We start from the raw sequence: 72,089 nt of genomic DNA, 5'->3' as shown, positions 1-72,089 counted from the left end.
TGGACTGGTATAAGAGAGATTTGTTCTGTTCTTCACTTGAGGGTTTCGAGGACTAGCTGAGTGTCCCTTAGGGTGCATCTGATTTCTTGCAGGAGGTCAATGGTTTGAATCCTCGAATTTTGTCCTAACAAGCTAACAATTCTAATCTACTCTTTCCACCTAAAGAAAGACAAAGGGTGGCTGGTGGTGGTGGGGTGGAGGGGGAGGGGGAGGAGTTGGAATGCTGACTAATGAACATGAGAAGCTATATGACTGCCCATGGGTTGTTTGAACCGCTGGCTGAGGTGTTTAGAGATGTTACTGAAAGGTTTTTGGGGTATAGCTGTATTGATGACAAAAACCAAGTCCTTGTATACAGCTGATTTCTTCAGATGTTCAGGGGGTAACAGATTTTAAGCCTTCTTAAATGTTTCGAGGTTCATGTATGCTTTGTGGTAGCTTACAATATACTCAAGGTGCTTCCTCTCTTGGATATTTTCACAAACAAGGTTGTCTTGATTCTTTGGGGCTGTTTTTGATAGTTTGCCTAGGCTTTTGATATTTATAACATTTTCAATAGATAGCGGGGTTAAAGGTCTCGTTTTAGCTAGGTGAAAGAGCCTTAATATTGACAGTCACTGCATAAATTATCTTTTGTATTCTTTGGTTAAGGAATGAAGAAAAAGTAGAAACCAATCGTTTTTTTTTGTTTTGTTTTGGGGAGTAGGGGGGATGGGAAATTACTCATTCCCCTTTTTTTTTTTTTTTTGTTAACTGTGCTATTGAAGAGTAATAAGTACAAGAGTAAGCAGAGGGATCCCACAAGATGGGCCACTCGCCAAAAGAAGAGACTACCGCAGAAGGGTAGCCTTATACAAAAACTGATTGGGGCCTAAAAGCAGAATACCCGAAAGTAGCCAAGGCAGAAAACCAAAAGAGGACTAGCATAACTGTCCTTTACAAGTAGGAATGGAAAAGAAGCCAAACAATGGTAATTCAAGAACCTGAGCTGGTGGATGATACTCTATCTTTAGCTAGTTGGTCCACTAGGGTGTTGGACTCCCGCTAGGTATGTGTCTATAAGACGACCATATACCTGCAAATGAAATCAATCTCATCATAAATCGATGCCAAGTACTAGGGGGGAGCCACAAAACCCGCAGCCTAAGAGAGTATTTTGTGCGTCTCCCTCCCCAATGAGTGGTTGAGGAAAGTAACCTTTGAGGGGTTCCGTTGATGAGGATGGAGAAGAATGGCAAGAGTAACAACCTCTCATCCACCGTCTACATCTTTCCCCGAAGCCCCCTTTTTTCTCTTTCTTTCATGAAATATGTGAATTATTTCTCCTTTCTTTTAGTAATTGAATGGAAGAAATAATATATTTAAAGCGGAAAATGATCTATTAGTAGAAGGGTAAGGTTTGTATAAGATGTCAATCTTATACCATTGAAGTAAGGTGCACCTTAAAATTATGCTGAAAATGCAGTTTCGGTACCGCAAAGCCTTGCGATGATATGAAAATCTATTATTGCCCCCTATTATGAAATTTAAAGTTTCAGAAATGGTGACGATCAAGCAGATCTATAAACACTTGAATATCTTGAAAATGCATCCAAATAATGTGTTAGAAGATGAACTATTTTTTTTTTTTTTAACATGTTGATCTTTAATTTAAGAAGAGAGTGTACACAACATTGGCTAACCACAAAAAAGGTGCTCAAGGTGAAGGGAAAAAGAAAAAAGGCATCTAAAGCCTCTTTTGAAAAGTTACTGTTTTGGAGCAGCAACTTAAGAAAAGAAGCCGATCCTTGGAACAGAAAAAGCCAAAAAAGGCAAAAAAGGAAAGCTAAAAAAGAGAGAGCTTTTAGAGTCCATCCTTCTCCGCTGCTGCTTTTGCAAGGGAATCAGCTTCGTGGTTTCCTTCCCTTCAAGAATACGTCCACACGATGAATGTATTTCTCAAAGGTAATGAATCCGGTCAACTGATTGTGCCAAATACCAGGGGGGGAGGAAGTAGGATTTTGGGCCCAAGTGTTGGTGTTCCTGGAGTCAACCTCTATAATGATTAAGGGCAGGTTGAGATTTTGGATGAGTAGTAAACCTTCTAGGAGAGCTTCAACTTCAGCCTCAGTCGAATCTTTGTAACCGATATGTTTGGAAACAGAGGCCACGATAGAGCCGAGGTGGTCTCTGAGGATGGCTCCAATTCCTGACGGTCCCGGGTTACCAAGGGAGCAACTGGCAAAATTGAGCTTTAGCTTCCCTTGTGGTGGAGGTTTCCAGCAAGAGGACTTGGAGGGGCGGGAGCGATGATGTCTCAGGGCGATGCTCCAATCTTGGTGAAACGTCGAAGGCTGAATTCCTTTGAAACGAGTATGATTAGTGGCCTAGAATATGTTGGAAGCTTTGAGCTTGTTGAAGACTTTGAATCAAGGAGAGTAAACCCCCTTGAAAATCCTGTGGTTTCGCTCAACCATAAAGACCACAAGGCTGCGGACACCACCGATTTCCAAAGCATGATCCCTGCTTTGGGCCATGGAAAAGGCTTAATAGAAGAAAGAATTGAAGTCACTTCGGCTGGACGTACCCATTCCACCTTGAAAAGCTTGAGGATAGCACCCCACATGTTGTATGCAGGAAGAGGTGGTTATTAGTTTCCTCTTTTGCTAAGCACTGGACGCAGCCATTGGGAATCTGAAAACCTCTTCTTTGTAGCTGATCAACGGTGAGAATTCTCTGAGAGAGGGCCAACCACATAAAAACCTTTACTTTTGGAGGGGCTAGGGAGTCCCAGGCTTGAGCCACAATCGAAGTTGGAGCAAGGGGGAAAGTGGGAGGTAAAGACAGAAAGCGGTAAAAAGAAGAGACCGAGAAAGAGCCACCCGGGGCAGGCTCCAAATGATATGGCCAGGGCTCGCATGGGCGGGGAAACATGCTTGTAGGTCTGCCGAGAGAGAGGCGAAACTAAACATTTCTTAGTCATTGAGGGATCTCCTAAAAACAGGCTTCCAAGATCGAGAGGTCCCAGCCAGTAGCATTTCTTGGGCTACTGTTGTCCCTTGATCTCTAGCAAGTCGAAAGACTTCACGGTATTTTTCCTTGAAAGGAGTATAGCCCAGCCAAAGATTGTGCCAAAAGAGAATGCGGATCCCTGATCTGGGGTGGAATCCGATGTGAGGTTTGAAGAGTGGAAATATAGAACAAATAGACCTCCAGACAACCTGAAGACTTGTTATTGGCTCTGAAATCAGGTACCCAAGGGGAATCGTGGAGATGATATTTGGTTTTGAGGATGTCGATCCAGAGTTGATTCGATAGAGTTAGCAATCGCCAACACCATTTGCCTAGTAAGGCTAAATTCTGAGTGCCAATATTTTTTATTCCCGAGCCGCCCCATTTCTTTGGCTGACAAAGTTTATCCTAAGCTATCAAATGGAATTTGTGGTCGGAATCAACACCTGACCAGAAGAACCTTCTTATAAGTTGCTCGATAGTCTTTCTAATAACAACAGGCATTTGGAAGAGAGACATCTTGTACATTCGAATGTTGGGCTAAAGTTGCTTTGATGAGCGTTTGCCTGCCACCTGGCGATAGAAACGTCCCTTTCCATCCAACTAATCTGCGGTCCACTTTGTCGACAATGTGGGATGATAGGCTTTTGTTAGGTTTTCCAAAGCAGAGAGGAAGACTTAGGTACGTTGAGGGTAAGGTTTCCTTGCCACAGTACCATGAATCAGCAAAGGAAGCGAGAGTGGCAGGGCCAACATTGATCCCATCATAGTGGTTTTGTCCTAATTTACTTTGAACCCGGTGGCAAATTCGAAGCATCTAAGCAAGAACACAAGGGTGTCATCTGCGTATTAGAGGTGGGAAACAGGAGGAATCCGAAGTCCCACAGAGAAGCCGAACAACAATTCAGCGGCCTACATCCTGAAAACCTCTGCCGAAATGGCGAAGAGGAAGGGGGAGAGAGGATCCCCTTGGCGGAGACCTCTAGTAGAAAGGAAGTACCCTTTGGGGGTACCATTGATGAGAATAGAAAAGTAAGGAACAAGCTCTCATCCAGTTTCTCCATTGGATTGGGTTTCTTCAAGTAAATCCCAATCGACATGGTTATATGCTTTCTCCCAATCGAGCTTTACTATGACACTGGGATCTTTGTTCAGGCGTCTAAAATGTATATATTTGTGAGCCACCAGGGCACTGTCTAGAATCTACCTGTCTTTGATGAAATTTGATTGGGAGAAATGATCAAGTGTAGGACCTCTTTGAGGCGAGAAGCTAGCACCTTAGCCAAGTCTTTATAGGTGGAGTTCACGAGGCTAATAGGTCTGAAGTCTTTGGGCTGATTTGCACCTGGAATTTTGGGTACCAAAGTTATGAATGTTTCATAGCTCGGTGAATGGTCCCCCTATCGTGAGATTCTTCGAAGAGAGAGAAGAAATCAGCAAGGAAAGATTCCCAAAAAATCTTGAAAGGAGTCAGAGGGTAGCCATCCTGTTCAGGGGCTCTGTCAGAGTCGAGGTCCAAAAGGGCTGCTAAGATTTCGGGTTCTGAGAAAGGTCTCTCTAGCCAAGAAGCCTTTTCAGGCGGTAAAGCAAGGAATTGGATGTCCCCCAGGCTCTGACAGAGTCGAGGTCTGAAAAGGCTGCTAAGATTTTGGGTTTTGAGAAAGGTCTCTCCAGCCAAGAAGCCTTTTCAGGCAGTAAAGCAAGGAATTGGATGTCCCCCATCTGGGGGCGAGGGGTTGAGGGGGCTGAGAAGAGGGTTTGAAAATAGCCTAGGATGGCTTGCTCTATGTCTGGGGGGCGATCTAAGAGGTTTCCTTCCACCAACAGCTGAGATATAGAGTTATTCCTGCGCCTGCAGTTAGCTGTTTTGTGAAAGAAACCAGTGTTAAGATCCCCTAATTCAACCACTTAATTCTAGATCTCTGGTACCAGAATATTTCCTCTTTTTTTAGTAGGGATTGGAAAAGTAGTTTAAGGTCGTCCCTTTCCTGAAGTTCAGGGCCCGAGAGAGACCTAGTTTCTTCTAGGTTGTCAAGGGCCTGGATGGACTGCAAAGTAGCAGTTTTCTGGGGTTGAGGAACCCTGGGAGGTTCTGACTCCAAGATTTTAGCAGACCCTTGAGTAATTGCAGTTTTCGCTGGAATTTGAACCTTGCCGAACCAACAACCAAACTAGAAAGCTCCAGCCACCAAATCGGTAAAATCTTAGTAAGAGAAGGTTCTTCCAACCATGCTAATTCAAACCTAAAAGGTTTGGGGCCACTATGTGAGGAATTGGTGTTAAGGAGGATAGGGCAATGGTCAGAAGTGGGCTTGGGCAGAGCCAAGGAATGGGTTATAGGAAAGGAGGTGCCCCAACCAATAGAGGTAAGGAAGCGATCCAATCTTGAAAAGAGGGGATTGGAAGTGTGGTTGGACCAAGTAAATTGAGTGCCTTGGGTAGGGAGGTCTAAGAGGTTGTTGGAATCAGAGAAAGCTGACATAGCCGGGGAGATCCTTGAAGCATAGTTCCTTTCATGGGACCACCTATGACGTTAAACTGACCCCCTAGGCACCACACAAGGTGAGGAAGTTGACCAACCAGATTTAGTTCCTCCCAAAAAAGAGGTCGAAGAGAGTCTTGGGTAGGCCCATAGACAGCGGTAAATTTCCAAAAAAAGCCGTCACGAATTCTGGAAAGAAGAGTGGTGGCTGAGAATCTTCCCAAGTGTTGGGAGACTAAGGAATGAATCGTTGGGTCCCAAATGACCCAGATTCCCCCTGAAGCTCCTTCAGCTGGCACTGCTGCCCAATGGCAAGGGCGTCTCCCCCAGACCTGTCGGACTTGAAGCAGAGTAGGAGAAGGCAGTTTGGTCTCGGTTAAGGCCAGAATAGAAGGCCAATGTCTAAAGCAGAGGTCTTTGACTGCACCCTTCTTGAGAGGATGGCTGAGGCCTCAGATATTCCGGGATAAAATCAGCATGGATGAGTAATGGAGAGGGGAGAGTTCCTAAGGGAACGTCTCACCAGTGGGGCAGTAGGGGCCGAATACTGGTGTGTGGGGGAGAAGGAGAGGGAGGAAGAAGAGGGGAGGCCAAGTTTGAGATTTCTCAGGAACTTTTCTTGTTTACCCTTGCTCTTGACTGGGCTTCAACTTTGAAGAATTCTTTGAAGGGTCTTTCGGCGGGGGGGGGGAGGTTCGGGGAAGCCAATGACTCTTCACGAATTTGTCCTTGACCAGCGTCCACTCCATTGACGAAGTCTGAGTATGCTGAGGGGGGTGAGAGCAGATCTCCCATGGTGTCCACTGAGAGAAGAGAGTCAGGAGTGTCCATCCCAATGAGGGCAGTAGGGGAAGGTAAAGCTGGTAGGACTGGGAAAGCCAGACCGTCAGCAGAAGTGGGCCTGAAAATGCCCGACGAAAGCCCGAAGGGGTCATTCACAGAAACAGGAGTGGGTGAAGAGAGGGAGAGTAGGAAGGCAGAGGGTGGGGTAGCAGAAAGGGGGGGGGGGTTTGGGGAAGCCGATGACTCTCAAAACTTCACGAATTTGTCCTTGACCAGCGTCCACTCCATTGACGAAGTCTGAGTCTGCTGAGGGGGGTGAGAGCGGATCTCCCATGGTGTCCACTGAGAGAAGAGAGTCAGGAGTGTCCGTCCCAATGAAGGCAGTAGGGGAAGGTAAAGCTGGTAGGACTGGGAACCAGACTGTCAGCAGAAGTGGGCCTGAAAATGCCCGACGAAAGCCCGAAGGGGTCATTCACAGAAACAGGAGTGGGTGAAGAGAGGGAGAGTAGAGAGGCAGAGAGAGGGGTAGCAGAAAGAGTGGGCGAGGAGTTAGGGAAAGTGTTATGGGGGTTGGCATTGGCAACAGGAGAAGGTGATGCTGGCTCAGTGGGGTGGACATCCCCAATTTCGCAACCAGCGCTGGTCGATGAGAGGGGAGAGTCAGTAGGGAGATGCAGGGGCAAAACAGGGTGCAAAAAACCGAGGGTAGAGTTCAAAGGTGAGGGGCCGAAATTCCTTGAGTAGATGAAAGGATCCGTGGGGGAGGCCAAAGGGTTAGGGTTAAGAGGAAGAGATAGAAGAGGGGAGAAGTGAAGAAGAGAGGTAGCAGGGCCGAAACAGGGTCAATGAAAGGGTTAAGAGTTACCGAAGGCTGTGGGATGAGTATAAGAATAGGCAAGGATGGAACTGAGGTAGTGATGGGGTCACCTGTGAGAGGATCTGCCGGAAAGCCCACCACAATGGGGGGAGGAGCGAAGGGATGGAGAAAGGGGTCCATTGTGGGTGTTTGGGACAAAGTCTCTACTGAGGTAGGGGATACGGTAACAGGGAAAACGGTAACAATAGGAGGAACGACGCTTACAGGAGGGATGGAAACATGAGAGGTTTTGGCGACTGGCATGGTTTCTTCTGGATAAGGGTCAAGGTCGATAAGAGGAGGCGAAAAAAGAGGAGAAGGACCAGACCTTGACAAGGAGGGGATGATAGGGGCAGGGAGGGAGAGGTCTGAAGTCGGAGGGTGGCATGAAGGAGAAGAGGGGGAGGGGAAGGTGACGGAAGATGATTGAGGGAGAGGCGGAGTACGGGACAACACAGAACCTGAAGGAGGAGGGAGATGAAGGGCCGTCGGCAGGGAACCAAAACGAATGGGGATGAGGGAGGGAACAGAAGGAGAGGAAACGTGGAGAGCCTCGGGTGGAGGATAGGGGTAGGTAGGAACAGGAAAAGGGGGGCGAGAAGGGCTAGGGGATGAAGAGAGAGGAGGGGCATCCAAAGGTATTGAACGCTGGGCCAAGGAAGTGTGGAGTGAACCAGGTCTGAAATGCAGGCAGTTGTCTGACGGCGACTTCCTTTTCTCATTCCCCTTAGCAGACGGTGCATTCTTCACCCTCAACAGTTTCTCTAAGCTCTCCTTCAAAGGTGCATCCCTTCACCTTTCAAGGGACGTCCCTTCAAATCCCTTCTCTAAGCTGTCCTTCGAGGTTGAGATGAGTGATTTGAGGGTTTTCCAACATAGGAACAACCTTCTCTAGTGAGTTCTTTAGTTGTACCGGACACGTACAGAATAAGGTTGATACCTTATATAAACTTTTTTCTTATTAGGAACAAAATAAATTTAATCTTTTGCCGGTCTCACTTTTCATCACGCAAATATATGATTTCAGAGCTTCAATTCAGATTTTAAATGCAATAGTTGACTGATCCTGGATTGGTTTGGGCGATTTTGTCCACCTGTTAATATCAAAGAAGTGGCTAGAATCTGACTTCTCTACTGTTTAGACCAGACAGCCTGTAACAGAATGGTGGTCATTCTATACCAATAACTTTTTTGAAAAATAAAGAAAATTAAATTATTCACTGTTCAGTCAAAGTGCTAGTGGTGGATTGTCTGGTTCATTTTATCTTAATAGTATTTTATAAACTAAAAATTAAGTGAGGAAATATTTCTTATCAATAAAAAAATGAAACTAAGATGTAAAATTTCTTTACTGGTGCGTTAATTTTTTGAAACTCAGTTTGATCAAAACAGGCAGAGACTTGTTAAAAAGGAAACAATTATTGTGGAAGAAATAAGAACAGGAAATACTTATGACATTCAGATTTTTTTATTTTTTTTTTTTCATTTTTCTTGTTTTGAGAATCTTGCAATTCTTATGAGATTTTCAAAGAATGGAAATATTTCCCATGTGACCTTTAATTGCTTGGATTGGAGACAGGAGCTGAAAACGGCATGCCAAGTCTGGCTTTTGTCGAACTTTGATTCTCAAGAGGATATTGTGTATCCAAATGATCCAAAAATAACAATCAAGGTTGATGATGACATAAAGCTGCTATTCAGGAGCATCGAGTTGCCAAGAGACATGGTTGACATTGAGAAAGATTTGCAGAAAAATGGCATGAAGCCAGCCACTAACACAGCCAAAAGGAAGGCTATGGCCCAGATTGATGGCATCATTCGCTCTAAGCCCAAGACCAAGAAGAAGAGAGAGCTGAGCAAGAGGACTAAGCTCACCAATGCTCACTTGCCTGAGCTGTTTAGGAACCTTAATGGTTCAGACTCCTGAATTTAGAGCTCTATTTTGAGGCAACTGAAAGATGGCCAAACCCAGTTTCTTTCTTTTTGGGATTTCCATGACGACAAAGAGATCAAACTATTCTGCTATTCGAGAATGGATGCTGTATGGGGGTCGAGATGAAACTAATGTGCACTTCGCGAATGGATGATGTGCTATTAGTAAATAGATTCATCTGGTATGCATCTCTCTCTCTCTCTGTCGGGTTTCCTAATTAATTATTGGGGACTTGTTGGTGGGTTGTTTGGTCCCAGTATGTGAGCCATTTCAACTGGAAATTTAGTGTTGGGATATGGGGCGTTTTCTTCACATGCATGGAACTGCACATATCATGTTTCTCATCCTTTTTTTGTATTTGCTCTGCTTAAATTGTAAGATTTATGCAGTATAGAAAATAAAATTTATATGAGGTGGATGTTCCTGATACTGCTATATAAATCGGCTTGTTATTTCTTGAATATCATTGTTCTAGGACTATGAAGTGGTGTTATTCTGGTGGCAGGGCCATTTTAGTTATTTTTTACCTTGTTTTGCGACTTGCTGGAAACTGGAGAATTCTGAAGATTGCTCTAACCAACTAACAGTGGATTATTGGAAAACCTGGGTCATATTGGTGGCATATATAATATATGTTTACATTTCTATATGGACTTGAATGCCTCTTATGGCAGTCCGTTTTTTGGTTGCTGTTTTGAAATGATGTTTTTTCTTATTATTTGATTTCCACATAAGTTTATATGAATCCAGTCCATACAAGGTTTAAATTTTCAAAAATTTGTAGAATTTATTTATGAATAAAGATCCTAAGAGACCCTCCCACACCCATGTGTGTAGGTCCCCAAAGGATCACAATTAAATTTGGCACAGATCTTTAGAAAAGTTATCACATGGTGTAGAATTTAACTTTTTTAGAGATCTATGCTAAATTTAATGGTGATCCTTTGGAGTCTTACACACATGGGTATGAGAGGGCCTCATAGAATCATTACTCTTTATTTATATATATATTTTTGGGTTGTATTTATTCACTCGTTCCTTTTTATATTTTTATCATCTTTGGACTCCCATTTTTTTATGGGTGCGGCTTGTATAGAACCGAGGCTTTAAACAATCAAAATAAAGCCAAGCTTCAAATACTGTCGAGAAATTTGGTTTCAATATTGCAATTCATTGTGATAGCCTTAAAATATATTTGCATCTTTAATTATAAAATTTAAAGCTTAAAAAATAGTGTACATCAAACATATCTACAAAAACTTGAAAATTTTGAAGACGGTCCAAAAATGCATTACAAGATGTATTATTTTCAAAACTTGAAATCCATTTTTGTTTTTTCATCTCTATGCCTCTCAATGTTCAAATGATCAATTTGAGGATACTTGAGCATCAAAGCCACTTCTTCTAATGAAATTTTTTAGGTGAGCCCATATTTGATTGTTTAGAAATAAACTTTTTCCTTTCCTATTATGTCTATCAAGTTTTTCTCGCTATTTTTGTATCGTTTTAAGAACATGCAAGTTGGCTCATAATTGCCCTAGTTTGTGCTACCTAGTGGATTTTTTTGTTGGATTTCCATACAAAATGTTCTCAGAAAACCAGTTAAGCTGGTTCGGCCCCACCATTGATCCACAGAGTGTTATCAAACATGGAAGGGGGACGATTAACTCCCAGTTCTAGACATTCCCGGTTATCAAACAACTGTTTAGGGGTTGTGGTAGTGGAGACGTTCAATAGAAAATAAGGGCGTGTTTGGACCACGCCCTGATTTATATTCTTTGTCGTATATTTATAGAACAACAATGGAGCTATCATCAAATACGCATTCGGTGGCGGCATTTTCTATACAATCAGGTCCCAAAACTGACACAGGAATGACTGGTATTCTGCACAAGCGATGGGTAGTTATAGTACAAGATCTGTTTATTGGCCCTCCAAATTGGCTCTTAAGATTTGGTGTCTCACTCTTTTAAGATTGTCACACCATGTTTTTGACCTAACTATAATGGGTGACGACGATAGTTAACAAAGAGTTACGAGATTTTTAACAAAACTTTGGCGACAAATTTTTGTTTCTAAAGAAATTGCAAAAACATTAAAGTGAATTAGCTTTTTATATTGTGTACTTACTACTTTAGGCAGAAGACTTACTTTGGGAGGATTTTTTATCCAAAATCTTGGGAACCAACTAAAAATCTCTTAAGTTATGTTCAAAAGGAAAAAAAAAAAAACGAATTTTGAGGTTTTTTAACAATTGGATCAAATCTTTCAAAAATTGGGCGGTTTCTAGTTAGTTTTGATTGAATTATTTCTTATAAGCAATTTGGAGGGTTTTTTTTTTTATTGATATCGGTATATCCATCGGTGGATCACTTTTCTATTCGGAAAGGACCTTTCTCAGGGTAAGAAAATTTATTCCCATGGATGGGTTGAGGAGGTTATATATGTAAATTTTGGGGTCCTAAAAATACTCCTAGATTGGTTTTATCTGAGGACAATGTGCATCGAGCATGTAATCTTTTATCATTTCCCTGTTTGTCGGTTAAATTTTTTGCTGAAATTTAACTGGTCTGTTGCTTGGAAATTTATAGAAAAATTTTATTTTATTTTTTATATTTAAAAATAATCTTATGATCTCATACTTTAAATTTAAGTTACACTTTTTATTTTAGTGTGTGATGGTGAGAATTGTGCTTACTAAATTTGAACTTAATCCAATTTATAGAAAAGAGAAAATTGAAATACAAATCATTTTTAAAATTTCAAAAAAAAATAGGATTTGTATATAATTTTCCCCAAATTATATGGGTAAGTATATCACTTTATTATGGAAGTGAAAATGTGAATAAGCAGCAAAATCCAAAATCGATAAGAAAGCAGCTTGTTAGACCCCTATTCAATGACGACTACCTAGTGGTGATAGTGCTTTTCTACCGAAAAAGCATACATGTTGCTTCTCAGGTTTGTAAGATGTGACTAGAGAAAAAGTGAAGTGCTTTTCACTTTTTGTTGGAACATATTGTCTAGGTTTGTAAGATGTGACTAGAGAAAAAGTGAAGTGCTTTTCACTTTTTTGTTGGAACATACTGTCTATTTACTCCCTCGGGTACATCTCAATGTAGGTTATTTTTAAGACCCCCAATTTTAGGGTGATTTCCTCTTCAACCCAATGATTAAAAAAAAAAAGAATTCCAATACAATCTCTAGCTTGAATAACGTCCTATGATGCCAAATGGATCTTGTTTTATATTTTATGACAGATTTCTATATAAAAACTACAAAGTTTTTATTAAGGGGATGAAAAGGGAACCCTCTATTTGCACATGACAAGTACAAAGTTAGAAGAAGAAGAAGAGGGATCCCAACAAATAGAGGATTTATTCAATCATATAGTTTGCGCTTCTAGAAAATGAAACCCTTTTAGTGACCAGTTTGCTTGTATTGTCCAATTTTTGGACAGCCAAGTGTTAAAAGAACTTAAAACTCTGTATGTCAAAATACTTATGTGCTTTTAAGTGGATCCCAAAATTTCAGATTTGAAAAATACTCATTAAGTTCATTACATTTGAAAAGGAGTAGGTGGATCATATATACTCTTAGGGGAATGCAATATATGTGTTCTAAAAAATGGTTTCCAGTTTCACTGATACCACCTCACTAATACTTTCAAAATAGTAACTCCTAAAAATTGAAAAAAAAAAAAAAAAAAAAAAAAAATTTGGGTATTGGCCTATCTTCCCCACTGAGGGCATGAATATATGCCTGAGTTTTCCCCCGAAAATTGTATTAAAATTGGGTAGGGGCCTATCTTCCCCACTGAACTAGATGAGGGCATGAATATATGCCTGAGTTTTCCCCTTGAAATTGTATTACTTCCGACATGAAAATGACTGTGACTTACTCTCTCGCTCTAGAAAACGACTCTTTCTATTCATTAAACATTTCTAGTTTGCAAGTTACTTGGTGATTGTGACTTTCTTTTTCTTGAAATATTGTCATTCTCTCTCATTGCCCAACACGAGTATGACTTGGCTCCCTGTAAATGCTCTCTCTCTCTCTCTCTCTGGGCTCATGGAAAATTTCTCTCTATCCAGGCTCATGAAAATTGTCGAAGTAGTAGGAGCATGCGTAACGTTATGGTTCTCTTTTTCTTTTTGATCACCTGGATATACTACTGATTCTTTAATGCTTATAGGCCCTGTTTGGTGGGCTGCTAAATGCATTTAATTCTAGTTTTTTATGGGTGTGGCAATGGATTGGGCCTGGGCCAGGCCGCCGCCCTTGGTCCTATCCCAGTCCAAGTCCCCATAGGGTCCAAAAAGGCCATGTCCCAGACCTGGCCCTATCCTCAAGCCGTGGTTGCCCAGCCCTGGGCTGGCCACATTTCATGGACCAGACCTTCATGTTTTAGCGCTGGGCCGCTGGCCCATTGCCACTCTTTTATGACATAACTATTATGCACCCTATACGTTATGATTTTTTAATCCCGCTTGTCTGGAAAAAGCTGCATAGATATATCTCTGATCAAGTTTAACCTCAGAGCCAAAAAAAACTTGTTTTGCCTTCACTCACATTTAATGTTAAGTGATACTCTGCTCCCAAGACATTAACATGCGTGAACATTCAGGAAAAAAAAGGACCTCTACATGAACATGTATGTAAGCCTCTTGTTAAAGTAAATCTATTTTTGAGATAGGATTTTTTTTACCTAATTTTTAAGGATGTGTAACCTTTAACATGGAGATCATGAATATGAATAAATAAATAAAATTTTAAAATGACAAATAATAATTCTTTTAAGAAAATATTTGGACCTTTAGTTTCGGTTGTTTTTAGATGGACCACTTATTTGCATCCATATTTAAGATTGATGCTTTATAGCTCGCGGACAGCAAATGTATAAATGCGGTCCCCACCCCATGAAACAATTTTCCTTTGTAACATAGGGAGGTCGGGTTTTAGACGACATTAAATATTTTGTTGTGAGAATTTTAGAAGAAATATTAAAAGAAGTTGTGCATGGGTCATGCATTGAAAAGATCAAAATAGGAAAGGAGCTGAGTCATGGTGGTTGCACCCCTATATACCTAGTTACCACTTTGTGGTTTTCAATCCTACATACACCATTCATTGACACCTTCAAAAAACTACTTAATCTATATGAAAAAGTGGTAGGGGCTTGTTTTCCCCATTGAATTACCAAAAAAATAAAATGCAAAACACTGTAAACATTGGTATCTATGACATAGGTCATACTACACCTCTAATGAGTCTAACTAAATGTTACTATTGGGCTTTCCATATGCCTTTTTTCATCTTTTTTTTAGGTAGTTCACCTGGGTAGGGGTCCCCTTCTCATAATAAGAATGAAATACAAGATGTCATATTTTGGTGCTCTACTACCCTAACCACCTAGCGTCTCAAGCTCAAGCCGAGGCTTTTTTTTAATATTATTATAAAGAGTGTTGTTTCTATAAGGTTGCAACTTTAAACAATCCAATTAAGGTGTACCTCTAAATTTAATCATAACATGTAATTTTGGTGTAAGAAATTATTAAGGTTATCTTAAATCGATTTTCATATCTAATTATACAATTTTAAACTCCAAAAATGGTTAAAGTCAAGTAGATCTATAAACATATAAAATCCTTTAAAATGAACGGTCTAGATAATATGTTGCAAAAAGTACTATTTAACTCAAAATCTTTATTTTGGTTATATTCATATATCTCTATACCGAGATAATCAATTAAAGGGTTTTTCAACATTAAAATAACTTTTTTCGATGGATTTTTGTGGTGCATCCGTATTTCTAAATTTTAAGGTTGCAACCAAACATGAACTTTATCTTGTTATAAAAGATTTGCCATCAAAATTTTGGCAGCTTTTCAGTGACTTAAAAAATGTCGGTCGAATCATTGAAAGCCACATTGCATGTACCGAGATGATCAACTAAACATTAAAACAATTTTTTCCTATTGATTTTTGAGGTTCATCCGTATTTCTACGTTTTAAGGTTGCAACTATACCTAAACTTTATCTTATTATAAAAGATGTGCCATCAAAATTTTGGCAGCTTTACAGTGACTTAAAAAATGTCGGTCGAATGAGTGAAAGCCACATTGCATGACTTTATTTTTAACAGAACTCTGGAAATTCTCACACAATAGTACAACAGTCAAACAAGCTTGAGAGTCCATAAATGTGAGTTATAAGAGCCTACGAATGTGACTAAAGGCGGTCTATGAAGGTGGGTTTGATACAAAGTTTTCAGTACTTCGACGCGGCTTCTTTCTCTTTCTCTTCAATTGTTCCTGGTCATGTTTCATTATAAAGCTTATGCCCACAGATAAAACGTGTTCCTTTTGTTCACTTTATTTTTGTCTGTGCCAAGGCCCGTTAAATAAATAAAAGGAAAATGGTTTGATAGGGCTGCCGTATCCAAGTAAGTAAAACTTTCATCTTATAATTCATCGAAAATTACAATTCAAGCATTTCAAAAACTTTGACATTGATCATCTTGGTTTGAACACTATGTTTGTGGAAAAACATTAGTATTTCAAGTTCTAAAAGTAGTGTATATTATAACAAATTATCTAGACTGTCCATTTCGCCCTAAAAATAAGTGTACATAGATCCGCAAGATCTTCACCATTTTTTGAGTTTCACATTTCATGGTAGGTGCTGAAAATTGATTTTAGAGTCATCATAGAGATTTTCATTGCCAGAAGTTCTTTCCCGACAAGGATTTGAGGTGAGGCTTTATTTTGTTTTCATAAAACCTAAGCCTTATTAAAACCTCATCCCGAGCCGTAGTATGTATGTGTGTCTCAATTATTTGCAATGAGCACTCATTCACGGTGCTTTCCTTTAACCATCTCTCTCTCTTCAGCCATTCATCATGAACCAAAAACAGAGACAAGGGTCCAGTTAATAACGCACTACACTTTGTAAAGGACGGTTCAAGTTTTGCTTCCTTTTTTTTCACTTTTTCTTCTCACTCTTTCTTCTAATTGATGAACCTCATATGAGGGGCCAATGTGTGTGCGTGTGGGGAATGTTGCTCCCTGAGTGCTTGTCATGTCAAGTTTGGGGTGATTTGTGAAGCCTTGTTAGCCTTTGAAAGTGCAATTAGGTTATTAGGCTTTGAGAGTGCAATTAGGTAATCATTTGAAGTTAGAGAGGCGCAAGTCCTCTTTGTGACCCCCCCTTTCACACTATCTCTATAGCAGTCTTCTCAAACCATCTCTAAATGGAAATCTTCTACACAAACTAGAACTAATCTCTCTTTCATACACATACACATACACATACATGCGCGTAGATCTAATCTCTCTCTCTCTCATACACATACACATACATGTGCTTATGCCCAACTTGTTTGCCTCTCTTTCTCCTTCTCTTTCTCTGTCTCACCCGCATACACACATACGCAAATCAACAAGATAAAGACAAAAAGAAAGAAATACAAAAGAGACTTGTTGATTGCCAAAACATACTCTTTCATCTTCGACGGCGCACGCCCTCATCCCCCCTCCCTTTCTCTTTTCCTCTCACATATTTTTTTTGTTTTTGCTTTTTGTAATTCAGTGGGAAAGACAGGCCCTACCCGTTTTTTCAAGTAGATTAGGAATTAGTTTTTTGAAAGATTTAGTGGGGTAGTATTAGTGTGGGATTGGAAACCACAACATAACTAAGGTGTGGAGATGCTACTACCACGACCCTCTCTCTCTCTCTCTCTTACATGCATGTGTCAATATGTTCCTCTTATATGCGTACCTGTGCAAGCACTTGTGTATCCGTTTCTCATATGTGCATTCACAAATAGAAAAATTCTTTATACACCGGGGGGGGGGGGGGGGGGGGCACATATCTACATTTGCTCCCCCAAGGCATAGGACATCCATCTTAAAGATGGATGTTACTTGGTATTCCCTCTTGGAAAAATAAAAATCAATAGTCTATAAAGTTTCTTTAAAAAATATCATTTTTAGCTTTTAAAATTTATTTTATTTTACACATTCTTGATCTCTATATCAGAGATCATATACATCTTAAAAGATTTGGTCCAAAATTCATCTCAAAACTAGATTTTAAAGAGGGGACACATAGTGCACATATGAGTCCTTGGACTCACAGAAACCCAAAATCCATCTCAAAAATAGACTTCAGAGGGGACGCATAATGTACATCTGAGTCCTTGGTCTCACAGAAACCAAATCCTTCACAAATTCATGTACTTGCTCTTGAAAAGTAGTCTTGCCTAATTTAGACTACTCCCACTCTTTTGTGTGAATTGGGGTGAAAATAAGTGGACCCAAATAGTCTTATTGCTGTCCCCAAACAAATTGCTGATAAGTGCAAGCACTCTAGCCCCCACTACAGAAAGCCCCTCCCTTCTTTATGAACATCTGTGCCATCTTTTGTTGGTTCCCTAGGGGCTATGGGGTGCACATGGGTCTACCCCTATGATTGACTCTGTTCCCTTTTCAGGTTCTCTAGTGCAAAAAGTGATCGCTTCATTGGAGCCCCACTTCCATTTTCTTTTCATCCTTTCCAATTTTTGCAAAATCATTGAACACTTGGAGCCCCACTTTCATTTCTGTTTTCCCATTTAATTTTCCCACAGACTCATTGCACAAATGCAATCCCCATTCAAATAAAAGCTTCCAATACACAGCAATCAACTCCACTCACTTACTTTATTTCATTTTCATTTAGATTTTGTGATATTAAGAAAGAGAAAGTGCCCTAGCTAATGGATGGTGTCACATTGGCAAAGAGCTGCTACTTGAATGCTTGTGGGGTATGCTTGCAAGCACAAAGAAATGAACATGAAATTTACCTCTTTATAACACCAAGAAGCCAATTTATTATTACAAGTGAATTTTCAGTACACCAATTGTTCATTTTATGAACACATGTGAATTTTCACTACACCAAGCAGCCAACTTATCATTACAAGTGACTTTTCAATACACCAACTAGCCAATCTATAATTTCATGGGAATTTACAGTACACCAAGTGACCAATTCTATGATTACTTGCGTATTTTGGCAAAGTCAAGTGACTTCTTGCCCTCAAGCTTATTGGTGACATAGTATCGGCTGTAATCTCCATGATTGTAAGTCCGATACTTGGCGAGGTTCTTGTCATCAATGAATCTCGGGAGGGGACCGATGTTGATGTTGTAGCTTGGGGCATAGAACGTAACGATCGAAAGCCTATCCTTCTCCTTGTTTGTCACCACCCTGTGCTCAATGCTTTGGTACTTTCCATTTGTTAGAACCTGCAAATTTGCATGATCAGTCAAAAAATTTCATCAAGAAACAAGAACAAGTTTTGGCCTAGAAGAGTAGTTATGTAGTTCTCAAGATCTATTAAGATGTTTTTGATATATTAGAGTACAAGAGGAAATTTACATGAATTGGCATATATTTCATTTGGACATAAGTGTCTGCAATCCTTTTACCATTATTAACTTTTGCATAAGCATTAATTTTGAAGTGGGGCTGTTTGTCTAGGCTAGTTCACAAGGCGTCTCATGGCTTATGTTAGCACAATACTGTAGACAGACCCAATAAGAAAACTCCCATCTTTAGGGAAACTTTTCCATCTCCATTGAAAAATAATCATCATTAATCTCACCAAAAGTGATTAGCATAGGGGGTTAAAGATGTTTTAAAGTTTTAAAATTTTAAAGTAGATCCAAAGTAACAAATCTTCACTCAAAAATACAAAAGTTGGGTGATTTCATCCATCTCTAGAACTTGGCACAGTCTTTGCATGTGGACATAGTTTCTGCATATGTCATACTCCTTTATTGAAGCAAGTTGCTTTTGTTAGTCTTGTTAGTGATGATACTAAAAGGGTTGATTATTCTAATTCCTTGCTTTCTCTATTCAATCTTCTCTTTTCACTGTGAATAGTTGATAAACTTTTCACTGTGAATAGTTGAGAAACCAAGTGTTAGGAAAGGGTCCTGGAAATTAGTTTTCATACTTCGATCGTGTCGCCGATATTTATAACGAGGGCACCTTGGAGGGGCTCGACTAGGACCCAATCGTTTCCCTTACGGATCTGAAGGCCAGCTGAGCCTAAGTCTTGTTGCAAAACTGTGATTGCACTCCCATCAGAGTGGGGGCTCAATCCCAAGACCAGGTCTGGTCTAGGGCATGGTGGATAGTAATTCATCCTCACTGCTTGCACTGCCTCACCAAACATTTCATTAAACATCTCTTCTCTTAAACCCAAGCTCCTTGCAATGGCCCCTAGTAACCTTTGACAAAGCCTCCTTATGTTCATAGAGTAGGTCTCCAAGGTCTCACTGCAATGTTACAAAAAAACAGATTAGAATAATAGACAATAATAGTGGTGGAAGTTGAAGTACATTATTAACAATAGTAGTACATAAATACAGGCAAAGGAGAGGCTTTCCTTAAGGTATATGTGTTCATTGGGAATATTGATTCATTACCTAAGTTGTTGTGGTTTCTTAGGCCATAGGAGAGGATTTCTTATATGGTGGGGGTGGATCCCAAGAGCCAACATGTTGCACCAGTCAAGTTTCTGGTCTTCAGAGAAGATGAAAGCATGGCCATAGCCTTGCACTGTCCCTGGAGCCATTGGGTACTTTTCTTTCTCTTCCAATGGCAGCATAAAAAACTCTTTTGCCACTCCCTCCATTTTCTCCAACAATGCTCTATCGACTCCATGATTCACAACCTAAAAAACACAATAACATAAATAAAATCATTCCCAAACCTGTGCTTTAAACAACAAAAACAGTAGCAGCAACTGTTACTACTACTACTAATAGTAAGTAGAAAAGAGAATGATAAAGAAATATTGTGGAGTTTGGTCATGACAACATGATAGCTAAGGGCAAAATATAGAAAGGAAATCTGACCTGGAAGAAGCCCCATTCTTCACATGCCCTTGCTAGTTTTGCTAGCTCATTTTGTGACTCTCGGCCTAGTAATCTCGACATGTCAATTACCGGGACTTGGGTCGTAGAACGATTAGTCGGGACCCTATCAGGCCTCTCACAATGATCACGCACATACCTCTCAGGTACAACAGCCGGTCTGGTTCTCCTGAGCTCTTGGACATCATCAACATGGCCAATCTTGATCCCTTGAGGAGATCTTATGGTGGTTGCCATATAAACTAATAGTTTAAAATGATAGCTGCAGTATAACAAACAAGTTTGTTAACAAATGTTTGAGCTACTTCATTCTCATGAAGAGTGCATGGGACTATATATATATTTGTGTGCATATATGCATATATGTGTATCAATCATGGATGATGTCACCCCCGGTCGCATCGCCGCCAGTTGCATTTTCCGTGAGGGTTGACGTGTCGCATCCTCCTTGAATGCTGTCATAATCACTTTCCAAGAGACAATAATGTCCTCAAATTTTATGAAAAATAGCAAAAGCTACAAACTTCCCTGTAAAGACTAGTGTTGGAGGATGCTAAATCATTTAGTCCTACTATGCATATGTAGCCCAAGAGGATGTTAGAAAAAGAGAAAAGAAAAAAGAGAACATAAACCAGAAAGAATCACCTTTCATCAACTTGAAGTTTATCATTGTGCATGACTTATGTGATTATAAAATAACAAATAAAACAAAGTGTGGAGCCACCAAAACAAAATTTTTGGCAGTTTGGGAATCCTTCAAAGCCAATAGATTTCATACTCCCATTGGACTATACTGTCCATTTATTTCCTTGGCTAAAACCCAAATGTAGGAGTAATTTTATGATTCCAAATTTTGGAGATGTGCCTCTTCAATCCCGTAGATTAATCTCAATAAAAAAACTTTTCAAAGCACTTTATATGCCCTTAAAAAAAAAATGTCAATTAAAAAACTTTTCAAAGCACTTTATATGCCCTTAAAAAAAAAATGTCTCAAGAATGAACTGAGACCATCAAATATTTGGAAGGTGAGATCCAAGTCTCAGGAAACTCTTTTTTTTTATTTTTTATTCAAAACTGGTGATCCTCGTATGGTTCTCAAAATTTCAAAACAAAAAAAAATCCTTCCACTAGTTCTTGTGACCAAGGGAGTACAGGTGCTTCTCTACAAAAGCCTTGGGGACACAAGTAATATTTTCCCTAGGAAAAGGGGCATGTTTGCATTGAATGAAGCCAGCCAATATAGTTCTAGGGCACAAATTCCTCTGCTAAAAGTGTGGGTTATGAAAACCAAGGGCATTTATTCAAGATTCCCATCCTTACTATAATTGGTCCCCCATCTCCCGACCATAATGCACATACATTTCTTCATAGGCACTTTTCATTTATATGATTAAAATAACCTTCATACTATGAGTGGGGTTGAATGCTCTTACGTCAATACACGTGAAAATGACCATTATTTATGGATTCTATGAAAAATAAATTAATAAAAATACAAACCATACTAAATACCAAGGCTTTTATGTTGGTCCCAAAAGTGTAGGTTATGGAATCAAAGCCAGTTGGGAGAATTCTTAAAGAGAAAAATGATATTTCAGAAAATTCACAAAGGGAAGAGTGGTATCTTTGAAACCATAATTCCTTCCACTCCATTGATTCACCCACAAGAGGATGGAATGTTCTACTAACAAACAAAGCTGCAGAATCAAAGCCACTTGGAGCGAGAGAGAGAGAGCTATCGAATGATCTTCCTAGGGAGAGAGACACTGTGATGGTACCTCTCGCAAAGTGAGAGGCCAATTTCTTGTAGTCAATCAGTTTTTAGAGACGATGTGTGGTAGCCCTTTTAGTGAGAAAAAGCCTTGGTTGTTCTGAACCAATGTTGTCAAATTCGCTTCGTTTAGGTCGAAGAGGCAGGATTCTTTAGATTTTATGTTAGACTACCGATAGGCGAAGCTTGGTGCTGCCGCTTTTAGTCAGATTCACACCGCTTAGGTTAGATTCGACCGAAGCTTTGTCTTCTTCGACCCAAGCAAATAAATATTTATATAAAAGTATTTTAATTTTAATTTTTATTGGAATTTTTATTTTAATTTTTTTATTATTTTTATATATTGGTGCTACCATTTCGGTCTGATTCGAGTTGCTTCGGTCGGATTCGGGTAGATTCAGTTGAAGCTTCGGCTAGCAAGGAAATGTTATATTAAAGTTTTTTCTTTTGAAAATTTTATTTCTAATTTTTTCATTATTCTTATATATTTCTATATATAAATATGTAATTTATTTTTATTAAATTAAAAAAAATTAAAGTCTTCCCCTGAATTGGTCGAAGTACCGAATTGTTTTATTTTTCTCATCAAACCGAAAAAGACTTCGAAGTGAACCTGACAACATTGCTCTCAAGGCTCTCTTTCTAGACAATGGTTCAGCCGGGGAGCGATCCATGTGAGATGTTGGTTGGAAAGATGGTTTAAAAGAGTTGCTTGACTAGTGTTTATTGATGACTAGAGTTCCAAAATATGTTATGTGGACCTGGAAGCGGTTTCACGGGCCTAATCGGTAGACCAGCCGATTCAACTGCTCTAACCGAGCAAGTCCCAAGCGGTCAAAAAAGTGTGAAAAAAAAAAAAGTATAAAAAAAATCTACTAAAATATGAAAAGCATATAAAACTGATTAAAACTAAACACATTCAAATGAAGTTGAGAATTAATGAAAAAATTGATTTTAACCCATTTTATATTTGTCAAGGGCTATTTTTATTTTTTTAAAAAAGATGGGAAAACATAAAAGTGAGTATTAATGACCAAAAATTTTTTTAATCTTTACCATAATGTAAAGAATATTTAAAAATGCATTACAAATCAAATTCTTTATTTTTGAGAATTTATATATATTTTTTGAAAATTTTTTTAATACCGGTTGACCACCTAACCACCCAAAATCGAAACCGGCCACTGACCGATTCCAATCTAACCGAGTAGTTAGCGATTAGATCGGGCGATTTTGCGAACAATAGTAAGTAGCTCTTTTGTGGTAAGCCACATATATCATTCTCATGTTGTATGCATGTTTTTATGCTTTATTTCTCATTATCATGTTTGATTTCCACTAGCCAGATTTATCTTTTTGGCTGGTTAAGCACATGATGAAATCCTAATATTATAAATAGTGCACGTACTATGCTCCTGCAGGGGCATAGTGTATATCTAATCCCTATCTCAGAATACCTAATTGGGAGGATCTTTTCAATATGAAATTATGGGTATCACCTAAGAATCATTAGATGATTATTCTCGGGAGAAAATTTTTGAAATTTGAAGTTTTCTGACACTTAGATCCCATCATCTAAAAATTGGAGGCACCTATTTAATTTTGAAACATAATTTTTTTTTTCAAGTGCGTGTAGGGTGCAATGAGATTAACCTATGGGCTAAAGAGGTTATATCCCCAAAATATGGGACCTAAAAATTAATCCTGCTTTTTTATGTGTTTTTACCTGAGGTATTAAACTGACAATACACTCCCACGGGACGATAATATAATTTGGAATTATAGATTTTGCATATAACTATATAAGATAGTTGTTAAAACCTAGCAATAGAAAAAAATTGCTGCATAGTCAAAGTTGGTGGAGAGAGAGATCTTGTAGTATATTGACATTTCCTTATTAATTCCGAGCTTTGATTACGTGCCCAATTTTTTAGACTAAACCCTAGGAAACAACCAAACAATGTTTGACACATGTTTGTTGGTGTAAACAGATTGAATGAGGCTTTCATCACCATGTTGTGAGCTCACGGCACATGATTCAGTCACTCAGTTATGGTTTTTGTGGAAGGAGCACTTGCAAGCTGTCCACTCTCTTAGTGCAAATCAACCTATTAAATTCCTCTTTCTTTTTCTTTTTTCTTTTTTTCCTTTTTATGACGATCTTTTTAGGTTTTTGCATCCAAATGTCATGTCTAGAAGTTCATGGAGGATCTTTGATTTCAACTTTGATTCTCAAGTTATTTAATATTCATGAACATGAACTAGGAAAAGGAACATTCACCCATCAGATCCTTGATTTTTCTTTCTAAACCACGAGGAAATCAGTCTTCTCTCTCTTGAATTGCTCTTTATTTCATGTTGCCTATCAGATTCCTTAAATTACTATTCTAGTTTTCTTGATCCCTAGAATTCTCCATGGGGCAGTTCAATTTTCAAGACTTGAGGAAATTGCAATTCGCTCAATTGCATAAAGAGGCGAAGAAACGTTCCTACTTAGATTTATTGCTAGTTTCTTCTATTTTGTTTTTATTAATGAGCTGTAACTCCATTTTAATAAATAAAAAGTAACTACTCTTGTCAAAAAAGAAGAATGGGAAATTACAGCTCTCTCTCTTTCTCTTGAAAATGCTCCTTATTTCATATTTCCTATAAAATTGGTATGAAAATATTTTCACACTTGACCGCACAAGAGATCTTTTTCCTGAAAAAATATTTTCTAGAAAATATTTTCACATGAACCAAACGTGTCATCTTGAATTTCTATTTTAATTGATATGTTTTCTTCTTGAGTTCTCGACAAGGCAATTCAATTCTCGGGCAGGCTTTCTATGCTTCCTCTAGAGCATAAAACTTATATACTTCCCCTTATCCAACCGTCCATTCTGAATGGAGGGTTAAGATTGCCCCAATCGCAATGTCATGTCTTTACACTATTTTATTTTTAAATTTTTTTCTATAAACTATTTTGACACCAAATTTTGGACATCCAATCCTCTATTAAACTCGCACTAGCGAAAAACATTAAAATAAAATTCTAATAAAATAAAATCACTAAAATACTCTTGAAAGATTCAATAGGTATTTTGGTCATTACATTTTTATCAAAAAATTATTTTAATATTTTTTATAGGTGCACCCCAATGAGAAGATGATGTATACGAAATTTCATATTGATATAATTTGTAAAAAAAAACTAAAAATAAAATAATTTGAGACGTCGGATCTAAGATCAAATGATGAGTGGTTCTCTTGATCAAAATTGGACGGTTGGATGGTAGAGAAAGCATATATCTTCTATGCTATGCTGTTGGGGAAGTATAGAAACCTTTCCCTCAATTATGTAAGAACGTACGTCCAAACCTGAAATAAGTTTTGGTATTAAAGCAATGCTTTCTTCTTGAGTTCTCGACAAGGCCATTCATTTCTGTGCAAGAAAGTAGGTCCAAACCTGAAATAAGTTTTGGTATTAAAGCAATGCTTAAAACTATAGATTGCTGCTGCAGATCGTTCACCCACCAATTATGTGTCAAATTACCAGGTCGATCAGTCGGGATCGGCAACCCGGCAGATCATTCGGGATTCACACTAAGGGAAAATACATAAAGAAATCGGGATCGGCAATCGAGGAAAATACATAAAGAAAACTAAGCCAATCAATAAACTTGCATATACGTTAGTGAAAATTATGTAAATATCCGTTATAGTTTTCGTTATTACTAAAATACCAAATACTTTTCGTTATTATTGACATATCCATTTTTTCACTTCATAACGAAAAATTTTAAAAAAAAGATATTTTTACTTTTTTTCGGTTTTTGAACAACCGAAATGGCTGGAATTTCCATTTTCAAAAATCGAAAATAAGTTAATTTCGGTTTTTGAAAAATCGCAAATGGTTTAGCTCGTTTAAACATTATAAACCCTGCTTGTCTGTCTCATTCAACACTTTGGCGCTCCACTCACTCTCTCTCTCTCTCTCTCTCTCTCTCTCTCTCTCTTCTCTCTATCTCTCTCTCTCACACACACATAAGAAAACCCATTCTACAGATTTGGTTACATTTGAAGATCAGGTTTTTCACTGATTTCAAATATCTATTGAAGGTATGTATATAATGATTTGTTGTTCGATTTTAGAAATTTACATTGTAAAATATTATGATTTAGGATTTCACACTTGAATAGAAGAGGTCGATTTAGGGTTTATTTGATGGATTTCACAGTTTTATAAGTATGGCAATTTTGTTTTAGCGATATTTGGGGTTTTTAAGAAGTATACTTTTTTTGGGTTTTTAAGAACTGTAAATTTGGAGTTTTCTTAGAAATTGAAATTTATTCATGAGTTATTGAGTTAAGTTTGTTTTTTAGTTGCAAATTTTAGTGTAATTGGAATTAGAAACTTATGTGGATTCATAAAATCACATTTTTCTGTCGTTCAATTTATTTATGAATCATGTTAGATTTATAGAGAGATTGGTTGTTGAGTATGATGCAGAGTTATGAATCTGAAGTTTCCCTTTTTCTTATCATTATTTTCTTCTTTCTTGTGGGAACTTAGTATTAATGTCTAGCATTGAGATTCCTCAAAAAATGTGTTGTATAAAAACTAAAAGTTAAAAGTTTCAAATATCAGTGATCTTTAGCAATCAATGCCTGATCATTGAGAATTTTCAACGGTTTAGGCTAGATTACAAAATTGTAGACTTGGAGTCAATTTTGAACTTAATTCAAGTATGTAAAGATTTAATGAAATGTGGCCCTAATTAGGAAAAATTCCTAAAATTAGTAGATATGGACAATGCTAGTAGTATTTCTCGTGTTGTATAAGGACTAAGCTTTATGAAAAAAAACCTAAATTCATATCTAAAATTTTATTGTTAACTTTAATGTAGTGTTATCTTAGTAAAAAGCTGATTTTATTTGTTGATAGATTGAGTAGCTTAAAAATGGAGATTTGTATTTGAATTATGATATATGTATTGAACATTTTGTAAATGCTTGGGATTTTAGTGAATATGAATCGTGTCCATCCATATGAGAGACATCCATGAGGTCTTCAAGACTCTAGTTTACTATAGCTGCATCCAGAACATTTATCCTATTACATTTGAGAATGACAGGTATATGCATATATTCATCTATTCTTTCCATTAGTTTGTTATTTTTTAAGAAATTATAGTCCGTTTAAACATCATACGGGAAGTACATGCATATATATTGTGACCCATATGTTGTCTATTTGCTGTATTCCAGGAAAAACAAGAAATAATAATCGATGAAAAAACACATCAATTAAATGATTGGGATCTAACCAATGAGCAAATGCAATTAGTGAACACGTCTAGGTTGGGTGCTTTATCTATTATCTAGCTAGATTGAATAGAACATCCCTTGGTCGCTGCCAATGCAGAGAGGTAGTATTCTGAGAATAATTCTTTTCATTATAACATTCAAATTGGTGAGATAACACCTACATTATTTGATGCTTACGATTTATTGGGACCGGTTATGCATGACGACCATACTACATGTCGTCCAATTAGTGACCTCTAAGAGTTTATAAAACAATTTGAGTATAATCCCCACTGGAGGCAACTTGGTAGTCATCAAGCACTCATGGTTGAAGCCAACTTTCATCAATTGCCATATGATGCAACCCTTGTGCAAGCTCTTAGGCATACCTGTGCATACGTCATCTTCCTCATTAGTATCACTATTTTTTCAAATCCATCGCAGTCAACAATGCCAACAAGGTATTTACAATTTTTTGAGGATATTGAGGAAGACGACAAGTATGCTTGGGGTGCGGCAGCCATCTCATATATATATATATATATATATATATATATATATATATATATATATATATATATATATGAAAAATTCTTCACAACGCTTATAGGTAAAAATGAACAGTGATTTTGCCTACTCTTATCACCGTCCAAAGTTCATCTCACGGGGCACGATTGTCCGGTAGTGTTTCATTTTTCATTTATTTTTCTACAAATCGAAATAACCTAAAATTTTGGAGCGTGTGTACATCTTAGTGAGGCGCACGTAATAAAAATATATAAAAATAATAATTCACGAAAAACAAATTGATAAAAATACCCCCTAAATTTTTCAGGGGTATTTTCGTCAATTTTTTTCATGTAAAATATTTTTTTTATATTTTTCATAGATTTTTTATTTTTGATGAACACACGCTCTAGATTTTAGGTCATTCTAATTTATAAAAAAATTTAAAAATGAAACACTACCGGACAATCGTGACCGTACGATGAACTTTGGACAGTGATGAAGGTCGGCGAAATCACTGTTCATTTTTGCCTATAGGCATTTTGTAGTACATTCCATATATATATATATATATATATATATATATATATATATATATATATATATATATATATATATATATATATATATATATATATATATATATATATATATATATATCGTTTCCTCAGAAAGGCTTGTACTTTCAAGCAAAGACATTTTAGTGGTTCAACCACTCTTATGCAAGTAAATTATATATTCGTATCTTACATAAGCATAATAGTTTAGACTATTTTCTAAAAATAATTATTGCTTATCATGTCTTAATATAATGCAGTGATGGTCTTATGAGCATATTATCCATATGAGGCCCATACCATATAGTATCTCTCCATATATGCCTAGGGCAAACAGATAGGAGCCACCAAATATTTATTATGGTCATAACCTGATGCCTCCCATTGAATAAAAATTCGATAACCTCCAACCTAATAAGGTTAGTGTTAACTTTGATATTACAAGATTTATTATGGAATGATTTTGATTGTTTTTTAGTATTTGTAATTGTTTGTTGGCTGATTTCATATCATATGACATGTAATATGGAATCCTATTTCAGGCTTAATGATGTCATTTCAGATGATAGGCGGCAGGAATTCGAAACCTTAATGTGCATAACAACCCTGATATTTGACAGTATTGCCGAGCCATACATACCGGATCGTGGGTGCCGACAGTTTGGAGCTAAATAGGGCATTATAATAAATCTCATTTATGTTGGTAGGAGGTATAATAGACAAAATGGCTAGAAAGATTGAAAAAATGTTAATTATGACAAAATTCATCATTGGTTGACTCGACATGAGCACATGATACTAGACATTGAAGTGGATACTGACAATGGATTGCCCTCATAGAAGTACAGAGACTGGTACAACCGAGTGACCCATCCTATCATCTATAATGCAGCTACCACCACAAGGCATAATGCAACCTGTTAATTAGAAAGAAAAATTGGTTCTTGCACATTAACCACATTATATAATGAGACCTCAAAATTATGAGGACCAGTTAGTATGTTTATATTGTCTTGAAAATTGTTTTAATTTTGTACTTACCTATCAATTCCATAAAATTTTGTTAATATTATATTTACCTGTCTTGTCTTTGCAGGTTAGTGCAGTTCAAGATAGTACTGTCATGTTAGCAGAGGCACTTACATTTAGACAAAAATGGTATCCTGAAGTTTATAATCATGTTAATAATGCGCTTGAAATGCTGTCTAGGTTTATAATTGTGGATGTTAATGAAATAGAAGTCAGGATGGAACATTTACAATATCAAGTTAATGAAGAAACCGCACATGATGAGCCCAGAAGTGGTATAGTAAGTGAAAGTAGTTGTGCTTCAGAAGACATGGCCTCATCCACACAACTTGCGGTTGAGGAGCTCAGAAGGCATAATACCCGAAAGAAGCAGCATCAGCCCAAGAGAATGTAATGACTACTAATTTTGAGTTGAGTATTTTGAACAGTTTTGTACTTTCGAACATTTATAATGTTATCATATTGTAATGAACTCTGGAGCAGTTAATGTAATGGTCTTTTGGTAATATTTGAGTGTTTTGATTTTGAGTACATGCATTAATTTTCTAAGATAGATTATACCTTGGATGATCAGTACCGTTAGTTTCAAATGGTGAGTTAAAAATAGGTTAATTTTAATTTTCGATTGTTCAACAACCGAAAACTTAGAAATTTCGGTTGTTTAAGAATCAAAAAGTCTGAATTTTCGGTTGTTGAACAACCGAAAACACAACTGCAAATTACAGAAGGTTTATGGTAATGAACATTTGTTTTCAATTGTTCAACAACAAAAAATTCATAGTTTTCAATTGTTAAAGAATCGAAAAGTCTGAGTTTTCGGTTATTGAACAACAGAAAACACAACTATAAATTCCAAAAGGTTATGGTTTGGAACATCTGTTTTCGATTGTTCAACAACCGAAAAATCATAGTTTTGGTTTTTGAATAACTGAAAATTTTGAGTTTTCGGTTGTTGAACAATTGAAAACACAACCGCAAAGCTTGCATGTAGGAAATCCTGACACCGTGATCGCGTTGGACATCATTTATAATGCCTTTTACTGTAATTTTTGGTTGATCATGAACGTGGGTTTTAATTTTTTTTTGCCACCCAATCACTACAAGCTAGTGGCTGATGGACCCTCCCCATTGGATCATTACATATGTGCTCATTAACCATGGACTTCACTTTGAAGTATATTGTGCTGCCAACTCGTAAGCATCAAACTTGCCATGTGCATCCTTCTGACTTACAACTTGCTCACACTCGCCCTCCTTATCTTTTGTCAAACTTTAAAACAAAATTATTTTGGATAGCAAAATCAACCAAATAATACCGGCATTCATTGACATTTTCAAAAAATTAGTCAATTTTCAATTGAACCTCGTTACCAATTCTTTTACATGGTCTCTCAATCGGTTTAATATCCCCCTATATCATGCTTTGGTACAAGGTTGGGCTTGGCCGCCACTTGAATCTTCTCATATTGATAAAGTAAATGAACGTTACGCCGACTGTTGACAAACGATAGAGTGTAAGATGAAACAACAATTTGTGCACATAAAAGAATAAAATACAGTAAATTCGACATGAAAATGTAAGTTGCAAATGTACCTATTCCTTGCAAATGGCCCATCACCAACAGGTTCTTCCATTCGGAATTTCATAGATCTCTGCTCCGGCTCTATTGCAAAGGCAATGCATACAACAATACTCGAAGACTCTACTCTCAACATAAGAAGATACATCTATATCATCACTTACATTAATCAAATCAATGCCACTAGATAAAGTTGTGTTGTGGTACATAATAGTCAATTTGTTTGGATCACATGATGTTAAATTTCTAAAATGACTTTTTAGTTTATCCAAGGAACTATTTCCATTATACCTTGTAACTTTCAAATTTTTCCTTTTATAAACAACACTTTTGTCATCAGGATTTGTCTTAAATGACCCCCATATCGATTATTCAAAAACCAATAAAGAATAAAAAAGTCTTTTTTTAAAAAAAATTCGTTATGAAGTGAAAAAAAAGACATGCGGGTAATAATAAAAATTAGTTGCTATTCTGATAATAACATAAACTATATGAGATATTTACATAATTTTTCATATAAGTTATAATGAATAAGTAATCTAAAAAAAAGTTGAATATTTTAGAAAATAAATAATGTACAGTGGGGGATTCAAAACCCAAAACTTTTGTAAAGGTAGAGCTCTGCCCAAAGCATCATTAGTGACTCATGTAACTTTCTAATAAAGATTTTGATATATTACTAATGATTGCCGACCCAGCTCCAGAACGGACCAGTCTAGGGCGATATCTGTCAAGTTGGGGAATCCTTAAACATTGGTATTGACGATTGATATTTATTTTTGGACATTTACAATAAGATCCTAAATTTTTGATTTCTTCTTAATTGCCACTTTAAGCCTAATTCAAAAGAAGTACTTTCGAACTGCCTCAAATGCGAAAAACAAAGCAAGAAACAAATAATTAGACGTTGATATGAACTTAGTAAATGAACAGCCCAAAACCTAAAAAAATAAGAAAAAAGATAGAAAAAAAAAATCGAGGCATTTGACATTTTAAATGTCGGACTTTCGAACCACCCAAATATTATTTTTTTTTTTTATTGAGGTAGATTTTGAAAGTTGGACTTTCAAACTACCCAAATACCTAAGGTTTTTTTTTTTTTTTTTTAGGCAGTCCAGAAGTCCTAATTATTAACTACATGCAAAATAGGAAAAATATCAACCATTTTTTAATGCTGAAACTTATTTCGAAAAGTGTCAACTATGAAATTTATTTCAGGCTTGAACAAAAATTTCTCTAACAGTTAAAAGACTAAAATTAAAAATATAAACTCAAAGAGAGTGCCTATTCAAAAATGTAGAGGCAAGTCTCTATTTCTGACACCACCTAGGCGAGACCATAATACGGTTAAGAGTCAAAATTGATCGAAGAAATACAAGGGTGGCTAAATACTTTAAAAAAATCCAATTAAACATGATTTTTGAAAAAAATTACATTAAATTTGAAAGGTAACCAATTGGGGCCTATAGTTCCACAACTTAGGGTGGATGGAATGGGAATCAAAATATATGTGTTGAGGGTGACTCATTAAAAAGGGATGTTTGGTGATTGTACTTGTAATATTTTTCATTGTTTCGCAATAGAACAGGCCTGGGTTCGTCATCCCCACTGATTTAAAAAAAAAAAAAGTTGTGTAAATCCCTAATATGATAGTATAATATTGTATTGAAGTAAATCGTGACGTATTCAAATGATATTTGAGTGGAACTAGGTGACCAACTTCCATGAGAATCTTGAAAATTTTCTATTCCCAAAAAGTAATATAAAAGTATTCAAATCAAACTTTGACATCATATTTTTCTTGAATTCATTTATCAAACTCGAGGAATTTCTTGTAAACATCATGTCATTAACATATGTGCATACTATAAGAATTTCATCCATACTTTAGGCTTTCACATATAGAGTTGGTTCACTCACATTTTGTTGAAATGGTTGTAAAGGAAATATTTGTCAATTTAGCTATCCCATGCTCTAGAAGCATACTTAAGCCCGTACAAAGCTTTGTCCAAGTTGAGGACTTTATAATCCATCACTTTGATTTCAAATCCCAAGATTTGTTGTACTTCTGCGCTCGATAAATCGGCCGGTCCAACTTGGAACATGAACCCCTTTGATCACAAACTCAAATCCTAAGTGAATTCTCTTAACAATTTAGTTTGAGAGAGATGGATTCTCTTTTTGCTAAACCCTAAAACCCTTAATCATAAATCTATATTTAAGAGATAGGATAGAAGAACTCCATAACCTGAAACCTAGAGTTCTTTCACAATGTGAGAGAGAGATCAAACATGACAGAGATAAACTTTCTTAAGAGAAAGATAGAAAGATAAGGTATAGATATATTTTTTGGTAATCCATTTTTATAGGCTTTGAATAAGATTAGGGTTTTTTAGGGTTTTCTTTGGCTTGCATCTTCTTATGAGATGGAACATAGACCGTCGATCACGGATGACTTATGGGGTGAGAGATCTGAGTCATCCATTCCATAGATGGGCCATCAACATTATGGAAGATGCTTGAACTATTATCTCCCTTTCCTTAAACCATTTTTCCATCAATATATTTAAATAAAATAAATATAATATATTTTATAAAATTGCACAATCCATGTCACATATTTCATAAGGATATTTCAAATAATCTCAAGTAGATAAATACTACCAAATATAAATAAGATAAGATCCATATCAATTCAAATTGACCATATCTCTTTAAAACAAACTTGATACAAAATAGATAAAGTCATGGTCAATATATCCCTTCCAAAATTTGACTACATGCCATAAATCAAACTAACCTTATCTTAAAAGCAAACAAGAGAATCCAAAGAGGGTAGGGCATGCCACCCTTTTGTGGCACATGTGGGCCCCCACCCACATGCCACATGGTGGGCCCATGTGGAATATGGGCCCCTATGAAATTTTATAAAAAAATATTATTTTTAAAATTGAATAAAATAATTTAAAATATATATTTGAATTTTTATAACTTTGTAAAACAATAACTGTATTTTTATAAGTCCAAAAATCACAAATAAAATATTAAGAGATTCATAAAAATTCAAATAATAAAACTAAAATCATTTCAATAATAAAATGAACACAATTAAATTAATATGATGGGAAATGATCCATATGGTTTTAAGAATCAAATCTGTAATAACGGGGTACTCCACCTTCAAATGTGGACTACAGACTACACTAGCTTTATCGAACCGACCCAGTGTTTCCCTTGATCCACAGTCCAAGCAAGGGCTCCTTAACAGGTCACCAAAGTCAGGTCGATGAATCAAGGGGTCACAATCCCAATCTGTGGATTACAGGTCCTCCCCTAGATACGAATCAAGGTCGCCTAGATCTGATGCGACAATAGCTCATATGGTGCATGGGGGTATCTCTCGCACATGCATACGCTTCACTTTAAAAGGTGGATTTCTAGCTTTCTTGAACGATCTATCGATATGCAAACCTTGTGATGACACATGGATGAGGCTTTGGCCCCCATCACCATCACACACAAGGGTTACACAATCCCTCGGCTCACTCATCCGGGCATATTCTCCGACCTCATCAAGGGCTAACACATTAGAACCCTTCTCGGTTTGTTCTTTATGCCCTGGTGACATGGGTTTTTTCCAACCGATTGGCCTAGATCGTCAAGCACAGTCTAGTATCTACAAACATCGTTTGCTTAGTATGGTCCACGAGGGACTACACACCCACTGAGTTCATGTTCCACTATATCATTTCATTTTACAAGCACTCATAAGACTTTTAAAGGCCACATAAACCCAACATCTCCCACTTGACCTTTGAAGGCTTTATATTCTCCCTTTCTCACTTTCTCTCATTCCCACCTCTCTCTCCCAATTACAATATCTCTCTAGCATTTTTACTTATTCTCTCAATACATTAATTATGGCTTTCGCCTTTAATCCTTTCACAAAAGGATTTATAGAGACAACATATTTTTCTCTTTGTTACTCTGATCTCATCTAAAAAATGATCGTAGCTCATCTTTCACATTACATCGTAAATCATGGACCTGTTGTCACAAAAGACCATCACGTACTCTCATCGCATGGGGTCATATGTTCATGGGCTCAAAAGAGTTCTTCAAATAAGCTGCTCCCTTTTGTAGCCATACAATTAGCACCAAACATTTAGGTTCTACGGGTGAACAACATTATAGTCTGTTGTTCCATTTTACATGCCAAATACCAGCAGGTGCTCCCACTGAAATTTTTAGTTTATCTAGATCTCGATCTTTCTCAATCTCGCATCATTCCTCAGGTGATAAAAACATGGTTTTATATGCTTGGAGTTCTTATGGAATCGTGGCTCCTTTGCCATGCATATCGTCACCGTGCTGTCGCAGAAAATTCTTACTGCCTCACAACGCACGATGTGAAAGTCAAGTCAATTAAGAAATTTCTTAATCCATACGACCTCCTCGATCACCAAACAACACGCCACGTACTCTACCTTCATGGTGGATAATTTCGTTACATCCTGTTTCTTTGATTTCTAAAAAACTGCACCCCCTTCAAGCATGAACACATATCCATATGTAGACTTCGCATCATCTGGATATGTGAGATAGCTTGTACCTGTATATCTGAATATCCAAGCAGCTAAAAAACCCTATAGCAGCTTCCACTCAATTATTGCACATACAATATATACATTCTCAACATTCTTATGCATATACCATGAGGTAGCATATCAAGTCTCATGCAATATATAATTCAGTAGCCGTTGGTTTCACAATATGCAAAAACCTTAATGAACCACAAAGGTTCAACCACACTAGACATCTTGGTAGGAAATTCATACAAACCAAATTATCTAATCAACACAACATATGTCAAGGAAGCCTAATATGATGTCATTTCTACAACATTCCCTATGGTTTAAAGTCTTACGTAATCGAGAATTATAAATAACTAGAAACATGAATCAAGGGATATAGGTATTTAAAAAAAAAATAGTGCATGATAGTATTTCTCTCACTTTAATAAATACCTTCAAGACATAATGTGTTTCTTTTTAATAAAAATAAAATTGACTTGTATATATATATGTATTCATAAGCAATAGTTCTATAATAGTATGACACGTTAAAATGATTTTCATTTAATGGACCTTACAAGACTGTGTGGTTTTCTCAAAACCATATTCATAGACTTAGGCTTTTTTCAAATCATCCAATTTAATTTTAAAATACATGCTTAGCCTTCATAAATCATTTTGCCACATTCATCTTTAATTTCCTACCAAGTCAAGTTCATGGCCACAAAAACAAATCATATATACCATTTTATAATTTTATCCAAAATAAAGTATAACTAAATAATGTCTATTAAAGCCTTGATAAAATACTTCATTTTTGGCAATTATAGAGAATTTATCAAGAGATCATCATCACATGCAACACATCATATTATAGACATTATTGAGATGATGGTCGCCAAGACTGAGTTCCATCAGAACTCTCCCTTTGTGCTTACATATTTGAATGAGCCATACCCATCTCTCGTGTTTTAGCCTTAAGACTCAAAGCCCTTGATCAAATCACATATCCATGTGTATCACTACCTTAAGTAGTTCATACTCAAGCACAAGGAGGCACAAAAATACAAGGTATTCAAAACCAGTTCTTTCAAATTTGTCAATACTTATCACTTAATGTCCATACACTCCATACATATTAATAAAACAATTAGCCAAAATATAACCAAAGCATATTAAACAAAGTTATTGAATCTTCTTTCCCTATATGACCTTACCATGTAATGTGAGATAGATTTCATACCTCAAAATCATGTAGTGTGGTACCTGAGCTTCTTTATTCATCACTTTTACTTGTTTGACAAGCTTTTGTGATCTTGGAAGGGCACGCAACTGATAGAGAATATATTAGTCATTGGTTTCACATGTCACGAAGTGTCCATCTCTTCGGTACTTAAATTCTCCTATCTTACACCATGAAAAAAATATCTTCTTCATCCCACTATTTCAAATATCACAATTTCGATTCTCCCACTGATCTTTAGCGTTTCTATGCTACTACCAAGTCTCTTTATATATCCCTTCATTTCAAAGAAACCAAGATGCTTTTATAGGTATTGTATTTCTTCTTCTTTCTGCTATTTCCAGATCTAATACTCTTCACATAGAGTCTCTTATCTTGCTAACTCTACATTACATCTCTCTAAAGTTGTATTATAATAAACCATATTCATGGCACACTATAAAGCCTTTTAAAATGAGTATTAAATGTCTCTATAATTGGGAATTCAAGGATGTGCATTAACATGTCATATCTTTTAATTTACTGCAGCATAGAACATGAGCATTCCATGATAAAAATATGACATCTGTCAACTCATAAAAAGTTTATTTTCGAATCCTTCTGAGTATTGAAATATACTAAAAAATATAAAATAATGCTCAGTTCCATCCCTAAATTATACGATATAGTGAGTCTTCGTTCAGTGACATTTAGGTCACAATATAATTTTTTCAGTTGAAAATTAGGTTGAGCACCTCTTAATACATAACATTATAGTTTAAATCCCAAATAATACTTTTCTTTGGAGAAATAAATAAGTGACATTCACATCACAAAATAAATTATACTGCAAAATTTTAGGATAAACACAATCTAGTAAAATTGTCTTTTCTCTCTACCATCATGGAGTTTCCCTTTCAAACCAATTTTGTTTGAAATTAGATACATAATGATAGCATATATATTTCCACAAGCCTCATATGATTTTGTTAAGTAGGCCTGATAAATATAGATATTCATGTCTCAATAAAGAATATACCAAATTGTAGAAAATTTAAGAAGACCTCTCTTCAATCCAAAATTTGTATTCCTCTCTTCCCATTGATATTTCTCTTTCAAATAAATTTTATTAGAAAATAGACTCAGAATGAAAGTATAAAAATTTAATATGGACCATAAAACATTCTGTTGAGTATAGAAATAAAATTAAGACTTCCAAGTCCTGGAAATAGTTTTCGTTACAGAAAACAACACATGCGCACCCTTTAATGAATTGATCATATCTTTCAAACCACAAGGAATTTCTTGATGAAAATTTTTTTTCTTAAAAGTAGACTCAATTTTGTGAGTTATCACAAAATTTTAGCAAGAAATAAAATCATATGATTGGTGGGAAAAATCACGGAACTCAATAGATAATTCTTTGATTTTGTAGGGTCAGAACTGACACCCTTCATTGATGATTCCATAACTCTCAATTCCCTTAGGATCTCCCACTGAAATATTTCAAGTAGATCCTACTCTTAAAGACACAAAATATCACTAAGTATATAATAGAAAAATACATCATTATATTATTCATATCACTACTCCAAAATAGCCCAGAATACTCATTATGTAGAGTGCCTTTTCATTGTTGGAATATTTCAATAATTCTTAATCATGTGTGTATTTCTTGACCACAAAGGTCATTAATTTTCTTATATCTCATTCCCAGGCTTCATCTAAACTCAATAAAGAGAAAAGATAACTAATGGCATCAAGTATCAATAACTCTGATACCAATGAAAGAAAAACATACGTGATCTTTTACTGAGGAAGACATTTTTTTTTTTTTTTTTTTCTTCACCCCTTTCTTTTGGCAAAAGATTACTTACATGTGGTCTTCATTATAATAAGATAAATTTCAAAATAAAATCAACATAACAATAAAACCAAGATCTTAACAACTTGATGGCAAATAAATGGTGTAGTCTAGTTCCCAATAGGTGGCGCCCTTGGAATCTAAGCTAAGGTTTTTCGTCGGTAGCCGTTAAAGGGGGTCTTCAATTCCGACAAGTCGCCCCAGTAGTAAATGTTCTTCAATTGCTCAGTAGTCAACTCTTTCGCTTAGCAGTTGAATTAGCCAAAACGAATCCTATTTTAGCTATTACTTTCTCTATAACTATGTTATCATACACTTGAAACAATTATGCATTATGCTTGAGAATAAAAGATAAGATTGCAAGAAACAAAAGGAAGAGTGCCGGAGATTAACAGTCTAGCGGGATCAAAAGAAACAAAAGGAAGAGTCCGGTGGTGCGGGATCAACAGTCTAGCTTTAATCTCGAACTGGGAAAGTAAATTTCGACTAAACCACACCAATGGAACATGAACTCCTCTGATCACAAACTCAAACCATACGTGAATTCTCTTAGCAACCTAATTTGAGAGAGATAAATTCTCTTTTTTTAAAACCCTAAAACCCTTAACCATAAATCCATATTTGAGAGATAGGAGATAACAACTCTGTAACCTAAACCCTTAAGTTCTTTTACAACGTGGGAGAGAGAGATCAAACATGTGAGAGATAAACTTTCTTAAGAGAAAGAGATAGAAAGATAAGGTGTATATATTTTTTTGGTAGAGACAATCCCTTTTTATAAGCTTTGAATAAGATTAGGGTTTCTTAGGGTTTTCTTTGGCTTACCTCTTCTTGTGAGATTGACCAGCCATCCATTTAATAGATGGGTCATCAACATTATAGTAGGTGCTTGGACCATTATCCCTTTTTCCTTAAACCAGTTTCCCATCAATATATTTAAATAAAATAAATGTCATGCATTCTATAAAATTGCACGATCCATGTCACATATTTCATAAGGATATGTCAAATAATATCAAGTAGATAAATACTACCAAATATAAATAAGATAAAATCCATATCAATTCAAATTGACCATATCTCTTTAAAACAAACTTGCTACAAAATAGATAAAACCATGGTCAATATATCTCTTATAAGATTTAACCACATGCCACAAATCAAACTAACCTCATCTTAAAAGCAAACAAGAGAATCCAAAGAGGGTGGGGTGTGCCACCCTTTTGTGGCACATGTGGGCCCCCCACCCACGTGCCACATGGTGGGCCCATGTACACCATGTAAAAATAATTTAAAAATATTATTTTTAAAATTTTATAAAAAAATATTATTTTTAAAATTGAATAAAACAGTTTAAAATATATATTTGAATTTTATAACTTTGTAAAAACAATAACTGTATTTTTATAAGTCCAAAAATCACAAATAAAATATTGAGAGATTCATAAAAATTCAAATAATAAAACTAAAATCATTTCAATAATAAAATGAACACAATTAAATTAATATGATAGAAAAATGACCCATATGGTTTTAGGAATCCAATCTGTAATAACGGGGTACTCCACCTTCAACTGTGGACTACATACCACACTAACTTTATCGAACCGACCCAGTGTTTTCCATGACCCACAGTCTAAGCAAGGGCTCATTAGCAGGTTAGCAAAGTCAAGTCGATAAATCAAGGGGTCGCGATTCCAGTATGTGGATTACAGGTCCTTCCCTAGGGATGAGTCGATGTCACCTAGACCTGATGTGACCATAGCTCATATGGTGCATAAGGATATCTCTCGCACATGCATACGTTTCACCCTAAAAAGTGGATTTCTGGCTTTTTCGAACAATTTATCGATATGCATGCCGTGTGATGGCACATGGATGAGGTTTTGGCCCCCATCTCTGTAGGTCATCATCACACACAAATGTCACACAGTCCCTCGACTCTATCATCTGGGCATATTCTCCAACCTCATCAAGGGCTAACTCATTAAAACCCTTCTCGGTTTATTCTTTATGCCCAGGTAACATGGGTTTTTACCAACCGACTAGCTTAGATCGTCAAGAACAATCCAGTATCTGCAAACATCGTTTGCTTAGTATGGTCACTGAGTCATGTTCCATTATATCATTTCATTTTACAAGCACTCATAAGGCATTTAAAGGCCACATAAACCCAACACAGTTTTCCTTCTTTTTTGGATTATTTCTAAAATATGGCTGGGCAAAAGTAAATTTTTTAAAAATCAATTTTTTAAAAATCCATTTTTTTAACTACTTTTCAACTTCATTTGGATGTATTTTGTTTAAGAGAATGCTTTAAATATATTGGAAGACCTCCCATCCTTTTTTAGTAGACAAATGCTAAAACTATTTTGATGGTGCATTCCTAGAAACAGGTAAAAAAAGGTTGAGAAATACATGGGATTTGTGCATACCCTTTGGCAACCAACATGACTTTTTGCCTTTATAGAGATCCATTAGAATTGGATTTGGATTTTTAAATCCACTTTAGTCCAATAGCTCCTGCTGCCTGGTGGAGTTCACTAATTTCCATCTTTTGTTCAACTCATTTCCTCTTTCATAGCATCAACTCACTGCATCTTCAAAACAAGTAAATTCTAGGGCAACAAAATAGGCAAATTTACATGATTGAGAAATATGAGCAAGAATTCTTAATTCCTTGGAGATGACTCTGAAAATTCTATTTGAGATATAGATTGGATTTCCAGTGCACTTGGATCTTTTTCTTCCTCTTATACAACTCCAGGATATTTTTCTACACCACTTTCCCAATTTCAGGCATCATTCTCACTAAAGATAAAAAAACTCATTTTGTACTCTTAGAATCTAATTTTTACCTTTTTTTCAGGAGGAATATGAGCATAGGCCATAGAACCAAATGACTTTAAGATGACTTACTTTCAGTTTTCTTCCATACCAAGCTTCATATGGAGTTTTCCTTTTGACTGATTCTAGAGGAAATTGGATTAGTCTATAAACCAGTATAATCTTTAGAAGTCTTTTTTCCTTGAACATGCACCTCGTAGCCTAAAAAATTATCCGACTCTTATTCTATACGACTCCATTTTGTCTTGGAGTAAAGCTACATGTAAGTTCTCTATAAAATTCTGTATTTTTGTAAAGCATAGAAAATTCCTTTGATGTGAATTCACCTCCTTGGTCAGTTAAGTAATATTTTGAGAGACGATTCTCAACTTGGGTTTTGAATTGTTGAAAAAACTGGAAGAGCTTCAAATTTTCCTTGAGGAAGCAAACCTGTCATTCTTAGCCATCAACAACTATGAAAAAGAATCGACTTCCACATAAGAACTCATATATGTCCATACATAAGCATCAAGGGCTCATTTGCCCTCCAAGACTTACCCACTTGAAATGGGATTGATGTTGCTTTCCTTACACACATGATTCATATATCTTATTTACCATTATGCACCATAGGTTCATTATATTTCTATGCAATAAATCTAAAACACCAAAATTCAAGTGACACCATAAACAAAATTCATCATATGACTCAACAATAAATGCATTGAAAGTTAGCTCTGAATATTTAAGATGATTTAATTGCAGTCATCTTCACACAATGTAACTCTTAGAATGTTCCTGTTATATATATCATGCATCTATTATCATAAAAAAATGAATAATGCCGTCTTTTCTGCAAGTGCCCTATGCTTATCAGATTTTGGGCTAAACCTTGCACATACATAACTCCATGAGTGAATTTTTTACGGATCTTGGTGTTGACGGTAACAATTCCCTTGCCTCGTACTTGAACTTGATTATCATCTCTAGTGTTGATCAAGATCTTATAGATTCATTGATTAACCTAACAACATTTTATCACTCGTCATATGATTACTACAACCACTATCGGGATACCAAAAATGTTTTTGGCAAGGTTAACATTGTCATTAAGACATTAAAAAGACGATTTTTCTTCATTAACTTATTCATCATTATACCTCATGAAAGTTTGCCCGGTCTGTAGATTTGTACCAACAATCTTTTTCAACATAACACATCTTCTTACAATTAGAGCATCAAGGTAAATTAGAATCCTTATTTTTGTACGAAATTTTTTTTTTAAACCTTGTAATTTACAAGCTCTACGGTTCAGATTCAATTTCTAGAAACACCAGAGGTATATGTGAGCTATTTTAGTTTTGATTTTCTTTTCCGTAAATCCTTTTCACTTAAATTTTAGGGAGCAATGCGCTTATCCTTGGTGCACCACAAAAAAGAAAAATATAAATTTTTTAAAGAATAACGACCAAAATACCCTTGCGCTTTTCGATTAATGTCCCTCATCCAATGGTTCAGTTTGGGCCTTCTTCTAGTATGTTTGTTGGTGTTGTGTATACTCTATTCTTGCATAAGCATATTGTCCACTTTCTCCCTTAGGTAAAAAAGCTACTTAGAAAGATTTTTTTCAATTTTAAATTTTCGATTCCACTTGAGAATTTATAGATGATTATTTTTTAAAAAAAATCGATCATGTTGCCAAAATTAAATGTTCTATATTCAATTTTAGAATGCTACTTTTTTCAATAAACTTTACCCACGATTCATTTTTGATGATCAACAGGGGGAATGGACGGCCCTGCTGAACATATTCATCTGCAACTATGGAGGGAAATCACTTTAGGGACATAGAATGTTCAGCTTTTCTAGTCCTTTCAACGACCACAACAACTCAATTCCAATAATCTCAACAATACGTCGATTTCTATTTCTATTTTATTTTATTTTTATTTTTAGTCCGGTCACTTGGTCGAGGAGTATACTTCTTGAAATTTTGGGTTCCTAAAAGTACCACTAGGCTGGGTTTTTCTCAAATTAGCTAATGGAAAATGTGCTCCCGGCGGCAAGGAATCTTCGTATGTGTGTGTGTGTGCGCACGCATTCGCATCTGAGTGTGCTAATATTTTTTGGGTCAGGCATATTGGGCTTAGCATGGCAAGTCTAAGTCCTGCAAAACATGATTGAAGCCAACTTTATCCACCCAATCTGGCCACTCAAGCCTCAGCAAGGTTTAGAAAATGTGAATGTGATGGAATGGAACATAGTTCCTTCATTCTCATTTTTGTATTGGTAATGAAGATCAAAACAAAAAGGAGCATATGCTTGACCTTGTACAAGAAGATAACAATTAGTTCTAATCGTCTCATGTGAAATCCATCAGCACATTAATGCATTCAAGTTAATATTAAAAAGAAAAAGAGATGTCATAAAGTTCAAAAAAAATTCTTTTTCAATTACGTATGTGGTAAATAGCCCACCCCACATACTGTTCAGACTGCTAAAAGTAAATGTAATCTCCTTAACCCAAAGTTAACGGATTATTGTGTAATTAGTGCGGATTTAGTTGTGGATTTAGTCAGAAACATAAGAAATGGTAAAAAAAAAAAAAAAACACATTGAATGAAGAGAAATCTAAGGTGAACCAATAGACTTTAAAAGGGTATAACATTTTCTTCTTTTTTTAAAGTAGCGTTCTTTCCAAAATTACACTCCAATCATTATTTTTGTCACCGATAATATTGACCATTTAAGTCGTTACCTTCTTTAAATTAAGAAAAAAAGTTCATATAAGAGTGAGGTCTTAAACAATCAAATTAAGGGACACCTCAAAAATTCATTAGAAAAGGTTGTTTTGATACTAAAAAATGGACATGAGAAAAAATGGATTTTAAATCTTGAAAATAATGCATAATGTAATGGATTTTTTAGCATGTCAATTTGCAATATTTTCAAGTGTTCATTGATATGCTCAATCTACACTATTTTTTAAGCTTTAAATTTTATAATTAAATTTGAAAATAAATGTTCAGGCCCATTACAAAGATTTATGACACTAAAACATCTTTTAACATTATTTGAAAGTGTGCCTTACTTTGATTGTTTAGAGCCTCAGCCTTACAGAAACCACACCCCAAAATTAATTTGTTATTAAAATGGAAACAGAGATAAAGAACATTAAGACGTTGACGTTACATAACGGCTGCACGAAAAACAAAAGAGAACCAAATAACTGCCCCTTACACCTGGTTACAATTATATAACGTGATAATGAGTGGTTTTCTCATTATAACGGCCAACTAATTTCAATGCAACAGCAATCTTAGTGGTAGCTTCAAAAATTATAAGGTTTGAAGCTTCAAAAATAATGAAGATCGAACAGGGATGTGAAAACTTGAAGGTTAAAAAATGTGCATTATTTTCAAAATTTAAAATCTATTTCTTTGTCCTATCCATATATCTTGTGATCAATTTGAAGATATTAGGCATCAAACCAACCTCTTTTAATAGATGTGCACTATTTTCAAAACTTAAATCTATTTTTTTTTGTCCTATTATTGTGATCATATTAGGCGTCAAAGCAGCCTCTTCTCTATATAATTTTTTTCCATAAAAAACAGGCTTACTGGGTTTCCTTGCAGTTGTTAAGGAACTGCAAATCCATCCACCATCTTTTGCAAATTCATGCGAAGCTCCTTATCAATGGAGTCCTCTCTTTCACTACAAACAATCTCCTCTTGGACATTGCCAGGGCCCTCTCTAACATGAACTATGCCCAAACTGTCTTCACCCACATTCCCAACCCAAACACATTCTCATACAACACAATGATAAGAGGCCTTTCTCACTCCAATCTCTCACTTCAAGCCATCGCTCTCTACACCCAAATGCTAGCCCATGGCATTTCTCCAGACAATTACACCTACCCATTTCTTCTCAAGGCATGTACCGCCCTCTGATCATCCGGCCACGGTGGTGGGGCCCATTGTCATGTAGTTCGGCTAGGGTTCGAATCTGATGGGTTCGTGTTGAGGTCATTAGTGCACATGTATGCTCAATGTGGGCTTCGTAGTTTTGCAGAGCAAATTTTTGATGAAATGCCTCAAAGGAATATAGTCTAATTCATTAATTCTTGGTTATGCACATGCCGGTCGACGCATTGAGCTTGTTTAGATCCATGGAGTTGGAAAATGTTTGGCCTGATGCATTCACTTTGGTGGCTGTGCTCTTAGCCTGTGTGCACCTACGTTCGCTAGAACTTGGAAGATGTGTCCATGACTTGGTTCGGAAGGGTGGGTTCGAATTGAATTGCATTTTGGGGACCGCAATTGTGGACATGTATGCGAAATGTGGATGCATCACGTGAGCGCAGCATGTATTTGACGACATGCGTGTGAGAGATATACATGCTTGGGATGCTATGATATGTGGCCTTGCCATGCATGGGCAGGTGAAAGAGGCCTTAGCGCTCTTTTATCGTATGACAGCGGATAGGGCTCGACCCAACAACATTACATTTGTTGGGTTGTCATCTGCTTGTGTTCATGGTGGCCTGGTTGAAGAAGGTTTGATGCTCTTTGATTCTATGGCTCGAGATTACGGAATTGAGCCGGAAATCGAGCATTATGGGTGTGTTGTGGACCTCTTAGGCCGAGTTGGTCGCCTTAGAGAGATCCACGAGCTTATATCCAAAATGCCTGTGGAGCCTGATCAAGCTATAATACTTGGAGCTTGTAGGATGCATAATGACCCTGATCTGGCGAGGTTCGCTTTGGAGAAGCTCATAGAATTAGAGCCTAAAAATGGGGGGAATTATGTCATTATGTCAAATGTGCATGCAAATGCTGGAGATTGGGGTGGAGTTGCAGAGGTGAGAAGGAGGCTGAGAGAAAGGGGTATCGAGAAGGTCCCTGGTTGTAGCTCAATTGAGATTGATAAAAGGTTCCATGAGTGTGTTTCGGGAGATTCATCACATCCCCAAATTGTTGAAGTGTGTGAGGTGCAGCATGCTTTGGCCAAGCAATTAAAGATGGAGGGCTACTTGCCTAATTTGGATTTGTTGTGATGAGAACTTTTAAATGGAAAATGTGTTTGGGATTTGTGGGTTTAACCACAACAATAAACGATGGGCCAATGGCTAGGAACTCAACCGAGTTGACTCGGGCTTGGGTTTCGCACCTTGTAGAGCCAAGTAGTAATTTACAAATTTGAAAAGTTACAAAATAAAAATAAATTCATTTAGTTAGTAAATCAATGTATAAAAATATTCTTACATAGTTTTGATGATTTATGAATTATTTATTATTTCATATTTCCTCACTTTTACAATTTTCTAAATTATTTTTGGCTATAAATAATTTTTTTCTAAAATCCAGCTTCTATTTATTCCTCTTTTTGTTTAATTGTTGTTTAACCATATTTTTTTTTTTATTGCTTTTGTTTAGTTGGTGTTTAACCAATATAGTTACAATCTTTAATCAATATAATTAAACTTCTTAAATGGCATATTTTCCGATATCGTCATTTTTTTGGTTTGCAAAAAAAAAAATAATAAAAAAAAAAAAACAACTTTCATTAATACCTTGGTTGGTTTACAAAGAAAAAAAAAGGTTGATAAAAAAACCACCTTCATCAATTTGTTGTTGATTTGTTTATCCAAAAAAATCCACGTCTAATTGATTTGTTTATCCGGAAAAATCATTATCTAACAAAACCACCTTCATCAATTACTTAATTGGTTTATCAGGAAAAAGTCATGCCCAACAAAACCATTCAATCTATTGTAAAGAAAAAGAAAAAAAAAACAGGTTGTCCACAATAAATTAGCGTGATCATACCTGACGCCTGACCAAAAATGAATAAACCACTCAATCCATTTATCAGTTTAGCAGAAAACAAGAGAGGAGCTCATGCCTGAACCCTCCAATAATTACCTATGTTCATTCACTTTCAAAATGGTTTGGTCCCTCCAAAAACAATTACCTAGCACAAGAGTGAAAAAAAAAAAATTAGATATTCTACAATCAATTACTTTAAGACCTACCCGATAAGTTAGATATCCTGCAACCAATTACTTAAAGACCTACCTGATCTTACCACAAGACCCAAAAGAAGACCCACCCGGTCCTACCAAAAGACCCAAAAAATAGATACCCTGGATGAATTACTTTAACACCCACCAGACCCAAAAAAAAAGAAAGAAAAAAAAAAATCCACTACAACAACATATCACAATCTATACGCTCGACCTGTACATGTAATTTGAATATATGTGAACAGGTAGAGAAAACCCTGTACATATAATTTGAATATATGTGAACAGTTAAAGAAAACAAGCTCACTGAACATATTACAAACTTAGAAATGGTTACACTAACATAGTAACCACACCACCCTCACACTGAACATATTACAAACTTAGAAATGGTTACACTAACATAGTAACCACCTTCACATATATGCTCAGCCTGTAATTTGAATATAGACAAAGTTAGAAGAGCGTTGGAGGGAAGGGGTTGTTAGAGAATTTTCAAGAACGGTTTGTTAGAAAGTGATCTTTGCAGGGCAATGGTCGCTTCATATCATAAATAGAATTTAAATTAGAATTAGCTAGCAAAATGATTTCTTGAGATAAAATTATATAATGGAGAAAACCATCAAATTTAATTTAGAATTAGCTAGCAAAATGATTTCTCGAGATAAAATAATATAATAGAGAAAACCATAGAATTTAATTTAGATTTAGCTAGCAAAATGATTTCTCGAGATAAAATTATATAATAGAAAAACTAAATAAATCAATGATTCATATGAAGTTAACATATGAATAAAAAAATCAAATATATTTTTTGAAAACTCAATTATGAATTCTAAAAAAATTTTAACAAAAACTTACCCTTGAATTAGTGTGTATCTTCAATCTCCTCCAATCCCCTAACATCATCCCTTAGACACATTTTTAGTTTACCAATCAAACTTCTATCAATGTTAATTTATTTTCAAAATGGCGATGAGTTAGGTAAAGATTGCCTTTATAAGCACAAGCAAAAATATAAAAAAAAAAAAAATTTAAAAAAAAATAACAATCTCAGCATGCTATTCCGAAGTCTTATCATGATGAGGGCATGTGATTCTAAGTTTAGACAGGGTAGGTGTATAGTAGTCTTGTAGAGCACACTATTTCATGCCCCATATGCCAATTTTGGGATGTTTTCCATTTAAAAACCTTCATCTTTTGTGTGTGCTTGAGTATCCCTGGGTTAAGAAAAAATAAGATAGTGGCTACAAACTTCTATCCGAGCTATTGGCTCTTGGAATTTAACTTTTAAGCCACTTAATTTGGGACAAAAAATAGAAGCTACAAGTCACAATGAAATAAAGGAATAGAGTGTTGTACGTGTTGTCAAACGATTATCTTGATTTATTATAAATAATAATGACAAGTTAATACAAAAAATAAAAGTTACAAGTCACCGTATTTTTTCTAGCTAAGGTTTTATGTAGGATTTTATAATAACAATAAGGTTTTATATAGGATTTTATAATAACAATAAGTTTTTATATAAGATTTTAAGAAATCTCATGAAGCTGATGGAAATGAATGCCCTATTGAAGTAGTGTATCCCATTCTATTTCCCTCTTAATACATTTTTCATAAAATATTTGGTTCGTGTGAACGTATTTCCTAGGAAATATTTTTTGGTAAAAAAATTATCGTATGTAGATAGGTGTGAAAATATTTTGACACTAATTAGCTCCCCTTTGGTGTAAAAAGATGCTCTCGAACCAATTGTTGCGAAAATATTCTCACATCTAACTACAAGAAAGAATTTTTTTACAAAAAAATACTTTTCGAGAAATATTTTCGCACCAAACAAACGTGCCCTTAAAGTGGCTTGTAAAAGAAATATGAACAACCTCAACCAATATCAATTTTCGCTAAATTGATTGTTCCTACTTACATGTACGAAAAACATGTATTAGAAAATAAAATAATTAAATTTTTGGGATTTGAGATGAGGGATTTAACATAAAATTAATAATCTTCAAACTATGAGGGAATATCCGGTTACATCCAAATTATTTACGCTTTAGTTTCGATAAATATAAAGCACTTATCAAAGGAAGGTGCAATATCAAAAGTCCAATAGAAAAAAGTGTTCCAAAGTTGGAAAACCCATAGTTAGCAAGTTTTCGGTTAAAACATGATATATATTTTTTTAATATCTGATTTTCCAAATTCGTTAAAATTTCCAAATTTTCCAAATAAATCTTAAAAAAAATCAAATGTTTTTTCGAGCCTTATAAAGTATCTTATCTGTTTTCCAGAAAAAACTTTTGGAAAAGACTTCTTCCATATAATTTTACTTTTTTTTATTCATTGATTTATATCTTTGAAATTTTGATATTTACATTGAAATTGAGATTAAATGAATCTTGATAAAATAAAAAATTCATAAAAATTTTACTAACATATTTCCTTAAAAAATTGAATTAGAAAAAAAAACATTGCCCATGTATTCGTAGAAAATTATATTCTTCAAAAACAACTCCTCATGATCATCATTATCATTATCCAAACCTTATCCCAACTATTTGTGATCGACTACACGAAGCATATTCGGCCATTCAGCTCACAATAAATAGATGTGGAAAAAGGTTTATACTGGCTGCCAACAAAGCACAATCATCTTCCTTTCTCCGAGCTTGGGTCCTACAAGAGCGGCTTTGGGCTAGCCATGGCGAAGTTATTCTCTCAAAATAGCTGTATATCTCAAAATAATAGGTAGAATTACAGAAACAATAACCCAAGAAAAATTTTTCTTTTTCTCTAAATTAAGTGCACTTATAAACGTGAAAAAACATAATTGTTTAATTAAAACTAAATATTTAGGCAACATGGAAGTAAGGTGACATTTTAATATTTGGGTTTGCGTTTGCATACACATATTGTTCAATACAAGTTAGTTGTTTATTGCTTGCTCTCTACGTATAGAAGTTTGATTAGTTTCACCATTTTTTAATTTTTTATTTATTCATTGACGTATACTATTGTTTTATTAATGTATACGACAAAGCAACTTAGATTAACCATGTTTCACATTTAATGGGATTTATGTTTTTGTTAATTGTAACCCTATACTATGGTTCTCTTCTTCTTTTTTTCCCCTAACAACAGTCCAACAACTTGGGTTACAATTTTTCCTTTGTTAATATAATTATTATGTTTAGTATTGTTGTTATTGTTTCCTTGTACGTTCCTAATAAAATTGTTGTTTGTTTTGTACCACGACGGTAGAGGAAACATTGTTGTTGTACTAAAATAATTTAAACAAAAAATCTGCCAAAAGATACCTAAATGATATCAAGGACCTATAATTACTATTTGGTGACTAATGTATCTTTACAATAGCTGCAAATCATAATTTTATGGCACGTCATCTTTGCATATCCGATTTTTTCACTCTGTTTTTTTTTAGCCAACTTTAAAGTATTCATGAATCTTAGCAACCTGTATTTTTACCCTGATTTTTTGCCTCTTGACTTTCTCTAACCAAAACCGATCCATTACCGGTAATTTGGTTTACTGATATATTGTTATTCCCCCATCTTGCTAACTCTGCTCGTAAAACGGTCCTATTTTCATCCAATGGGAAGTATTCCAACTCTTAAATGTAGCTTAATCTATCCCATAAATAATATTTATATAGCTTAATCTATCCCATAAAAAATATTTATGTAGCTTAATCTATCCCATAGATAATATTTATGACCTCCATTGCTATGTTGATTGACTCTAATTATGCCTCTTTTTGCATCCAGTTTGCCCAGTTCCCTTCAAGCGTTTCACAAACCATATAATTAACAGAGGTGCTTCCCGGTTTCTATAAGGCCAAGCCCGCATATTTAGAAATATGGGCCTCTTAATAAATCTTTTTTGAAATAGATTTTTGGACTTAATTTTTAAGGACATGTAATCCCTAACATGGAGATCATGAGTAAGAAAAAATAAGTAAATCTTAAAAACTAAAAATAACAATTTTATTAAGAAAACATTTGGACCGTTAGTTTTCATTGTTTTTAGATATAACAGCTACTTGCATCCATCCATAAGATGGATGCTTTAGAATTTTTGGACCGCATATATAGTCATGCGGTCTAGCCAGCATAAAATAATTTTCCATTATTATTCTCTCTCTATATATATATATATATATATATATATATTATTGATAAGAGGTGCTTCCTATATTGTTCAGACGTGATTAAGAAATGTACATGTATCGCGAGAATAAAAAGGCCATATTTTTAAATGTAAGATAAAACAATTGCCCAAGAAACTCGGAGAGTTCAGGGCCGACCATTATAGGGCAGTTTTAGGGCAGATAGAAATGTCTTAGAAGATGGATAGAGCTACGCGGATAGAACATTTTAAAAAGATAGGCTTGTTTATATAAGGTATATTTGCTTAAGGAAAAAGTTTACATAAGGTTGCAACTTTAAAATGTAGAATTAAAGATGCACTTCAAAAATCCATCGAAAAAAGTTGTTTAATGTTAAAAACCCACTAGTTGATCACCTCGACATAGAAATGTATGAATATGAAAATAAATAAAGATGCACCTCAAAAATCCATCAAAAAATGTTGTTTTAATGTTAAAACCCTCTAATTGATCACCTCGACATAGAAATGTATGAATATGATAAATAAATAAAAATTTTGAGTCCCAAAAATAGTGCATCATGCAACACATTATCTAGACAGCCCATTTTCTAGATTTTAGATATGAAAATAGATTTTCAAATAATCGTAAGAATTTTTTACACCAAACGTACATGTTATGATAAAATTTGGAGGTGTGCCTTAATTAGATTGTTTAATGTTGCAACCTTATAAGAACCGCACCCTTTTTTTAAAAGGATTGCAACCATTTATCTTTTGTACGTAGATGTCACAATCACACTTGTCCCTTTAATTCCAAAATAGGTGGTTGAGTAGAAACAACGATAAAAAAAAAAAAGTTATTGGACTTCATGATTCACCCCAAGCTATCCAATTTGACATCTAATGAGTGAAAATGATTCTCACCTCCATATAATACATGGTGTCTTGTACATGGATAAACTAAGAGATGAATTATTTTCAAAAATTTTGATAAAGAGAGAGTAATCAGTGAAAACTATTTATATCAAAAACACATTTACCTCTTGCTAGCTGATGTAGTTGTTTGCATGTGTTTATGTATGGAGTTTTTCATTAAAAAAAAACACATTTACCTCTTGCTAGCTGATGTGGTTGTTTGCATGTGTTTATGTATGGAGTTTTCCATAAAATCTATGAAACATGTCTTTTAATGATTCCATCGACACCCAATCCTGAGATCGCCTGCGAAGCTGACAAAAATTTGTGGCACATATTTCACAACATCATCCAAACAGACCTTGATACTAAGGGCCAGTTTGGATTCACCAAGAGGGTAGTATGTCTCAATGTTACTAGAACCGGACCGGCCTAATGGGGAGGGATTTGATCCAATGGTTAAAGGTCACTACAAGAGATGGTTGCAAGCATATCTGAACATTTAAGTTTCCTTTTAATTTTTACGTCGGATTGAGTTAAATTTTTTAGATTTTCATACATCACACGCTCATGCACATATATAAATTATATGAAAATAATATAATAAAAATAAAAAAACAGAAATACCCCTTAAATTTTGAGAGATATGGCGGCTTGCACTGCTCTTTTTTTTAGGAGTGCAAGCTTCAAACGCACCCTTCCATGTAGCAGTCCCTAGTCGATAGTCGACAAAGTAGGAACTGCTCACCAACCCAGAGCACCTACGGTGCTTATCAAATAACGCCAAGATTCAACAGGAAGAAAAAAATTCCTTAAGATTTTATTTCCAACTCTTACAATCCGTTTGGGTCCTTGGAATTTGACTTCCAGGATATTCTTAGAAATGAGACATCTCCAATGATTGCTTCCTAGATTTGGAAGTCCTTAACAAAGTCCATCTTCCAGTCTTTTTTCTGGATGGCCCACTTCAAATTTTCCCAGAAAAATCAGATCCTTTTTATAACTCCAGATTCATTTGCAGGCAGAAATGGAATCACAAATAATCATAAGGTGTTTGGGTACTCAATCCATCTCCAACATGGAGTTTCAGGCCACAGTAGTATGCCACGCCAAACATCTCCGACCAAACAATCCAGTGGGGCCAGCTATTAGGAGAATATGCAGAATCAAAAGTTAAAATTTTATTATCAATGGAATAAATGTTAATATGATACATAGGGTTGAGGAGACAGAAAAAGGACAAAAAGAACAAAGAAAAAGGGAAAGGTAATTTGAGATCTAACCATTTTTGTGTACAATTTATATTAATAAACAAACTACAGCCGCCACAACATCAACTCAAGAGCTGCCCCGCTACCTGCATCAAATCACAACATACAAATGATTAGTAAACGAAACTCATAAGGCTAATATGCATTGCCCAATTCATGGGGTTGAGGATCTTGGCTTTAGTGGTTAGAGCTTAGGATGCAAGTGCCATAACGTTCAAGGCTCAAAGCCAGGCTAAACAATACCCCCACCCCCCCAAAAGAAAAAAGCAAAGCCCAATTTAAGCACCTATATAATCAACAAAAAAATAAATATAAAAAAGAAATCTTTATGCATGAATTTAATGGGAGAATGTCCTCGACAATGAGTAGGAATATTGGGGGCACTAACCAATCCAAAAAAATTGTGGGGTTCAACGCAGGACCTAATTGCATACGTTCCTGCATTAGAAAATTTTTTGAGTTCAAGTTAGGACCTAATTGTACATGTCACTTATTGTGTTTGCTTAAATTCTAATGCAGGTTGTTGAATACTTAAGCTAAACTCAGAGAAGAGTGAAAGTAAACAATAAATACTACATAAAATAAGAACAGGAGAGTCCTAGAAAATTGAAGAGCTAAAGTGAGAACAAAAACTAGTATTGGATGGCACAAGTGTTTACAAGGGATTAATCTGCATAATTATGTTAACACGGCCGTAAGTATAATTATGTTAACACGGCCGTAAACAATATAATCAGTGGCCTTTTAATCATTTCTACAATGAATTTGTACATACCAGTGCAGAAACTCAGCTCACGACCTGAGCCGAGTTACTCAGGCGAGTCCTTGGACTCACCCATGTCCTGTCCAAGTGCACAAACAGCACCAGAAAATAAATAAAACGAGCAAAAATCCCGAAACAACATCAAAAATTATAAATACTTGATATTCTTATCAAAGGGTTCGATTTTTATCTAAGATGACAATCAGATTCAAAAAAAATCAAATTCCTCCAAAATTGGGTGAAAAAATCTGCAGTTCTTTGATTGCAAAATGTGAGAAATCTAATGTTTTTTTCCTGAATCTAATGCGTCCAATATGTAGTAGATTTAGTGTTTTTCTAGCATAGTGTGAAATTTGACATCAGAAACAGGCGCTTTGGGGTTCCTGCACAATATAGAATGGAAAACGGGGGGAAGACTTCCCAATTTCGTTTTCAGCAATAGTGCTCTCCCCCAAGTTTTACAGCACTTGGACAAGTCACAAGTCTGTAGAGTACTCTCCTGAGTACTATACAGGTGCAGCATTCAGCCCTGAGGCCAAGTATCTCAGCCAAGTCCAAGTTGCTCGGCTGAATTCTAAATCACTGGTGTATTCTCATTGAAGGGTCGTTGTCTTACTTGACACTTGTTTTTCTACCATAATAGTACCTACATATCCATTGAAGGGCTCCTCTTCTCCTACGTACTCTTCTATATGCATGGTAGAGCTAATACTTTCCTTTTTGAAGAATCTAGAGCTTATACTTAATTTCCCAAGTAATGAGAATTCTTTCTGAATTTTTACACAAATCAGTCACATTTGTCATCGTAGCTGAATAAAAATCCTAGCAGGGGGAACTCCTAGTATAAGGAGTTTCAAAGCTTCTAGGGCTGAATCTCCGCATATTGCAGATCTGAATGTGAAATCAACAAACCACAATCAAGAACATAATTTTTGCCTACATGGAACCTAACACATGGTAGATAAGACACAAGCGAGTAAAAATTGCTAGTACAGCCTGGCATATCTCTTTTTTAAGAGAGAGAGAGAGTGAAAGGGGGGGTTCAGCATCAGTCAAACTGGGCTTCAAACCCAAGACATTAATGCGCATGAACGACACGCCACCATGACAGCAGGTCAAGGCGTTTATATGTGGATCATCAGGCACAGCCCAGCATATCTCTTATCCCTGTATTACTCAAAAGCAACCTGACCATCGTCATCTGTCTATATGTGGATCATGGAATGTCTATTTCATTCTACAGGATTACCGTGAAAAATCTAAACGAACTGAAAAACCAGCTAGGTGAAGTTTGGGGTTATGCTGCTCATCAAAAGGCTATTGCTGTTATTAGTCTTCTTTAGTTTTGCTTCAACACTGTTTCTGTCATTCAGGAATGTCCTTTATGTAAGGAAGATGTGAAGTATGGCAGCTAAAACAGGCTTTGAGATAACAGATTGAAGCTCTCTTCAAAAGGATCATACTTGAGTTGCGATACGGCCACTCTACTGCCTGTTGTTTGAGTTCGACTGAAGAACATATTGAGTAGTATGGGTATGTCAGCTCCTTCACCCCTATTCATGGAGACCATGTCAGCTCCATGTTCAAAGCTAGGGTCCCATGACAGGACAAAGCACATGGATGTGAATTGTCAACCCAATAAACAATTGGCCACATAATAAAGCATCCCTCCTTAAGTCTCCACGACAAACTGATTGATAACTAACCTATCATGCCTACGTTCTTTTCCTACACTAGCATACCAAGGTTTATATCAAAGATGAGTAAAAGTACTGGGTACGTCAATTATCCAGTTTGGGGGAGTTGAGTAATAGAGATGTCTGCTAATCATTTCTACTGTAATTATCTGTATGTTTTTTTCTCTTTTTTTTTAAAATGTTAACTGTTGTATTGCTGTAAAGGGTTAAAAGGGTGTACAAAAAATTGAAGCCCCCACATGACCGGTGTTCGTATATAAAACCCCCAAGGGGCCCAAAAAATGTTATACATGCATCATTACAAAAAGATATTACAAAAGATAATTACAACTCAAAAAGGTCCTCGAAGGGGTATGTAATCCTTTCAAAGGCATTTCTTGTCTTTTTACACTGTGTATTCTGTACACATGGGGTTAGCCCCTCGTTCTCTTATTTTTGGTGTAATATAAGGATATATTACTAGTTAACAGCATCAAAAAAATATATAATGATATACTACTAAACAAGCAGGCACTTGCATTAAAGATTAAGGGAAATGGGAAAAAGGAGAAATGAAGTAGTCAAAAGAGGCATAAAGTTGGAAAACATCCAATGTGCTTTTGATAGACAAAAAGGTCAGCAAACCTTCTGTGAAAGGATAGGTATTGAGATACTTCCAAGGCCTTCTCCCAAACAAATTTCAGCTACAAAACGAATATTCTTCGCTATCATGATATCCAACAATCCCTTCGCTTCTGGATAACAAGAAGCTTCAAATCTCAACTCTACTAACAGGAAGGTGCAATATAACAACCTACACAAAAAAAAGGAACCAAATAAGTAACAAACTCACAGGAAATTCGCCTTTAAGATGAATATACATCACAATACAGTATATACTCACATGCATCTTTTGCCCTCTTCTGCCATTGGAGAAATACAGTGCAACTGAACACAAAGATTCAGCACACGCATCAAGCCAAGCATAACAAGCTAATAAGTACTTTACAAATCATGCTTCCCAAACCCTTACAACTTCCTGCATCTTTTTTTTCAGTGATTTTCTGTTAAAAAAAAGATCTTACATAGCAGAGATATGGCTCTAATCATAAACTAGACGGGTGGTTTTCTCTGCTTCCGACCCCATTGTACAAGCAGGTTTTCTCGTTTCTCTCTAGTCCATGTCTTCTTTAGCCCTCAGTTGAACAGCCAAACAGCAAAACCTCAAATACAAACCGTTAATTTCCACACCCGACTTTCTCAAAACTCATCAATTATACATGCATCAATACATATTCCCGGCTGCTGCCACACCAATGATCTCTTCTTAGACTTTGAAAGGCATAGCATATGCTCTCATGAGTGTGTACTATGTACAAATTGTAAATCCATCGTACATATTGTACAGTTAGTTACTAGGTGTCTAGGTCCAATGTCGAGAGGAAAGAAGGGCCAAAACCAAGTATTCATTAATGTTCATATGTGCATCTTAACCCAAGGAAATAAGCCAAGAGAAAGACGGTAGCATATTCACAGGGATGAAGGTGAAGCCACATGTTTCAACGACTGATTGCCTCCATTGCAAGCCGTACAAGACGTAGAAGACCCTCTACATCATGGAAATGGAATTCAAGGACTCTTCTTACTGAAGAAATGCCTTCTTCCCCGTAAGTTGACTCTTCAACACTTCCATTGGCAGCCAAGAAAGCCCTCTGTAAATTCCTCAAGGCCTCCATGGCTGAGTTCATATCTTGGGCCTGAAATATGTGCAAGATATTAGATAACAGGGAGATTATGGTCATAATCTTCATGACATTGTGATTTTCTAGCCCTGAATTGAAGCAATGGTTGTCATGTCTGAGAAATGAGAACACAGAGGATGGCTTTGGTTTCCTCTTCCCTTTTAAAGTAAAGGAGGAATAGGAACGACATGAAACCTGCCCTGTTAGAAACATAATCTCAAGAGAAGCTGACTCACAAAGTTGAGCATCCGAAGAAAGCTCGGGCGATTACGAGCAGCGATCACATGGTTGCCTGCAGTTAGCGGTGATACAGCTCCCTTGGTTGCAGAAGAAATTTTGTCACCAGTCGCGTGGTGGTTGTTTACATTATCAACATCTGAAGCAGATGATGAAGGCGACTCACCTGAGAATCAGCATGAGAATCCAATTACTCAAATCTGAGGAAACATGTCCATTAACAACATTACAATATGGGCTTCATCATGTATCCATGATATGTAAGGGCACACGAGTACTGAGGAAAAATCAAGGTTATAACTAAACCATTTAAAAACAAAGCATGACAGTATTATAAGTATGACATGTTATGTTCAGAAGCTTGTCCAACAGACACTCATTGGGATCTTACAAAATAAATATCACATCAAATTAATCCAAGAAAATCAGTCCTAATGTGCGCATGCAGTATGTATATCTGTGGCATCTGTATCTTAAACCAAAAAGAAAATAGCTATAATTACTCTAGTAATAGAACATATAGTTCTAGGTGTTTACAGAACTGATTAAAAATTTGTCAACAGATAAGAAATATAACCAGACTTGTTCCAATTACCAGGAGGAACCATCTGTAGAGCTGTTTGCAGTTCAATTCGATCATTTCTAGCACATGGATGTTTTGAAAATATAACCCTCATATATGCCACTTCCACACATTTATATGCCAAAGCAGCAGCAGCCATCTCCCTGTTTCTTTCATATGAGACAGCACAAAACCTACACATTTAAGGAAACATTGTTTCAGTCTCAAAGAGCTCTAGAGAAGGCAGTGTTACTGGAATATAGCAAACAGTACACTACCCACTAGAACACATGGTCTCATAAAAAAGTTATGGGAAGTTTTATCAAATTACCATGAGAGATGAACACTTAACACCTCACCCATATCTTTTGATTTAATTTCAAAATACCCATGAAAAAACACATGATCTTGAATTGGAAGAGTTGAATGTCAAATAGTTCATCTCTCATGGCTGTATTGATAAATTTCCCAAGTATACAATAGTCTAGTTAATAAAAATAAGACTACCAGTAACTTAGATATCAATAGGTTGATGTTTCAACAGACCAACCTTCAGTCACTAATTAAAAAAAAAATTCTAAGTCTCTCTATGATTGATTCCTAGCAAACACACATATTCTAATAAACTTACTCGCAGAGTCTTGCTGTGTCACTATACACTTGCATTGACTGAGTTGTGTCCCCGTGTTTTGCACCTTCTACATTGCACGGCTCTAACAAGGAAGCTCCATGAAGAAACTTTAAGGCTGCACGGAAGTAGAGGCCAGTGCTTTCAAGTTCTTGTCCACCATTCTACAAAGATAACAGAAGCCACAAGCATTAATGCAAAAGAAGAGCCAACAAGTATTTGTTGACATATGGATACTCTCACCGTAATGCAGAATATTACTTTTATTTATGTTAACTCTCTCTCTCTCTCTCTTCAAATTTCTCAATTTTCATGAAATCATATGATAGCGACTAAGATAGCAAAAGATTTTGCAGGAGATACAAGTGGTACATTATCAACCTTTAAGCGATCAGCAGTGTGTTTCAGATCCGTAGCTTCTTTTATTGCATTGGCAGCAGTTTGACCATGATCCTTCCGAAATGGACTTGGGGCATCAAGATCTTTGCTCACAAGTCCATTAGGTGTTGGGTGTCTCAAACCAGTTGGATGGGTACTGTTGAGATTATCGGACTTCCTTTGTTGCTTGGGACCCTTAGACCCATCAACATTGGATACCTCTATAGCCACTTCAGCCCGAAACCCCTTTTGGAGCATAGGCGATTCCCTTGAGAAATGATCCCTAAGTTCTTGTTTATCTCCTGAAGGCAAACATACCTGGGATTTTCCTCTTGAAGATGCCACCTCTGCTCGATCAGTTTGACTTGATGGCTTTTCCTCCTCTTGGGGAGCCACCCTCTGTTGATTTCGTTGCCAACTAGTTTTCCCATCCTTGTAGCGCGAGCCTTGGTCACTGGAGTTTTCATGCAGTACACATTTGGAATGATTCTCTCGCCTACTTTCACCAACGCGCTTAGTGGCATGAGCTTTCTTAGCAAGATGGTTCTTCTCATTCCTATCAGACTTTGACCTAGAATTCTCCAGAAATTCATACTTGTCATCCCTCAATTCATCAGGACAAGGTGAACTATCTCGAGCTTGAGCTTCAAAGTCTCCCTCACATAGATAGCTACCGCTGCTCTTTGTTAGATACAAGTCATCTTGGTCATCACTGAAAGAATCAGAGACCTTAACCTTGCCTTTGTCAGAGTTGATTCTATCACCATTTTCTCTCTCTTTGGACCGTGATACATTCACTTTCCCTGCTTTCAATATATAAGAACTATTATTCAAATGATAATAATTGCTCTTTTTCACTTGGTCACGATCCTTTCCATGTTCACTGGGATCAGCATCATTCAGCTCATGGGTATTCCCCGCATCGGATAAAACGAGATCGATATTTGAACCATCAAGTGATTTTGAGGGCAAACCAATTTTAGATTTGCCACCTGAAATCTGCAAACAGTTCCTGTCATGGTTATCGTATGCCCCACTGATAGAATGAAGAGCAGAAGAATCACCTTTCGGACTACCAGTAACAGAAAGAATATTCCTTTTAGCAGTCACAAACATTTCTGCCTTGGAGACTCTCATTGGCGACGAAGAGACTGACTCTACAGGAGATCCCTTCGCTTCTTGTAAGTTCCCTTTAGTCTTACGTGAGCCCGAGACCTTTGATGAGCTCGAAGTAGCAGCCTGGAAAGGTGGCTGAACAAGACCCAAATCCCTTTTCGATGAATCAATACCATCTGAGGCCCTTTGCAACATGGAACTCCCTCTAGAATGCCCAAGTTGATGGTCCTTTTCACTAACACTTCCATTTTCACCATCCATTCCATCGAATAAAGGATCTCTACTAGAAGAGAATAATATCTTTGTTCTGCCTTTTTTATCACATCTCCCTTCCGCCTTGCTCGAACTGGACTCCTTTCCATCAGATTTTGATATCTTGGTCTTTTTCTCCTTTCTCCTTTCAGTTTCACTGGTTTCTAATTTCATAGAAACTCGAGTATCTGGAAAATCCACTCTAACCTGTTGGTCCTCAGAAAATTCTGGACACCCATGCCATTCCTTCATTTTCCTTTTCTTTGAATGAATATCCTTCTTATCAATCTTACCGATGTCATTGGCCTTCACATTTGCTTTATAATCTCCATCCAGGGGAGACTGACCATGTTCTTTAAGCTTACTTCCCATGGGTAGCGAAGTATCACATTTTGAGTCCTTTGAAGAAGCACAATCATTATATCTCTGCACACTTTTGCTATCTAATTTAGTTGGCAAGCCGTTACCGGAGAAGGGAGCAGCTTGGTCAAAGCTACAATCACCATTTCCATACAAAGAGCCTTCTATCTTGCTTTTCTTAGAAGTTCTAGAACCATCTTTCTCTGGCTCCCTCTTGTGCTTGGATTTTGAATGCTTCCCATGTTCAGCATATCCACCTGCAATATTTAAAGAAAGAAACAATCATCTCTGAATATCAATATAAACAAAGGCAACCAATGCCGGTAAATAATGGTATTTTCAAAAAATTTCATATAATCTCCAATGCGCAATGAGATCCATAGTCCATAAGGGTCATCACCAACCAATAAATGATCAACAAGGAAGGAGACTCGGAGAGTTGGAACAGCCCAGGGGTCATGTCCCTCCCCTCCTTCCTCCCTCCCTCCCTCCCTCCCTCCATTGTTAAAAGATGATTCAAACGGAATGTGGTTTTCATCGTCATCTGGCTTAGTATACTGTTCACTCCCTCCCTCTCCCTCATTAAAAGGTGACTATCCAAATTGAATATGGTTTTCATTGTCATATGGAATAGTATACTTTCCCCTCCCTCTCTCCCCATTATTTCATTGAAAGATGATGACCCAAATGGAACGTGGTTCTCAGCATCATCTGGACTAGAATACTTTCCTCACAAAGAAATTGCCAATAGAAGAACTATACCTCCATCTGAAGAGCGTTCTAGCAGTTTATGTTTCTCTTTCAGTTTATGCTTCGGTTTCTCTCCGATGAGTTCAGTTCCCTTCACACTGACTTTGTTCAACTGACTTGGCTCAGATGGGAATTGAGTTGCATCATTCAAAACCTTGCTCTTAGAGGTCTGCTGGTTCTTTCTCACAGAATTAGGAATATAGTTCAGGACCCCAAGGCCAGGAGCATTTGCTGCATCCTTTGGCATAATCCCTTTCTTTCCACCGCCTGGCATGGCACCTGATTTAAGTGAAGTTGGTTCAAGTCCTTGGCCAATAGGCTTTGTATCTGCCAAGGTTACGCCTGAGCCAACTCTATCATGCTGATTATGCAAATTACTTTGATCTTCTGGGACTTGATACATAGCTCTGAGAGCTTTACTTGTCTCCTCTTCACTTACACTGCACTTGTTCAATCCAGGCCTGCTGCATAACAAACATATAAGAAGTGCTTACCACCAAACAAACAAACAATTGGGCACAAAATCAGCGTTTACAATCCTAAACACATGGTCATGCACTGGTATACATACACACACCATTCACACATGGTGCACACACCACACATGCACACACGCACACACACAAGAATGCATGCTTAGATATTACACCCAACCTAGCCATAAAGGACAAAGAAGATAAAAAAAACTATCCAAAACAAATGTATCATGACCATGAATACGCTTTAGGCCAACATAATTAGTTTTCTACATTTCACAGACCAACTTACAATTGGAACAACCTATGTGATTTTCTTAAGGAATGGAATTACCAATATCGAAGCATCCATAGAGAACTTACAGCCAAGTCTGCATGCTGCAGAGCCACTTCTTGGGGAGAAGTTGGGGATTCATTCCAAATGGTAGGATACGCCATGTCTCGCACTTGTCGCAACAAACCCAATCCTCTTCTATGACCACAGGACCTGCCGGCACAGGAAGTGGCCCATCAGAAGCCAAGCCAGCTCCAGCCAATGGTGGAGCGGCAACAGGTTCTTGACCTAACACTGAAGATGGGTTCTCAATATTTCTATAATCCAACCTCTCATTAGCCATTTCTGGTTCTTTCTCAAGATGCTCAAGCTTTGGCTCCTTTGGCTTTTCCTTGAAATGAATTTCTGTTGTATCCGTTCTACTCTCAGCCAGGTCATTCTTCAAATCTCGTTCAAAAACTTTATTAGATTCCTTCTGAGACTTAATCATATCATAATGGATCTCCGATGAAAAATCCTTCGCATGCATGTTCTTCTTCTTATCTTTAACGGTTCCTGGAGGAACATCCTTGGACTTCTCCTTAGGTAATTCCCCTCCATACAAGAGGTTCATCTGGCTTTCTTTTGACTTCTTCTTACCCCCAGACAGTTGATCCTTCCCCTGTCGCAGCTTCGAACTGTCCCTCTCTGGTGGCATAGCTTTGTGAGAGAATTTTGACCTGGGGGGCTCCACAATCACGGTATTCTGATCTTTCTCTTTCCTCCCTTTGTTTCCATCAGGTGGGTCTTTCAGTGTATCAAACTTCAAGTCCTTCCTTAAATCAGATTCTTTATAAATATTAGAGTTTTTCTCATCCAACGATTTCTCAGCCAACCCAGCCTTCACATTCAGCTTTCCTTTTCCATTTACTGATTCATTACTTCCCTTGCTGACCTTCTTACTATCTTGGATTCCCTCTGCTTCATGGGTTTCTTCATTTATTGTACCAGAGGAGAAGACGCTGCCCAACTTCTCCTGAGACCCTTTCAAAGAGGAGAGTACTGGTATGTTTAACGCATCTGAAACAAGTTCCCTTCCTGCCGGGGTTTCAATGTCTATTTCTTTCTTTAAAAGGCTGCTCATGTCATTTCCTATGCCTCTATCATTCTTATTCTTCGCTTCACCAAGCCTTCCATGCTTTTCACCAGTCTTTGTCTTCTTTTCTCTGGGCCCTTTCAAGTCTTGCACACAAGAAGAGTCACTTATTGGCATGGTCCCACATTCCTGACTACCTTTTTGGGCAGAACCAGATTTACTCTCTTTCCGGAATGGCTTATCCTTTTTCGTCAAGCGCAATAAGAAGTGTGGAAGAGGAGAAAGCAAAATCCCCCCAGGAACTTGAAAGGAAGTCATAATCTGTTTCAACATATTTCAAATAGTTACAATCATAATCATTCAGGTAATACTTTGGGATGTAATCATTCAGGAGAAAAGAAGAGTCAAAAAATAAAATAAAATAAACTGAACATCAAGAAGTAAACTTGACAAATCTCCATTGGATCTTGTTGCAACTTTGTGGCAAGCAAATCAAAACTAATTCCTTAAAATTTCCATATAAAGAAAGTATACTAGAGTTACATGAAATCCATATACAATTGGGCCATCATCATTGAAATGATGGATAGTGACACAAAGTGAGAAACACAAGAACAGGACATGATCCCCCTACTAAGTGCCCCTCTCCGTCCACCACAGTCCAGTGTTTCAAAGGACAGTGATGCCCCAACGCACTCCACTGGATTAAAATACACTTTGCCTTGCAAAATACCACAAGTACAACAACAACTCAAATCAAGGGAGCTGATTGACAAGTTAAGAGTTCCAGAAAAAAATTGGTGATTGGGACCCTATGGTTACAAGCCAACAATGACACAGCTGAGGAAGTACCTGTAGAATGGTTGAAGGGGATTCATCAGGAACGTCTCGAGTTTCAGGTGATAAACCTTCATCACTGTCATCAAGGCTGTCATCAAGTGAAGAAGATGGAGAATTGTCAAGGCCTAGGCCACTATAGAGTGCAGCATTCTTGCTATCAGGACCCACTCTAATGCGCACTTTCAATGTATTCTCAGTCCCATTAACATTCTTGGTCGAGGCCTCATACTTGGGAGAGGGCCTGACATCGACTTGGCTAGATATGCAGGTTCCTCTTCGAGTAGAGTTGTCGTCAAACAAAAACGTTGCCCCAGGCCGCGCATTACTAGGTGCAGGAGCAACCTTAGATGGGATGACAGCATGCATGGGAACTGATGGGTTCTGACGTGTACACTGCAAATATGACGAGAACTATCTTCAATACAAAAAAACATTAAAATTGAAGGTACCATGTATTTTTTCCTCCTCATCCTGAAACATTAGATGCAAGCTTCTTCTCTATTTTCTCTGCCAATATATCACTTCCTTTTCATTTTTTCTTGGCTAGTTTGGGTGCATTAATTCATGAACAATAAAAGGAAAAGGAAAATCAGCTACTACTAAGCCAGGAAGGACCAAGGCTTACATTAGCCAGGTTGCGTCCTTAAGCACACAATTTAAGCAGGTTAAATGAATTTAAATTATCAATGCAAATATAACATAACCCAAAGGAGTATGGCATGTGGTACTCCAAAGGTGCATGTGCCAAAATTTGGCACCGGATATAGACAATCTCCAACAACCATGATCAAGCATTGACAGCAGAGCGCCTTTGATATATTGGTACACTGAACCCCATCCTATGCTGGAATATGGTATAAAATTATTTCATCGTTAGATTATCGTATACTTTCCCATAGTTAGTACCTCCACTGGCTGGCCATTAGGAGATATCGTGGTGCTAACGTTCTGGCCCCGCACTGGAGACTTGGGATGTGACCAAATGGAAGGAGATCTCTGATAAGTGGGTAGAAATGAGCCATAGCCCCCAAATTTGGCACCTGATACATAATGAAGACTGGCATGAGTCAAGGAAGCAAGCACCACCACATTCGAATCACAAAGATTTTAGAAACAACTTCATAGAATAAACAAAGAGAGAATTCAAAGTGTAGGCTAAAAGTCTGCACACAGCATGATCCACCCCCCAAAAAAAAAACTCCATACAAAAAGGATCCCAAAAACATCATGATTAGTCGGCAATTCTATAAATAAGCTGTTCACAATGTTCAAAAACTTCTTGTAAGATTCAATTTAAAAGAACGAAAAAGTGCTTTAAAACAGCAATTCAACTCGCGTCAATCAAGTCATAAGTTCATGAACAAGTTTAAATTACACCACTCATGCAAGAGGCAAAGGCAAACTAACTTGCGGCAGGTCGATAACCATGTTGCGTTGTCTCAAAATATGCCATGATCGTGATTTGTCTGAATTTCACATGTACATGTAGAAGGACACACAAAAAATAAGAAAATGAAAGAAAGATGAGAAAACCAAGAATGGATGGTTCTAATCAACCGTATTGCAGTAAGTAACTGAATCAATCACCATAAGTCAACTTTCAACATCTCTTTCCGTCATCCACCACCATGTTTACAGAAGCACTCAGTTGATCAGGTTCCTTACTTCCATTCGCTCTAGCCTCAATGCTGAGCAAGCATAGCGATTGCGCTGTTTGTTGGGAAGCTAACTTAAAATAAGCTAAATTATTTCTCCTCCCAAGCCGGAGCATATCGCTATTGAAATGAACCTGGTTTGGCAAATGCTCTACCAAGCTGCACATCTTAAAGCTTAGGCCCACAACTGACCTTCACATCTTGCTTGAAAGCAGCAGGCTGACTGAATGTGGAGTGAGAGCACATATACATGATCAATATATCAATGCATTTCACATGCAATCACTAAAACAATTCCTCTGTTCATCAATTATTCAATTTACTTCAGCAATTGATCTTTTGAGGATATTCACTTCATCAGACAGCCAGTCCTGAAAGTTTTGATTCTCTTGCCCGAAGTGCCCATCGGCACTAAAAAGTGAACAACCAGCGAAAACAATGAGGCTTTTAAAGTGCAAAGCAATGTTCATACCAAGCACTCCAGTCTCTATTGACATATATGAATCATTGGAGGTTAAGATACATTTACAAGGAGATTGATTTGGCATACCTTCAGGTCTCTCTTAGTAATATCATGCAATTTGATTCTTTTATAAGTAACTTTTATTGTTGAGAGAGTAAAACCACAAGACTGATAACAGCAGGGGTAGTACAATACAAGGCCCCAAGTAATTCTGGAAATCCCATTGCAAAACAAAACATCAGCCACTTCACTGGCTTTCCGTAGCACATGCTGAAAGGAAATCTTCAAAAGGTTTCTAATATCCAGAATCTCAATAAATTTTGCAGCTCACCAGGGTGACCACGCTAAGGCATCTTATTACATTAAGGTAAAGTTAGAGCTTAGGAATAATAAGCAGCATCCTATTCGTTTTTGGTTTGTTTGGAGATCAGCTCTACACTTTGCAAGCCCTTTTTATAAAAGCAAGCCGCCCACTTTGAGCCTGGGTAGAATATGGTGTCTCTCCAGTCTAAATGAACTTTACGGAAGCAGGAATTTCTGGACCATTTATTAAGAAAGCACTGACTATAGAGCATGTTGCAGGTGGCTCAAATTATAACGTTGATTTATCAGGGGCTTAGTCATCAAAATTCAGCTCAAAATCAATGATTACAGTCCCAACTTTTAGTACAAGCCACCATAATTGGTTCTTGCTATGCAAAAAATCAGTTTTCTTAACCCAAACTCGAGTTTCTTGTTTCATATCTTGACATCGACAATTAGATGTATTTAAATATTGTAATTGATGATGACACAAATCTCATCATACCTCGATGAGTTGTTCAGTTAAAAGGTTTCTCATCATGAAAGAGATTCATTTTTAGAGAACCTTACAATATGTCAGTGGTAAGTCACATGTCCCACCATCTTCCTCCGTTGTGCAGAATGTTATAAACAGCATGAGAATTCAAAATATTGAATCCAAGAAAGCACATCAATCATCAAAAGCACATTCATGTCCCCTATGGTTATACTTGTTTCTTTCTCCTATCACGCAGTTTGTGACAGTAAAAGGATATAACAGCTATTTTTAATAGAAAATAAAATAATCAGACCTCTGCTTGGTACTAGATTAGAAAAGAATATGGCTTCCTTTGACCATATATAAATGACAAGCACCACAAACCAATCTAAATCTGACCAACTACTTTTGAGTTAGACATTTCAGCAAAAGGATTGGCCAATAAAATTGCTGAAAAACACATTGAAAATCCTGAATACAAACACAAAGAATAAGAAGCAATTAGCACCATGGTGAAAGTGTTGTTGAGAAACCAACTCGAACTCTATCCAAGGAGTTTGGCATTTGGAACTATTAATTTTTTGAACATACAACTTATGAGAATGTGAAGTGTCTTCTGTATCAACACCATGCTTCTCCCAATAGTCTATAAGTTCACCAGTAAAACTAAAATTTAACAGTTCTGAACTTTCCATGCTTACCCAAATTCTCTGCAGAAACCTCGCCTTCGAAGTCCTTCTGATAATGACCTAATACATCTTGAAGTTTTTCATCCTGTGTCAAAGAAAACCGAAGTTCTTGCTCAATCATCTGACCATACAATGAAATGTGGCACAAGCCAACGCACATGATTTCTCTATATGCTACTTCACACACAAAATGAAAAGAAAGATATGACGAATGAAGACAGAAAAACTGGTGACATCAACCACAATTTACTCAACTCATTAAAGGATATTTACTGCACTATCGGAAGTGGCAACATTATGGAAAGCATGTATACACACAATTGTAACATACGACTAGCCCATAGCTCTACAATAGGGCATCGATCAAGACCTGGACCACATCAATATTCATCATATTTCAATTTTTTGAAAATAAAATCATAACTTGATGTGCATGGCATTCTAGCATTGAATCGCTGATGATGAGCAGTTGGCGGCATGCCTCTTGTACACCTGAAGCGCTGGCTCTACAACATTTCCTATATGCTGAATCCAAATGACTCAGGCACAGACCGGAACAGAACATCGTTCTTAGAAATACCAGTTCTCCAATCCCATGAACAATAATTAAAGGCTACAAACTCCATGCCAGTATAAAACGTATAAGAATTATGACAATAGCAGTGTTTACGATAAACATACACATCATGTAACACAATCCAACAAATTTATGCACAAACGTCCTCACACTGGTTGATATCAACCACCAGAGATCATGATAATAAATAGAATTGAAAAGACACATTTTGTAGGATACCGTATTTTGCAACACAACCAAAGATTTAATACAAAGGCAATGAGTCTTTATCCCTTGACATATTACCTTAAATTCAACTCAAACAAAAGACCGACTATGAGGTACCGAACAGAACTAAAGAAAGCAACAATTCTAGAACTCGAGAGATAAAGTACATAAAAACACAGGAATAAAAACAAAACCTTTAACCATCTCAAGAAGGAAAAGGTAGAGATGAGAAAAAGGGTGCTTACAATGTAAGAGAAGGCCACATCAGGATCATAGCCAGCACGATCATCACTGTAATCGTACGCCTCACCTTCTTCGAGCTCGGTCTCCTCCATATTTCCAAACCCTAACCCTAGCCCCTTCCTCTGCTTCCCAATGCCTCCAGCCCCATCCCTTCTCCCTACCGACAACATCAAAGAGAAACCCTAACGCAAGCTACAATTTCTCCCAATAAAACAATCCCCATTTCCACAACTGATCATCACTTAGAAATCCAATAATCACAAAACATTTCCAGATATATTAATATCTGGATAATTTCCAGAAAATTGTGCACCGGCAATTAGTTGCTAGCAATGATACTCAATTTCCTTAATAACACAAAAAACTGAGAAAAGCCGTTTAAATCACACTGAAAATCAGGAACCCAGTTAATAAGAATGCTTTCTCTCTCTCTCTCTAAAATCAAAACCCATTCTTCATCTCCAATCAGCAGTGAACCCCAAATGAATTATCCCAACAAAACCTAAAATCTAGAACAGTCAGAAGCCCGTTAATTTTTACCAGAAATATGCCATGAATTAACACAATCCCCTGAGATAACACCCACTCCTTCTCACCAAGAATCATCACTCACAATCCAAACCAGTCATCACAAAATCCAATTAAACAAATAACACAAATCCCAAACCCCCAAGAACCCGCAAAAATTCACCCAAGAACAAGCCACTGATTGCAAGGATCGACCATGAATCTCGAAGACCAAGCACCAGCAACCATGAAAAAGAACCCACACACACCAAAAACGAGAAGAAACCAAGTAAAACCAGGGTTTACAAGACTCCTGACCTCGAACCGTCAAAAAACCCAGGTCCTGATTTCAATCAATTGCCATCAAAAAGCTTGACTTTTCATGGTTCTCTGCAATCAAAGACGACGTAAACATGTTCTTTCCCCTTATTTTTAACCCCTTTTTCTCTTTTTCCAATTTGTGTTCGAGCAAAGCAAGAATGGAGAACGCCGCCAGGGTATGGGGTGCAAAACCAAATAACTGTCCCCAAAGAACCACACCGATCTAACTAGAAGAAGAAGAGAAGAGAGAGATAAAAATTAAAAAACATTCTAGAGAGAGAAAGAGAGAAAAAGGGGAATTTTACATTCGGATTTTTTTACCTTCCTTTCGTTGGGGTTTCGACGCTACGTCTCAGATGTAGAGAGAGAGAGAGAAAGAAGAGAGAGAAAGAGAGACAGTGTGTGTCAGAAGGAGGGGGAATCCAGCATGTTAATTGTGACCGGTTGCAAGGGATATGTACATCTCATGCCCCAATTATTCATTGCCCCCAAATGACAGAAAAGTCCCTTAAAATCAAACCCTCCAAAAACCACAGTAACTACCCTACAATCCTACAGTTAGAAAGACCTTTATACCCCTTAATCTCTTTCGAACAATTGTTGTGGACTGATGCATCTCATGTTGATTGCTAAACCTAGTTTGGTAAAGAGAATTGGGGTGTGTGAAAGAGTGACCCAAAATGAGCAATTGTACCCTTTCAATCTAATTTTATCTTGGTGGAAGTTTGATCTCATGTTGATTTCTTGTTTGATGAATGACGCTAGGGATTTAATATAGGATTTAATATAGAGAATTAAGAGAAAATAGAGTCTCCGATATGACCGTTATAAGTAGTGATTAAAAAATCAATGAGCTGATTTGGAATCGCCTGAGCTATCTGAAATTTGGGAGTTCATGTTCTCAAGTAGCCCTAAATTGGTGGAATTGCCCTAGGTAAAACAAAACTCATGCAGGATTCATGTGATTCCCAAGTTAATGACGAGTTGTTTTTTGTGTTTCTTTTTTCCACTGTTCACGGCCGACTTGTCTAGAATCGGCCAAACGACTCGCCCTGACAGCTGTCATTCCATATCTTAAATACTGACATATCATACCATTGATTTGGGATTATAAAGAGTTCCATCCCATTTGATGGTTTTTCATTGCTGCTTTTGGTTTTTAATGGGATGCATTTTTTTTGGGTAAAAATGGGGTGCATGCTAGTTTAGGAGGGACATTCTCAATAAATAAGGGTATTTTAGTCACTCACAAGAGAGATTGGAGAACCCAATAGCAAAAGAGCTGAGTGGGTATTTATGGCATTTTTATAGTGTTAGGATGTTTCTTACATTTCTCTCTCTGTCAACCACATGAGCGTGGGCTGGGATTCGGATATGTACGTTGTATTCACTTGTTAAAAACTTTTTTAAAAAAAAATTCCTAATACAAGATGACTAAAATGCCCTTGCATCTTATTGACCTAATCTTCAACCAGCTTCTTGGAGTATCAAAGTACTCCCATTCTCCAAAAATGTTGAATTGCACACTCTGTCAAAGTTCTGAACATTATTTTATTGCCAAGTATTTTCGTCATGGATTTCTTTTTAGAGTTAGGGGTTCTAATAAAGTCTGCCCATCATTTTTCAGTGCATATATGGATCTTACACATTTGGTTCTTTTCATTCTATGGTGATAAAGGTTTTGCATTTTGAAATGGTAAAGCTTCTAGTATTAGAAGAATGCATCCCTCTATAAATAACCAATATTGCCTCAGTTTTATCAACTATTATCTTACTTCAATGGGTAATGTCACTTGTTGGATTATGCTACTCCTTCTAACTCCAAGGATGTGCCACTTAGTTCAAATTGTTGTAAGCCCCCGTTTGGATGCAGCAGGAATAAAGTTCTTTTGCAGTTGTGCATGAATGGGTGGTGTTGCTAGCTTGGCATGCCACTATTCAATACCACAATGACCATACTTATTAGACAATACCACC

At 36.7% G+C, this 72,089-nt stretch overlaps 3 protein-coding genes, 2 long non-coding RNA genes and 1 pseudogene across 14 annotated transcripts in view; 3 read left to right on the top strand and 3 right to left on the bottom strand.

Moving 5' to 3' along the window:
• The window catches only part of LOC18445291 (transcription initiation factor IIE subunit beta), a 20,936-nt gene extending 11,430 nt beyond the window's left edge, over positions 1-9,506 (top strand). For all 4 annotated transcript variants that reach the window (XM_011629136.3, XM_011629137.3, XM_020674100.2 and 1 more), the window contains exon 6: positions 8,692-9,506. In XM_011629136.3, the coding sequence (XP_011627438.1) occupies positions 8,692-9,039 (348 nt within the window). In that variant the 3' untranslated portion in view covers positions 9,040-9,506. The remainder of the gene's footprint in view (positions 1-8,691) is intronic.
• Positions 9,507-15,432: 5,926 nt separating this feature from the next.
• On the top strand, positions 15,433-24,329 carry LOC148783417 (uncharacterized). The gene is made up of 2 exons (XR_016050077.1): positions 15,433-15,490; positions 23,736-24,329. It is a non-coding gene; the product is annotated as an uncharacterized LOC148783417 (long non-coding RNA).
• On the bottom strand, positions 17,894-20,281 carry LBO1 (2-oxoglutarate (2OG) and Fe(II)-dependent oxygenase superfamily protein). The gene is made up of 4 exons (XM_020674067.2): positions 19,956-20,281; positions 19,524-19,771; positions 19,049-19,373; positions 17,894-18,335 (listed from the first exon to the last, which is right to left on the bottom strand). The coding sequence occupies exons 1-4, from the start codon at positions 20,208-20,210 to the stop codon at positions 18,087-18,089; spliced, it is 1,077 nt and encodes a 358-aa protein (XP_020529726.1). The 5' UTR covers positions 20,211-20,281; the 3' UTR covers positions 17,894-18,086.
• A 21,247-nt stretch (positions 24,330-45,576) lies between the features above and the next one.
• Positions 45,577-46,254, top strand: LOC105421523 (pentatricopeptide repeat-containing protein At2g03880, mitochondrial pseudogene; annotated as a pseudogene).
• A 326-nt stretch (positions 46,255-46,580) lies between these two features.
• On the bottom strand, positions 46,581-48,194 carry LOC148783416 (uncharacterized). Its single transcript, XR_016050076.1, has 2 exons — positions 48,085-48,194; positions 46,581-47,171 (listed from the first exon to the last, which is right to left on the bottom strand). It is a non-coding gene; the product is annotated as an uncharacterized LOC148783416 (long non-coding RNA).
• Positions 48,195-53,058: 4,864 nt separating this feature from the next.
• LOC18445287 (CW-type Zinc Finger) lies at positions 53,059-70,541 on the bottom strand. 7 transcript variants are annotated; one of them, XM_088859375.1, is made up of 16 exons: positions 70,434-70,541; positions 69,287-70,339; positions 68,270-68,342; positions 65,576-65,709; positions 64,682-65,062; positions 62,844-64,150; positions 62,017-62,468; positions 59,530-61,511; positions 59,152-59,312; positions 58,554-58,714; positions 57,958-58,124; positions 56,884-57,736; positions 56,625-56,793; positions 53,929-53,978; positions 53,553-53,626; positions 53,059-53,414 (listed from the first exon to the last, which is right to left on the bottom strand). In XM_088859375.1, exons 2-12 carry the CDS (start codon positions 69,452-69,454, stop codon positions 57,539-57,541), a joined length of 5,184 nt encoding a protein of 1,727 aa, XP_088715501.1. In that variant the 5' UTR covers positions 69,455-70,339; positions 70,434-70,541; the 3' UTR covers positions 53,059-53,414; positions 53,553-53,626; positions 53,929-53,978; positions 56,625-56,793; positions 56,884-57,538. The 7 variants fall into 7 exon arrangements, with proteins under 7 accessions (XP_088715501.1, XP_088715503.1, XP_020529848.2 ...); XM_088859377.1 differs by lacking the exon at positions 53,929-53,978; XM_020674189.2 differs by lacking the exon at positions 53,059-53,414 and having other exon boundaries at positions 53,429-53,626.
• Positions 70,542-72,089: the final 1,548 nt, after the last annotated feature.

Source organism: Amborella trichopoda, chromosome 2, assembly GCF_054954075.1.
Source record: "Amborella trichopoda isolate Santa Cruz 75 chromosome 2, AtrichopodaSantaCruz75HAP2 v2.0, whole genome shotgun sequence".
NCBI classification, from domain to species: Eukaryota; Viridiplantae; Streptophyta; class Magnoliopsida; order Amborellales; family Amborellaceae; genus Amborella; species Amborella trichopoda.
Note: the sequence above shows the minus strand (reverse complement) of the source record. Positions and strands in the feature narration are given on the sequence as shown.

Excerpts from the sequence above, each read along its gene's own strand:
- LBO1 (XM_020674067.2), bottom strand. The coding sequence starts at position 20,210 with ATGGCAACCACCATAAGATCTCCTCAAGGGATCAAGATTGGCCATGTT. Across the intron at positions 19,772-19,955 it reads AAGAATGGGGCTTCTTCCAG|GTTGTGAATCATGGAGTCGA; the intron begins GTCAGATTTCCT and ends TGTGTTTTTTAG. Across the intron at positions 18,336-19,048 it reads ATATCGGCGACACGATCGAA|GTTCTAACAAATGGAAAGTA; the intron begins GTATGAAAACTA and ends GCAAATTTGCAG.
- LOC18445287 (XM_088859375.1), bottom strand. The coding sequence starts at position 69,454 with ATGTTGTCGGTAGGGAGAAGGGATGGGGCTGGAGGCATTGGGAAGCAG. Across the intron at positions 64,151-64,681 it reads CCCCTTCAACCATTCTACAG|ATTATGACTTCCTTTCAAGT; the intron begins GTACTTCCTCAG and ends ATGTTGAAACAG. Across the intron at positions 58,125-58,553 it reads TCTACAGATGGTTCCTCCTG|GTGAGTCGCCTTCATCATCT; the intron begins GTAATTGGAACA and ends GCTGATTCTCAG.